Below are 72,089 nucleotides of genomic sequence, written 5' to 3'. Positions count from 1 at the left end.
TATGGTGGCCCCACCAATGTCTTATACTGATACAACATGACATCCCAACTCTTACTCTTAATGCTCTCCCCAGTGAAGGTAACCATCTCAAACGCCTGCTTCACCAGCCTGTCTACCTGCGACACCACATTAAAAGAACTGTGTAGCTGGGTCACTGGATCTCTGACTGATAACACTACCCAGGGCCCGAACACTAACTGTACAAGTCCCACCCTGGTTTGTTTCACCAAAATGGAACACCTCAAATTTATCTAATTAAACTCCATCTGCTATTCTTCAGCCCACTATCCCAGCAGTCCTGTCCATCCTGTTGTATCGTAGATAACCTTCTTCACGGTCCACTTTACCACCAAGTTCAGTGACACCCAAAACAATTACTTACCAGGAAACCAATATTCCCATCCAAACTATGTATCCAAATGACAAACAACAGGGGACCCACTCCACCGCTGGTCACATGCCCACAGTCAGAAAAAACATGTCTCCCATCACCCTCTGTCTACAACCATCAAGCAAATTTTGTATCCAGTTCACTCGCTCCTCCTGAATGCCATATCCTTTTTCACTGATCTGAGCTTATTACCCAGTTTACCAGACAGAACACAGAACGCAGAACAGTTCAGCCCATGACACTTCGGCCATGATGCTATGCCAACCTTTTATCCGACTGTAAAATCAAACTAACCTACATACCCTTCATTTTACTCTATCCATGTGTCTGTCCAAGAGTCTATTAGATATCCCGAATGTGTCTAATTTTACGACCACCATTGGCAGTCCATCCGACCACCTACCATCTCTATCCTCTTATCCATCTTCCAATGAACTTAAAATTATGCCGCCTTGTAATAGCCATTTATGCCACAGGAGAAAAAGTCTCTCACTATTCACTCTCTCTGTGCCTCTCATCATCTTGTTAACCTCTACCAAGTCACCCCACCACCTTCTTCACTCCAATGAGAAAAGCCTCAGCTCCCCCAACCTTTCTCCATAAGAAATGCATTCCATTCCAGGCAACATCCTGGTAAATCTCCTGTGTACGCTCTCCAAAACTTGTACATCCTTCCTGTAAAGAGGGGACCAGAACTGAACACAATATTCCAAGTGTGGTCTCACCAGGTCGCTATAAAGATGCAGTAAAACCTTATGGCTCTTGAAATTGATCCCCTTGCTAAAGAAAGCCAACACAACATATGCCTTTTTAACAACCCTATCAATGTGCGTGGCAACATTGAGGGATCGATGGACATGGACCCCATGATCTCTCTGTTCCTCCACAATGCCAGGTATTTTGCCTTTTAACGCTGTATTCTATATTCAGGTTTGACCTTCCACAATGAATCACTTCACACTTTTCCAGATTGAACTCCATCTGCCACTTCCAGCCCAGCTCTGCGTCCTGTCAATGTCCCATTGCAACCTACAACAGTCGTCCATATTCCCCACCACTCCACTAAACTTGGTGTGATTGGCAAACTTACTAACCCACTCTCCAACATCTACATCCAACTCATTTACAAAAATCACAGACAGCAGAGTCCCAGAGCTGATTGTTACAGAACACCACTGGTCACTGAGCTCCAGGCTCAACACTGTCCATCTGCCGCCATATTCTGTCTTCACTGAGCCATCCGATCCTGCATCCAGACAGACAGATTTCCCTGTATCCCAATCATTCTTCTTTTCTGAATGAGCCATCAACGTATTCTGTCATATCCTCAAAGAATTCAATAAGGTTTGCGAGGCATGACCTGCCCCTCACAAACCCATGCTGTCTCTAATTTAACTATGGTTTTCCAAGTAGTCATAAATCCTTTCTTTAGAGTCCTCGCCAATAATTTGCACACCACAAACATTCGACCAAATCTGTAATTTCCAGAATTCTACCTCCGTAACACGGCTCGGAATTACAAATCTTCCCTCCTCTGCCTTGTTCCCCAGAAGGGCACTGGAGGGTGGTGGGGATTACAGAGTCAGGGAGAGATATCAGGACAGGAGGATTTTGCAGACATTCGGAGGGTTGCAATGCCAAAAGGAGGCTTCAGTAATTGTGAGGTTTCACGGTGATGAAGGCATTTGAGGAGGGAGGGAAGGAGGGAGGATTGTTGGGAAATGAGAGGTTTCACAGTTTAGGTGTTTTGTTAGGACTGTAAGTGGTTACTGAGTTGGGGAGGTTTATGCACTGGCGGTTGTTACATAAACATGTGGTTTTAGTTGCAATGGCAGGAAAAGGTTTCAGGAAGCTGGAGAGTATGGGGTCTGAACGAGGTTACACAAATGGGAAGAGTTGTCAGGAATGGAGGCGTTTACAGAGACAGCAATGGTCTGATCTGGAGCAGAGGAACTAGATTGGGAGGGATGTGGGGACTGGAGGTGGTTTCACAGGGAGGGAGGACCATAGACCCACAGGAGGTTACAGAAATGTGGAGAGCTGTAGGGCTGACAGGGATTCATGGAGATGGGAATGCTGGGAGGGATAGAGAAGTTTACAGGGATAAGGATGTTTGTAGGACAGGGCTGGATTACACAGACAGGGACTGTTTTAGGGAGCTGAGCAGATTACAGAGATAAAGAGGTTTGTATCATCTGGCGGAACAAACAGAGATATGGAGGGTCATCGTGACTGAAGATGGTTATAGACATAGGAAGGCTTAGGTTCTGGGGGTTATTTACACATGGAGGCTGTGGAATCTGGATTCTTTTTTGAGAGAATGGGTAGCAAGATTGGTTGGAGACAGTCTCACAGAGAAGGGAGCAGAGCACAAACAGGAGGAAGATCCTGCGGTAGGGAGGATTCGAGTGGAGCGTGATGTTTACACAGATGGGGGTAAGAGCTGGAGAAGGTTATGGAGATGAGTAAATGTTTGGAGATACAGGAGGAGCTTACACTGACAGGGTGGGTGATAGTGACGGGAGGATGTTACATTGTTAATGAGTCTTGTAGGAACAGGATCGGGAGAGGCACAGGCATTGGAATGGGATCTACAGATCAGGAGTATTGCAGGGACCTGAGAGGATAACACAGAGAGGGATGGTGGTAGGGTCTCCACAGACTGTTGGTGTTTAGGGACTGGAAGAGGTTTGGTCGATAGGGAGGGCTGTAAGAGCTGCAGGAGCTTATGGAGAGTTGAAGAGTTGTAGCAGTTCACAGAGGGAGGGTTCTCAGACAGGAGTAGGTCACAGATAGTGAGGGTTGTGTGGCCTGAGAAAGTTAAAGAGATGGAGAGTTTTCGGGACTTGAAGATATTACACTGACAGGGAGAGTTGAAGAGACTGTAGCAAAAATGCATGGAGAAGGTGACACAGATAGGGAGGTGAGTAGGGACTGAAGTTGAATACACAGACATGGAGGGTTGTATTGTTAGACGGAGCTGAGAGGGATAGGGACTGGTGTAGGGATTTACACAGATAGGGAAGGTTGTGTTTTTGGAGAAGGTTACACTGATACAGACAGTGTTAGGGAGTGTTTAGTGGACTACAGAGGAGCTCAGAGAGAATGTATTATGGGGAGTGGAGGAGATTACAAACACAGAGATGGCTGTCGGTTTGAAAAGAGGTTCTACAGATCCTCGGTGCCGTAAAGCTGGAGGGAGGTTACAATAATAAGGGTTACCTACACTTAATGACTTTTTTTGATATAGATAAAGTCTCAGAACGGGATTGTCAAAAGGAAGTATAGACAGTCCAGATGAGTTTACAGAGATATAAATGTTTTTGGGGGTTTCAGGATGGAACAGTGATTGGGAGTGATGTAACAAATGGCAATATTTATAGAGAGGGTTCTAAAAACAGGAAGAGGTGACAGTCATATCGATCGTTGTAAGGACTGGAGAAGCTGACATCGCCAAGGAATGTTTTAGAAACTGTTGGAGATTACACATATAAGGAGAGTATTGGGGATGAGGCAAGGTTCAAGAGACAGGGATGGTTGACAGGACTGGGCAGTAACCTGAATAGGATCTCCACAGTGTGTGAACAGGCCACTTGGCCCAAGAAGTCCACACCAAACCCTCTAAAGAGCATCCGAACCAGAGCCATCCCTCTCCCTGTCCAATAAACCCTGCATTCCTCATGGTGAACTCACCTAAACCACCACTTGCCTGAATACTACAGTCAATTATGATGGCCAATCACGTATCGTGCAAATGTTGGACTATGACAGGAAACCAGAGCACCCGGAAGAAACCCACACAGTCGGGGGGAGAACATGCAAAGTCCATACAGACAGTCGGCCAAGGCTGGAATTGAAGCCAGGTTCCAGGCACAGTGAGGCTGATTATACAGAGCACTGCAGAGATTGCACTAGGTCACAAAGTTCACAAGGGTATATTGGAACAGGAGGAAAATATAGTCAGGAACAGGAGAAGCTTACATAGATGGTGTCCATGAGAGGGACTGGAGGAGGTTAATGCAATAGGGAGGGTTGTGCATTCTCTCGACAATTAGAGGTAGGGACGGTTGGGGAGATTGGATGAAGTTAGTCATACTCAGAGTTGTACACGCTCTGAGTAAGGGCAGATGGAGTTTACTTCTGATCACTGTGAGGTAATGCACTGTGGGAAGTCTCATAAGCGAAGGATATACATCATGAAGAATAGGTCCTGCTGGAGAACTGAGTAACACCGGGACCTTGGTGGGCAAGTCCCTGGATGTCTGAAGGTGTCAGCACAGGTTGACAGGGTGGGAAAGGCACCTGAACTGGGAGCAGGAGTGGGACCCACATCCTGATTGGGTGAATTGTTAGAGCTGCTTGAGAGGATATAATCTAATCTGGCAGGGTGTTGGACCTTAAACAGTCATAAGGCCAGAAAGAAGATTGAGGTTGGTGCACAAGTTAAAGACAGCAATTTCAGCAGAAAAGGCAGGCAAGGACAAAGCAGGGAATGGGGGAGGGGGAACTGATGATTAAACTGCATTTATTTCAATGAAAGGGGCCTGACAGCTAAGGACGATGAACTCAGGGCATGGATTGGAACATGGAACTGGGATATAATAGTTATTACAGAAACACAGCTGAGGGAGGGACAGGGCTGGCAGTTCATTGTTTCAATGTGGAGATGCTACAGGAAGCATCGAAGGGGAGACAAGAGAGGACGCGTGGTGGGGAGTTTTCATTGCATGAATCATTACATCAGTACCTAGAGAGGATATTCCTGTGGAATCACCCAGCGACTCTATGTTAGTGGAACTGAGACATAAGAATGGGTCATCACTCTGACACGATTGTCCTATTGACCCCGAATAATCAGTGGCAGACTGAGGAACAAACATATCAGGAGATCTCAAATATCAATCATAATAATAGGGTTGTTATGGTTGGGGTTTTTAAACTTTCCAAACCTAGACTGGGACTTCCAGTGTTCATTGTTTGGAAGAGAGGAATTTGGTAATTGTGTTCCAGAAAACTCCCAATCAATATGTAAATGGCCTGAAAAGAGAAAGGGGCAAAACCTGACCTCCCCTTGGGAAACAAGGTGGGGAAAGGGACTGAGGTGTGAGTGGGAAAGCATTTTGCCAAAGTGACTCAAGTCTATTAGTTTGAAAATAGCGATGGAAAAGGACAGGGCTGGTCCACAGGTTCAAGTTATAAAATGGGGCCAGACTAATCTTGACAATATTAGCCAGGAACTCTCAAAAGGTGATTGGTGAGTCTATTTGCAGGGAAAGAGAAGTCTGGCAAGTGAGAATATTTTAAATGTGAGATAAATTGAGCGATCACCACCAGGATGTTCTTGTTTGTGTGAAGGTCAATGCTGACAGCATTCGGAAACACTGGCTGTCTATTGAGGGTCTGGTCAAGGAAAAGGGGGCACATGTCAGGTATAGCCAGCTGGATCAAGGGAATCCCTGAGGATCACAGGGACTTTAGGATTACAATTTGGGTAGAAATCAGGATTGCAGAAATTGTACATGCATTAGCTTTGGCAGAGAATGAGAATGAGAATCCAAAAGTGATTGTGTAAATATATTGAGTAAAAGAGTAACTCGAGACAAAATGCTGTCCTTTAAAGATCAATGAGACCATTGGTGTGTGGAAAAGCAGGATATGTCTAAGACCTTAAACACATTTTTTACTCCAGACCTTACTGTGGACAAAGACTGGGGAACTCATGGAACAAGAGCAAAACGTTAGACCCCATTTGGAGTTCTCTGCAATTCCAGTATCCCCGCTATAGGAATGATGCTGTGAAATTTGAAAGTGTTCAGAAAAGATTGACAAGATGTTGAAGGGTTGTTGCTGAATAAGCTGGGGTTATATTCTCTGGAACATCTGAGACTGAGGGGTGACCTGACAGAGGTTTATATAAACATGAGGTATATGGATTGGGTAAGCATTCAAGGCCTTTTCCCAGGGGTTGGAGAGTCCAAAACGAGAGGGCATAGGTTTAAGGTTAAAGGAGAAAGGTTTAAACGGCACTGAAGGGACAGCTTTTTTTATGCACACGGTGTTGTGTGTATGGAATGAGCTGAGAGAGAAAGTAGCAGATACTGATACTATGACAACATTTCAGAGATATTTGGATGGGTATATGAATAATAAGGGTTTAAAAGTACATGGGCCAAATGCTGGCAAATGGGATGCATTTATTTACATCTTCTGGTCAGCATCGACGAGTTGGATCGAACGTTCTGTTTCCATGCTGCACATCTCTATGACTTGAAAAGAGTGCATGTTATAGAAGGTTTTAAAACACAAAACTATGGAAAAACCCAGGACCTGATTAAGTGTATCACAGAACATTGTGGAGCCCCGAGCAAAGATATTTGTACCATTTGTAGCCATGTGTAATGTGCTGGAAAGGCTGGAGGGTGGCATAGTGGACAGTGAAGACGTTGTAATTGAGGATAAAGCGGATGGCCCTCAGGACAAGTCCATACAACCCTGTCACGGTGGACGCTGCAAGACGTTTCAGATTGTGGATATAGATACCACTATTACACGTGGGAACACCTCCCACCTTGTACATAGCAGGTACTCGTGTGACTCAGCCAACATTGTCTATCTTATACGTTGCAGGCAAGGATGCCTGGAGGCATGGTACATTGGGGAAACCGAGCAAAGGCTATGACAATGGATGAATGGGCACGGCACAACAATCAACAGACAGGAGGGTTCCCTCTCAGTAGGAGAACATTTCAGTGGTCCAGGATATTCAGCCTCGGACCTTCAGGTGACCATCCTCCAAGGTGGACTTCGGGACAGGCAGCAGAGAAAAAAGTTGCTGAGCAGAGACTGATTACTAAGTTCGGTACATATAGGGAGGGCCTCAATCGGGACCTTGGGTTCATGTCACATGACAGGTGATCACCATTGCACTACACACACACACACAGATATTCCCACACACACACACACACACACTCTCTCTCTCACATACACACGGACACAGGTACACACAGACACCCACACACACCCTTATAGACACACACACACTCCTACACGCACCCCCTCACAGACTTAAGACACTCTGCACTCACTACAAACACTCTTTCTCACACGCACAACCCCCACCCCAGACAGACACACACAGACAAAAACCCACAGACACACATATTTTGTGGTGTGAATTTGTACTTGCAGAGTTACATTGTACTTTGCTCAAAACTGTATGCATTCATGTAGAATTCTGAGCTCAAAAACTGCACGAATTTATGAAAAACGCTGTTATCTCACTTTTTAGATTAGAATCAATCTAAACATCAGGGCATAGACAGAGAACACAGGGGGCGAACACGTTCAGCATATTGTCTAGCGAACACCATTGTTAACAGCTAACCTGAGAATGCAACTTTTAAAAATATGTTTTGTGATTTACACATGAAAGAAGTGAAACTATCACTTTATCACTGTATTCTAATAGATGAAAGGCTTAACAGACAATCAATTTTTCAATGTATAATTTCAGTTACATCACACTGTAAAATTTTGCTATAAATTCTGTGTTACGATCGAGCCCTTCACTATCACTTGATGAAGGAGCGTCACTCCGAAAGCTAGTGTGCTTCCAATTAAACCTGTTGGACTATAACCTGGTGTTGTGTGATTTTGAACTCTCTTCAATAAGGTATATTGATTTGTGACATAGAGATAAAAGAGATTTAGACACCAGAGAGACGTGGTTACAGGGCGAACAAAAGGTGGAATAAATATTCAATGGATCACAACCTTGTGGAAACTCAGGAAAATGGGTAACGCTAACAATAATGGATAACAAAGGCAGTACAGAGAAATCATTTGACCTCAGATCATGAAGTAGAGTCAGTCTGAATGTAAATTCTGACGACTACTTGCCAAGGACACAAGGAGCAGAACAGTTTTAGCCACCGAACAGCATTTCATTGCTCATCACTGCATTAAACAGGAACTCATTGGAATTTTTTTAAAAAACACTGTGATAATTTTGGGAATATTCAATATTCCCATAACCTGGGACAGTCACACCGACAACAGTGATATTGGAAGAGTAGTTCCGAGAATTTTTTTAACAGTTTTTCTTTGAATAACATATTGTGCAACTGGCTAGGGACATAACTATCTCAGAGCGATCATTGTGTGATCAAACTTAGTGAATGAGTAATGCCACCTGGAGAGGTCCTCAGGGAAATTGTGATAAAGTGCAGTTTAAAGAAATATAAAGTTTTAAAGTGAATCACAGAAAGGACACGCTACAACTAGAAACAAAAACAGCCAATTACATGGGTTTGAGATGAGAACTGACCAACGTAAGGAGGCGAAACAAACTGAAATATTTGCCTCTAAATGAACAGTGGAAAACATTTGAAAGGACAGTGTAAATCACTCAACAAAAGAAAATTCCACTGAAACAGACAAATACTCAGCAAGAAATTCCCACCGGCCCCTCACGCAGGACAAAATGTATCATAATAGATTATGAGGCTTAGAAGATCACCAAAAAGGACTTAAAATCCTGAAGTGAGAGAATGTTTTAGCAGTAAGTGTTAAAGGGATTGCAAAGGGTCTGCTAGCAGGAGTTGGGCAGTGGGAAGGGGAATCAGTGTCAGAGTTCAATGTCACAAAAGGAACAGGGAGAGGTGAAGGTGCTGGAGGTGGTGAGAGTGTTACAGAGAGTGGTCAGGGCCTGAAAGTTGTTACAAAGCCAGTCTGAATTGCTGCAGCAGGAGGGGTTTGCAGAGATAGGGAGGGACGTATGTATTTTTATTTATTCATTCATGGAATGTGGGTGTCACTGCTAATTACCCAGAGGACAGCTCAGAGTTCGCCATATTGCAAATGACAAACAATAGTGGACCCATTCCACTGCTGGTCACATGCCTCCAGTCAGAAAAACAATATGTCTCCCACCACCTTCTGTCTCCTACCATCAAGCCCTATTTTCTGTCCAATTGACGAGCTCCTCCTAACACCATAACCTTTTACACTGATCTGGGCTTATTACCCAGTTTACCATACGACATGTAGAACACAGAACAGTACAGAACAAGACCCTTCGGCCATGATGATATGCCAATCTTTTATCCGACCGGAAGATCAAAAATAAGAGTGGCAGATACAGTTTATTTCAGATAAATGCGAGGTGCTGCATTTTGGGAAAGCGATTCTTAACAGGACTTATAAACTTAATGGTAAGGTCCTAGGGAGTATTGCTGAACCAAGAGACCTTCAGGTGCAGGTTCGTAGCACCTTGCAAGTGGAGTCGCAAATAGATAGGATAATGAAGAAAGCGTTTGGTATTCTTTTGTTTATTGGTCAGAGTATTGAGTACAGGAGTTGGGAGGTCATGTTTCGACAGTACAACACATTGGTTAGGCCACTGTTGTAATATTGCGTGCAATTCTTGTCTCCTTCCTATCGGAAGGATGTTGCGAAACTTGAAAGGGTTCAGAAAAGATTTACAAGGATGTTGCCAGGGCTGGAGGATTTGAGCTTCAGGGAGAGGCTGAACAGGCTGGGGCTGTTTTCCCTGGAACATCGGAGGCTGGGGTGACATTATAGAGGTTTACCAAATTATGAGGGGCATGGATGGGTAAATAGGCAAAGTCTTTTCCTTGGAGTTGGGGTGCCCAGTACTAGAGGGCATAGGTTATAGATGAAAGGGGAAAGATATAAAAGAGACCTAAGGGGCAACGTTTTCATGCAGAGGGTGATATGTGCATGGAATGAGCTGCCAGGGGATGTGGTGGAGACTGGTACAATTGCAACATTTAAGAGGTATTTGGATGGGTATATGGATGGTAGGGGTTTGGAGGGATATGGACCGGGTGCTGGCAGGTGGGACTAGATTGGGTTGGGATGTCTGTTCGGCATGGACAGGTTGGACTGAACTGTTTCCACGCTGTACATCTCTGTGACTCTAACTTCCATTCCCTTCATTTTATTATCATCCATGTGCCTATCCAGAAGTATATTAAATGTCCCTAATACATGTAATTTTACTGCCACCGCTGGCAGTGCATTCCACTCAGCCACCACTCTGTATGTAACAAACCTACCTCTGAAATCTCCCCTTAAGCATCCGCTAATCACCCGAAAATTATACCCCCTTGTAATAACTATTTATATGAGCGTAAAAATTATCTCTCTCTATTCACTCTATCTATGACTCTCATCACCTTGTTCACCTCTGCCAAGTCACCCCTCACCTTTCTTCACTCCAATGAGAAAAGCCATAGCTCCCTCAAACTTTCTTCATAAGACATGCCCTCCAGTCCAGGTAGCATCCTGGTAAATCTCCTCTTTACCCTCTCTAAATCTTCCACATCCTTCCTGCAATGAGGGGACCAGAACTGAACACAATATTCCAAGTGGGGTTGAACTAGGGCTCTATAGAGCTGCAGCATAACCTCACAGCTTTAAAACTCAATCCCCAAACTAATGAAATCCCATACAATATATTGCTTCTTAACAAGCCGATCAGCTTGGGTGGCTACTTTGAGGGATCTATGGACTTGGAACCCAAGGTCCCTCTGTTCCTCCACACTGCCAAAGATCCTGCCATTAACTCTGTATTCTGCATTCAAATTCAATCTTCAAACTGAATGACATCACACTTTTCGAAGATTGAACTCCATCTGCCACTGCTCAGCCCAACTCTGCATCCTGTCAATGTTCCATTGCAACCTACAACAGTCCTCCACACTATCAATCACCCAACCAACCTTTGTGTCATTGGGAAACTTACTAACCCCTCTTTCAATCACACATCCAAGTCATTCATAAACTCACAAAGAGCAGAGGTCCTGTAACCTCTCCCTGCAGAAAACCACTGGTCACTGAGCTCCAGGATGAATGCTTTCCATCTATCATCACCCTCTGTCTTATGTGGGCCAGTAATCCTGTATCCAGACAGACAGGTTTCCCTGTACCCCATGCCTCTATACTTTCTGAATGAGCCATAAAGATGTTTTGTCACATTCTCTAAAGATTCAATAAGACTTGTAAGGCATGACCTGCCCCTGACAAAACCATGCTGACTATCTCTAATCAAACTATGGTTTTCCAAGGAATAATAAATCCTGTCTCCCAGAGACCTCTCCAATAATCTGCACACCACAGACATAAGACTGACAGGTGTGCAATTCCCAGGATTATCCCTATTCCCTTTCCTGAACAAGGGAATAATATTTTCCTGCCTCCAATCATCTGGTCCGACTCCAGTGGACAGTGAGGCTGCAAAGGTCATCACCAGGTGCTCAGTAATCCACTCCCTCAGTTGCTGTAGTAACTTTGGACGCATCCAGTCTGGTTCAGTGACTTATGTATTCTTATCTTTTACAAAATTCTCAGCACATCCTCCTTCTTCACATCCACCTGTTCACGTACATCAGCCTGTTTCACGCTGTCCTCACAAACGACAAGACCCTTCTCAGCAGTGAATACTGAGACATAGTATTCATTAAGGACCTCCCCTACCTCCTGTGACTCCAGGCACAAGTTCCTTCCACTATCCCAGATTGACCTTATCCTCACTCTGGCCTTGCTCTTGTTCCTCGCATAAGTGGAGAATACCTCACGGTTTTCCTTAATCCTTCCCAACAATGCTTTATCGTGCACCCTCTAGTTGCCCTAAGTCCATCTCTTGGTTCCTTCCTGATATCTTCAGAGAATCCCTACAGTGTGGAAACAGGCCATTTGGCCCAACAACTCCATACCAACCCTCCAAACAGTATCCAACCCAGCCCCATTCCCCCACACTATTACTCTCCATTTGCCCTGACTAATGCCCCAAACCTACCCATCCCTGAACACTATGGGTAATTTAGCATGGTTAAGGCACCAAACAGGCACACATTTGGGCTGTGGGGGGGAAACCAGAGCACTTGGAGGAAACCCACAGGGAGAATGTGCAAACACCCCACAGACAGTCGTCTGAGGCTGTAATCGAAATGGAGTCCGTGGTGCTACTAGGTAGCAGTGCTAACCACTGAGACACCGTGCCATCCAATGTAACTCTCTGGAGCCCTGTCTGATCCTTGCTTCCCCAACCTTAAGTAAGCTTCCTTCTTCCTCTTGATTAGATGCTAAAGTCCATGTGGACAACATTGACTGCTCTTCCTTCATCTATCTTTGGCCACCTCCTCGAAGAGTCAATCCGGTTTTTGAAACGTGGTCTCCCACTCACAAAGCCATGCTGACCATCTCGAATCAGCCATTGCCTTTGTAAATGTAAGGAGCTCCTTTCTCTCAGAATCTCCTCCAACAACTTCCCCATCACTGTGCTCACGGGGCTGTAATTTCCTGGCTTTTCCCTGCAGTCCTTCAGTGATGGAACAGCATTAGCCAACCTCCAGTCTTCCAACAGCTTACTGTGCCTGTTGATATTATACATATCTCTGTAAGGGATGCTGCAATCTCTTCCCTAGCTTCCCACAATATTCTAGGATTGACCTAATGAGCTACTGAGGATTGATCAAGCTTTATTTGTTTTAAGATTCCAGCACTTTCTCTTCTTTGTTGAGGATTCTTACCAAGACATCACTATTTATTTGCCCACGTTCCCGAGCTTCCATGTCTTTCTCCACAGTAAATCCTGACAAGACTATTTTGTCGAATATCTCACCCATCTTCTCTGGTTCCACACATAGGCGACCTTATTGATCTTAAGGGGCCCTATTGTCTCCCACGTTATTCTTTAGCCCTTATTGAAACTTGTATAAAGGCTTCTGATAATTCAGATACACCATATCCCCTATACCAGTACACCCCTCCTACACCCTTACAATTCTGCTATTTATATTCACACCAATAAATACAATCCAACAGGCTCATTGCTGTATCAGTCGGCATGGAGACCACTGTCACACACAGTTACTGGACTGCCCTTGCCATAAGTACATTCAGTGTCCCGACTGTAACCATATTGACATTCCCATCACTGTTTGGTGCCTACAAAAGAATTCCTGATAACGGTTGCTGCTGTTTGCTTATTCTCAGCTCCACATTTGATATTCAGATCCACATGACTGTCTCATTAATGCATTAACCTCATCCTTCCTTCATAACGTGTTGGCTTTTTGCCTAGTCTGCATATTGGGACTAGATTGGGTTGGGATATCTGCACAGCGTGGATGGGTTGGACCGAAGGGTCGGTTTCCATGCTGTACATCTCTCTGACTCTGTGACTCTATCCAAACAACCCTTTAGTATTCACTTCCCAGCGATGGTCATTCTGCAGCTACATCTTCGGAATGACAGTCCCATCATATCTATTCACTATAATTCCATCTTCCTTATGGCGAATACAGGGAGACATTCCTCAGTACTGAGTGTTTGAACGGATGGGGAGAGGTTACAGGGATAGGTAGGCTTACAGGGTCTCGAGAATTTAGAGTTAAACAGAGTTATGTCTGGTCAAGAATGTCTGTGGGACAAAGGTGTTTGGGCACTGGAAGAATTTACAGAGATCGAGGGAGCTGGATTAGATTCTGGAGATAAGACCATAAGACATAGAAGTGGAAGTAAGGCCATTCGGCCCATCGAGACCATTCCGCCATTCAATCATGGCTGACGCGCATTTCAGCTCCACTTACCAGCGATCTCCCCGTAGCCCTTAATTCCTCTAGACAACAAGAATCTATCAATCTCGGCCTTGAAGACATTTAGCGTCCCGGCTTCCACTGCACTCCGTGGCAATGAATTCCACAGGCCCACCACTCTCTGGCTGAAGAAATGTCTCCGCATTTCTGTTCTGAAATGACCCCCTCTAATTCTAAGGCTGTGTCCACGGGTCCTAGTCTCCTTGTCTAACGGAAACAATTTCCTAGCAACCACCTTTTCCAAGCCATGTATTATTTTGTACGTCTCTATTAAGTCTCCCCTTAATCTTCTAAACTCTAACGAATACAATCCCAGTATCCTCAGCCGTTCCTCATATGCTAGACCTGTCATTCCAGGGATCATCCGTGTGAATCTCCGCTGGACACGTTCCAGTGCCAGTATGTCCTTCCTGAGGTGTGGGGACGAAAACTGGACACAGTCCTCCAAATGGGGCCTAACCAGAGCTTTATAAAGTCTTAGTAGTACATCTCTGCTTTTATATTCCAACCCTCTTGAGATAAGAGACAACATTGCATTCGCTTTCTTAATCACGGACTCAACCTGCATGTTGACCTTTAGAGAATCCTCGACTCGCACTCCCAGATCCCTTTGTGCTTTGGCTTTATTAATTTTCTCACCATTTAGAAAGTAGTCCATGCTTTTATTCTTTTTGCCAAAGTGCAAGACCTCGCACTTGCTTACGTTAAATTCCATCAGCCATTTCCTGGACCACTCTCCCAACCTGTCTAGATCATTCTGTAGCCTCCCCACTTCCTCAGTACTACCTGCCTGTACACCTAACTTCGTATCATCGGCAAACTTCGCTCGAATGCCCCAGGTTCCCTCATCCAAATCATGAATATATAATGCGAACAGCTGTGGCCCCAGCACCGAACCCTGCGGGACACCGCTCTTCACCGGCTGCCATTCTGAAAAAGAACCTTTTATCCCAACTCTCTGCCTTCTGTTAGACAGCCAATCCTCAATCCATCCCAGCAGCTCACCTCGAACACCATGGGCCCTCACCTTGCTCAGCAGCCTCCCGTGTGGCACCTTATCAAAGGCCTTTTGAAAGTCTAGAAAGACCACATCCACTGGGTTTCCCTGGTCTAACCTACTTGTTACCTCTTCAAAAAATTCCAACAGGTTTGTCAGGCATGACCTCCCTTTACTAAATCCATGTTCTAGGGATAGGGATGGAGATAGGAAGAGGCAGGCAGTCTGAGAGGCACAGACATGGGGCTGTTTCATCTAGGAGATTATTGTGTATACTAACAGAGATATGGAAGGTTGTCGTGACTGAAGACATTTACAGATATAAGAAGGCTTCTTGACACTGGAGGCTACAGAGATAGGAAGGCAATGGAGAAGGCCAGGTTGCTGCGTTGGAGACAGTTACACAAATGGGGAGGGTTGCACAAACTGAAAGAGGTTCCTGTGGTTGGGAGGGGTATGGTGTCGGGGATGAGGGTGAAATTTAACAAGATAAAGATCAAAGAATTGGAGAAGGATAAGGAGATTACAAATTTTTCACAGCTATGGAAGGGTTGTAGGAGCTGGAGAAGATTACATAGGTAGGGACCGATGGAGAGGTTAAAGACAAATACATTGACATGGAGGGTGGTATTGGTGGGAGGATCTTACAGGGATAGACAGGACTGTCAGTGTTTACAGAGATGAAGGAATTTAGTATCTACTGCAGAAGATTAGGGATTAGGGTGTTAGGGACTGGAGAACCTGACAGAGACAGAGACAGAGACACAGAGAATGATGTGGACTAGAGGAGATTCCAAACAGAGGAAGGATTATTGGGACTAGAGAATATTACAGAGATCACTAAAACAGCATGGGCCAGGATTGATGCCTGCGATCCGCTGTGCTGTCGCATTGAGGACCAGTACAGAAGAGATGAAAGCAGGACCCTCACAAGATGGTGGGAATGAAGCCTAGAATGTTGCTGTTCCTTACCCAGCTCTGTACGTATGTCCTGTCTTCCAGGTCTGAATATAGAAGTCTACTACCTCCACCCTGTGCTGTTTACTGTGAGTGATCTTACCGGCTGCAGGAATTACTGAAGGCCCCAGATCTCCCTCTCCATCTCTCTCTGGCTGACCAACCAGTTTCAATGAGATGATAGATGAGACAGGAGTTAGGAACATCCTAATGAGCTGCATGAGACAGAAATAGACAGAATGGGAAATTAGACTGAGGCAATGATTATAACACATGCAGAGTGGCACTGAGTCCAGCAGAGATCTCGATAATCCCAGTCTCCATCCCTTGTCTGTGCTGCTGCATCTCTCTGGAGTGGACAATTCTGTTGACTCAGGATCTCAGACCATCTGTAAGAGGGAGAAATACTGACAAAGGCAGTAAATAGACCCACACAGTGAGGGATAAAAGATGGAGAGATACTGAGTGATATCACATTATTAGACACTGTATTAACAGGGAATTGTTTGAATCTGTAACAAAGGCACTGGGATAATTGTGAGAGGATTCAACCTTCCTATCTCATCATCTCTTTGGCAGTGGCTCACAGATGAGGCTGACTGTCTCCCACTCTCAGCGGGGGTGGGGGAGTCTGGAGTTGGCTGTGCAGACCGATGTGGCCTTCCACAGACTCTGTTACACTTGGGGCAGAAGGTGGACATGGAAAGGGGGTGGGTGGGGCGTTGATATGACAGCGCGCTCCTTGTGCTGTTTTCTCCTGAATTCCCGTTTTCCCCACAGAAAGTCTCGAGGTGCACGACACCTTCCCAATGCTCCTTCCCACTTCAGACGGTCTTGGCCGATTTGATTAAGAGATGAAAAAAAACGATCAATTCTGAAGTAACCAACATTTCGAAGCGTGGAGGAGTGCAGTCGGAAGAGGAAACATTGTCAGTGTTTAATCAGAGTAGCGGAACAGGGAGAATTGAAGGTGCTGGAGGTGGTGAGAGTGTTACAGAGAGGGACAAAGGCCTGAACAACATTACAAAGCCAGTACGAATTGCTGCAGCTAGAGCTGTTTGCAAAGGTAGGGATAGACATATGTATTTTTCATTGATTCATTCACGGCCTAAGGATGTCACCGGATGGACCAGCATCCATTGCCCTCCTGCTAATTGCCCAGAGGCAGCTTAGAGTCAGCCATATTGCTGTGGGACTGGAGTCACATGTGAGCCCGACCATGTAAGAATGTCAGATAGCCCTCCCTAAAGGACATATGTGAACAAGTTGTTTTTTTCCAGATAATCAACAATGCTTATACAGAGGCCTCACTAATGTCCTGTACAGATACACCATGACATCACAACTCCGACTCTCAATGCTCTGCCCAATGAAGGGTGACCATCCCAAACACCTGCTTCACCAGCCTGTCTACCCGTGACGCTACTTTCAAAAAACTGTGTACCTGTGTCCCTGTGTCACTGATTGACAACAGTACCCAGGGCCCGAACATTAATTCTACAAGTCCAGCCTGGTCTGCTTTACCACAATACAACACTGTGCATTTCTCCACCTGTTATTCCTAACCTCACTGGTCCAGCAGTAGTGATGATCCCATTGTACTCTTCGATAATACTCTTCACTGTCCACTTTATCACCAATTTCAGTCTCACTCACAAACTTGCTAACCATTACTCCTATGCTATCATCCAAACTGTTTATATGAATGATGCACAACAGTGACCCAGCACCGAACCCTATAGCACACCGTTGGTCACAGGCCTGCAGTTTGAGGGGCAACCCTCTGTGAACATGCTCTGTCTCCTACCGTCAATCTGTTTTGTATCCAGTTGGTGAGCGCTCCCTGGTTATGTCTGATCTAAACTTACTAACCAGTCTGCCATTCAGAACCTTGTCAAAGGCCTTGATAAAGTTCATGTGGACATCGTGTATTGCTCTGCTTTGACCTCTCACTTGTCTACCTCCACACTCAGGTTTGAGGCATGATTTCCCGTGCACAAAGCCATGCTGATGATCATGAATCTGTCCTTACCTTTCCAAATGCACAATGACCGTTTCTCTCAGAATCTCTTCCAACAACTTATCACGCTGCCATCAGTCTCACTCGTCTGTAGTAGCTGTCGATGTTACAAATATCTCTGGAAGGGTCCTGTAATTTCTTCCCTCGCTTCTCATAAGGTGCTGGGATACATCTGACCATGTCCCAAGGTTTTATCTAACGTTTTGCATTCTAAGACATCCAGCACCTCCTGTTCTCCAATGTGCACTCTTTTCAAGACATCCCTATGTATTTTCCCAAGTTCCCGAGCTTCCATGTCTTTCACCACAGTAAATCCAAAAACAAAATATGTATTCAGTATCTCACCCATCAGCAGTGATTCCACACAGACAGCCTCACTGACCTTTCAGAGGCCCTATTCTCTCACGAGCTAAGTTTTAGCCCCTGTTGAAACTTGTCAAAATGCTTCTGAAATTTCAAATATCCCTATACCGCAACTAGCCTCCCCCAACCTTATCTATACTGCATTTATGGTCACACCAAAATATAGAATCCAACAGATTTAAAAATATTCCCTTTTTATAAAATCATACAGCTCCCATTGTTCCTAAACATCCAGTTATCATTTATTGTCATATCCTTTAAAACACATTCCAGCACGTTCCCGACTTACTGTCAGGCTAACACCGTTTGGTTTCAGACTGACTGCACAAAGGATTTTGGGAATCCTTGTGTATCAATCTGAAACAGGTAGCTTACAGGATCAGCAGGTCGTAGAGAAGGCAAATCAAATGTTGTCATTTATTACAAAGGGAATGGAGTCTAAAAATAGGGGGGTCTTGCTAAAACGATGCAAGGTACAAGTCAGACCACACCTAGATTATAATGAACAGTATGTGTGCCCTAAGGAAAGACATTCTTGAATTAGAGGCAGGCCAGGGAAGGTTCACTTGGCTGATCCTGGAGATGGCGGGATTTTCCAATGAGAAGAAGTGGAGATGATTGCCCTTGAACCGAATGGGATTTTGAAGAATGGGAAAGAAATTGAATGAAACATCCAGGATTCTGAGGGCCTTTGACAGGTTAGATGCCGTGAAGTTAGAAACTAGAACAGTACAGCAGAGTAATAGGCCCTTCGGCCCACCATGACTGTGCTGACCATTGTGCTATTCTAAACTAATCCCATCTGACTGCACATGGGCGATATCCCTCTATTCTCTGCCTGTTCATGTTTCTGTCTACATGCCCTTCAAAACTTTGCTCTTATTGCCACCTCTCCCACCTCCTGAGCAGCTTCCACCCTCTCGGTAAAGACGACTGGCCTCATTCATCTCACTTAAAACTTCTCACTCTCACCTTAAACCGACGCGCTCATAGTATTTGATATTTATACATTGGAAGAAGGATTCCAACTATCCACACTATTCACGCCTCTCCTAATGCTATAGACCTGTACCCGGTCACCCCTCAGTCTCCGATACTCACGCAAAACAATCCAACTGCGTCCAACCTCCTTACAGTAAACACATTCTCATCCAGGCAACATTCTGCCAACCCTCTGTTGCACGCTCCCCAAAGCCTCCACATCATTCCTGTAGTGTGTCAACGAGAATGACACGCAATCTTCCAAACATGGCCGACTGAAGTTTCATTCAGTCACAACATGACATGCAAACGTCTGTACTCAATACTGTGACAAATGAAGGGAAACCTACCATACTCCTCCTTTACCACCACATCCTACTGTGTTGTTATTTTGAGGGAGCTATGGATTTGCTTCCAATGTCTCTCTGCTCATCAATGTTTCCAACTAGTCAATTAGTGTACTTCTCTCTTCCATTTAACTTCATAAATGCATCACTTCACACCTGTCCCGATGAAATTCAATTTGCCACATCTCTGCCCAGCGTTCCAGCTGATCTACATGCTGCTGCAACCTTTAACACTCTTCCTCACTATCCACAATTCCCCGAACTATCCATAATCATTACACGCCTTTCCAAATGTCGTCTGCAAAATTACCACTCAAACTGCTGACCTTTTCATCTGAATCAAAGATATAAATTACACACAGACATCGCAGCACAGATCCTTGTGAAACAGCATTGGCCACAGATGTCCAATCGGAAACTGACCACTCCACACACCTCTGTCTACTATCACCAAGAAAATATTGCAACCAACTTAACAACGAGCATGGATTGTGATTTGATCTTCCAGATCCCACTTGCTATTTGGAAGCTGTCCATTCAAAATGACTCCATATTTTGATTCCCAGATTAAATTGGCTGTCTCACTAATGCAATGACTGCATTCTTTCTTCACAACAAAATGGCACCTTGTTTGGTTTTTTGCTGATCCTTCCGAAATCCCTACAACCCCTCAATAATCACATTGCTGTCATGATCATTGTGCAGCCACACCTCCACAATAACAGTTCGATCATATCTGTTCCCTTCAGTTAATGCTGTCATTCCATCTGCCTTGTTGCAAATGCATGGCGCGTGTCACCGAGTGAGGGCCTTTGAGGGATGGTTAGAGGTCACAGAGTCGGAGAGACGTTTGGGGGCAAAACAATGTTGCAGGGTTAAACATAGTTATAGTTGCTACAGAATGTTCGCAGGAGAAAACATTTTATTGTTTGGAGGAGGTTAGAGAGATAAAGCGTCTTTGATTAGACTTCAGAGATAGGGATGTGTGTAGGGTTGTGGATCGTTATATGGTCTATGTTGATCAGGGCGTAGAAACATTCACAGGATTCCAGGATGTCATAATTTAACAACAGTTGTGGGATCTGGAGAATATCACAGCGATAGGGAGGATGGTATGGACTGGAGAATATTACAGGGAAAGGGAGGGTGGTATGGACTGTAGAATGTTGCAAACACATGGCAGATGATATAGACTGGATAATGTTGCACGGATAGGGAGGAAGTTGTAGACAGGATAAAGTTAGAAGGAGAGATGATTTTATGCACTGGAAGGTATGCCAGAGAGAGATACGACAGGGATAGGGAAGATACGACAGGGATAGGGAAGCTTATAGATACTGGAGGAGAGAGTCGGATAGAGGCTTGTGAGAGACCAGATTCACTTATGAGCATAGGATGTACTGCAGTGAGCGGAGCCTTTTGCAGATATAAACGAGAATACAATGGCCACAAAGCAATCACACCAATACATAGGTATATTGGAACTGAAGGATGTGAAGAGATTACACAGGCTAGGAGTGTTGTATGCAGTGGAGGAGATTAAACTGATAGGGATGGTTTTAGAGACTGAACAATGTTCGGAAATAATGGGAGTTGCAAAGGTAAGAGCAGGTTTCAACAATTCGGAGGATATAGACCTGAAGGAGCTTTGACAGATAGCGATGGTACAGTAAAGGGAATTGTAGTGGCTTATCTTTCGGAAGCAATTCATAAGGACTCAAAACAGCCTGTTTGACATATGCATTATCTCTCGACCATTCATCAGGCAGCGCTGCAAATATTTCACTGGCTCCGCCTACCAGCTTAGACTGAACTAGCATTACCCAGAAGACCTCGGCCCACTCTAATTGTCTATGCAATTTTTCAAATGAAATACAGAGTTCCTTGACAGGAGAGTCACAGGTTGTTAGGATAGCGAAGTAGGCGCTTGGTATACATTCCTTTATTGGTCAGAGTATTGAGTACAGGAGTTGGGAGGTCATGTTGCGGCTGTACAGGACAGTGGGGAGGCCACTTTTGGAATACTGCATGCAACTTTATTCTACTTAATATCGGAAGGATGTTGTGAAACTTGAAAGAGTTCAGAAAAGATTTACAAGAATGTTGCCAGGGCTGAGCTGTAGGGAGAGTTTGAACAGGTGATGGTTGTTTTTCCTGGAGAGTCGGAGAATGAGGGTGACCTTATAAAGGTTTATAAAATCAAGAGGGGCATGGATAGGGTAAATAGACAAAGTCTTTCTCCTGGGGTGTGCGAGTCCAGAATTATAGGGCGGGGTTTAGGGTAAGAATAGAAGGATATATAAGAGAACTAAGGGGCAACTTTTTCACGTAGAGGATAGTGTATGGAATGAGCTGCCAGACGAAGTTGTGGAAGCGAGTACAACTGCAACAGTTAAAAGGCATCTGGATGGGTATATGAACAGGAAGGGTTTGAGGGAGATGGGCCGGGTTCTAGCAGGTGGGACTACATTGGGTTGGGATATCTGATCTGCAGGATGGGACCATGAATGGGTTGTGGAACCTGGAGGATGTTATGATTTGAACCACCTGTAATTTTTGATTGGATCTTTCAGCCAATCTTACGGATGGTACAATTGCAACATTTAAGAAGCATTTGGATGGATATATGAATAGAAAGGGTTTGGAGGGAGATAGGCCAGGTACTGGCAGGTGGGACTAGATTGCGTTGGAATATCATGTCGGCATGGCTGGGTTGGAATGAAGGGTCTGTTTCTATGCTGTACACCTCTATGACTGTAAGATTGGCTGAATGGTCCAATCAAAAATTGCCTGTCGTTCAAATCATAATATCCTCCATGTTCCACAAGCCATCCCCTGTCCCATCGTGCAGGTTCAATGAATCCCGGAACCTCTAACCTTCTGCAAGTCCCACGTCCCTTCCGACATTTGTACCATCCTCCAGGTTCTGCAGCCCTTCATACCTCTGAACATGGCCCAGACTCTAGAACTCCTCCTTCCTCTGCAATGTTCCCCAGAAGAGCACTGGAGGATGGTGGGGGTTACAGAGATATGGAGGGACATCAGGACGGGAGGATTTTGCAGACATTAGGAATATAGGGACTTGAGGAGGTTTCACAGTTTATGTGTGTTGTAGGGGCTGGAGGAACTTACAAATATATGGATAGTTTTAGATTGGAGGATTCTGCAGAAAACCTTTACGTGGTTAAAGGCATGATTCTTAGCAGCGTGCTGGAACAAAGGGATCCTGTATCCCTCAGGTTACCACCCAAGTTGACAGGCTGTTAAGAAGGCGGATGGTGTGTTGGCTTTCATTAGCAGGGGGATTGAATTTAAGAGATGTGAGATTTTGCTGCAGCTCTACAGAAACCCAGTTAGACCACACTTCGAATATTGTGAACAGTTCTGTTCGCTTCATTATAGGGAGGACGTGGACGCTTTAAAGACAGTGCAGAGGAGACTGAGCAGGATGCTGCCTGGACTGGAGGGCATGCCCATAGAAGGTAGGTTGTGGAAGCTAGGGCTTATCTGATCACAGCGAAGGAGGAAGAATGGTGACTTGATAGAGGTGTACAAGGGAATGAGAGGCATAGATAGAGTGATAACCAGAGACTACTTCCCATGGGGAAATGGATATCACAAGGGGAGATAAGTTAAATTAATTGGCAGAAGGTTTAGCTTAGATATCAGAGGGATATGGGCCAGGTGCTGGCAGGTAGGACTAGGTTGGGTTGGGATATCCTGTCGGCATGGAAGGAACTGGTACGTTATTTACACAGAGTGTGGTGGGTGCGTGGAATGGACTGCCAGCCATGGTAGTATATTCAGACACATCACAGACATCTAAGCAACTCTTGGATAGGCACATCAATGATAGTAAAATGTAAGGTATGTAGGTTCGTTTCATCTTCAGAGTAAGATAAAAGGTCAGCACAATATTGAGGGTGGAAGGGCTTATACTGGAATGTGCTATTCCATGTTCTCAATAGCAAGGGTTATGATGGCATCAAGAGGTTTCGGGAAGTGGAAGAGGATGCGATCAGAATGAAGTGACACAAATAGGAGGCGTTGCTAAAGTTGTATGAGGTAACAGAGACAGCAATGGTCTGATCTGGAGCAGATGACCAGACTGTGAGAATTGTGGGGACTGTAGGCGCTTTCACAGGGAGCGAGGAGCATAGAGCCACAGGAGGTTACAGAAATGTGGAGAGCTGTCGGGCCTACAGGAGGACATGGAGATGGGGAGGTTGGGAGGAATGGAGCAGTTTACAGGGATAAGGATGTTGGTAGGATGGGGTGTTTTACACAGACAGGAATGTTTCGGGTGAATGGAGCTGAGTACAGAGAGAAAGTGGGTTGTACAGATTGGAAAAACAAATAGACGTATGGAGGGTAGTCGTGACTGAAGATGTTTATAGACACAGGAAGGCTTAGGTTCTGCAGGTTATTTAGATAAAGGGGGTGTGGAATCAGATAGATTCTCCAAGTGATAAAGACAGCAATTTTGGTTGGAGACAGTTTCACAGATTAGGGAGCATTAGTAACCTCCTCCAGTTTGGTCAGAGTGGGAAGGGTTGGAGGGGAGGGTGATGTTTACACATGGAAGAGCTGGAGAAGATTGGGGAAATGAGTAGATGGATGGAGACACTGGAGGAGCTTACATTGACAGGGTGGGTGCTGGCAAAGAAAAGATATCCCATAGATAGAGGGTCTTGTAGGAACTGTATTGAAAGAGTCACAGGCATTGGAATGACTTCAGCAGATTGGGAGTGTTACAGGGACTGAGAGGATTGTAGGGTCTCCACAGATTGATCGTGTCTTTAAGAAAATGTAGATACGGAAATCTTAAACCCAATACATGCAGTCTTCATTTCAAGACCAGAGCCTTATTATCCCTCAGCAGCCAAGGATCCCTAACCCTGCCAGCTTTTCCCTTTACCCCAATGGTGCATACTGTTCCTGGATTCTAAAGATCACACTTTGAAAAGCCTCCCATTTGCCAGTTGTTCCTTTTCCTTCAAACAGACTCACCCAATCGATTAGAATCATAATGTGGAGGTGCCGGTGTCGGACTGGGGATGTACAAAGTTAAAAATCAACCGACACTCGGTTCTAGTCCAACCGGTTTATTTGAAAGCACTAGCTTTCAGAGCACTGCTTCTTCATCAGGTGGTTGGGGAGCACAATCCTAAGGTACAGAATTTATAGCAACAGGATGGCAGTGTCATGGAATATGTTATCAAACAAATTTAGTTTAAGCCTTTCATCTGTTACAGTGATCACCAGCGCTTCGAAAGCGAGTTGGATTATAAATGGGCATAGTGCAATTTTAAATTCACAGCATTGACGCTGGCCAGATCCTGCAGAATGGCCCCAAACCTGGCCCTGTTCCAGTTTTCCTCTTCAATTTGTGGACCTGCTGATCTTTTTCCACAACTATGTTAAAACGAAGACAGTTGTGGGCACTGGACCCAAAGTGCTCTCTGAATGACACTTCAGTCATTTGGCAGACCTCGTTTTCTGAGGGGAGGTCCAGTGTTGCACCTGCTTGAGTAGAGTAGGGCCCTCTGCATATTGATTTAGGAACTTTCCTTGGAAACATTTGAAAAAATGCCCTCCGTCCAGGTCTTTTTACACTCGAGGTGGCCCAGTCAGTACAGGGAATATTAAAATCTCCAGCCTGCACTTCTCTATTATTCCTATAGTTATCTGCAATCTCTCTACACAGCTGCTCCTCTGGTATCTGTTGGGTCTACAACAGTCTACAATACCGTCCCAACAAAGTGACCACCCCCTTCTTCTTTCTAACTTCTAACCATGTGAAATTTTAAATGAATATATGTTTTAAAATTTGGAATTAACAATCCATAAATAAGTATTGATAAAAATCCAAACACTTGACCTTCAGAGAAAGACAACAGTTCACTCTCATGTGGTCTGCACGACATACCCACAGCAAAGTGTTTGCCTCTCAATTACCCTGTGAATTGGGCGAGCCAGCTGCTTAGCTCAAGGGCAGCAAGGGATGGGCAATAAAGGCTAGTCAGCCACAGACTGACAGAGAGGATGCAGGGACAGGCTTCAGGTGAAAGGAGCTTTCCAAATCCAAAGAGAAAACGTGAAGCATCAGAGCAGCATGGGAATGTGACTGAAGACAACAGAAAGGAACAGGATGGGACAAAGTTTAACTAAAACTGTAGATCAGCAAATCCATTTGTGACAGGAAATTGTAGGAACGAGTAAATTATGTTTTTTTCTTAATGGACAAAGTCTCTGCAACAAGCTGGATGGATTTGTGACACAGAGATAAATGAGATTTAGACACCAGAGAGATGAGGTTACAGGGCGAACAAAAGGTGGAACATTATTTGCACGTTCTCCCCGTGTCTGCGTGGGTTTCCTCTCGGTGCTCCGGTTTCCTCCCACAGTCCAAAGATGTGCAGGTCAGGTGAATTGGACATACTAAATTGCCCGTAGTGTTAGGTAAAGAGGTAAATGTAGGGGTATGGGTGGGTTACGCTTCGGCGGGTCGGTGTGGACTTGTTGGGCCAAAGGGCCTGTTTCCACACTGTAAGTAAACTAAACTAAGTAAACAAAACTAAATATAAATATTCAATTGTTCACAACATTGTGCAAATTCAGGCAAAATGGACGACGCTAACAATAATGGGTAACAAAGGCATTACAGAGAAAGCATTTGGCATCAGGTCATGAAGTAGAGTCAGTCTATATGTAAATTCTGACTACTACTTGCAAAGGACACAAGCAGCAGTACAGTTTTAGACCACCCACCAAACAGCATTTCATAACTCGTCACTGTAATAAATAAGAATTCATTGGAATTTTTAATAAATGCATGGTGAACATTTAGTGAAACGTCAATATTCGCAAAGTCCGGAACAATCACACTGACAACAGTGATATTGGAAGAGGAGTTCAAAGAATTTTTTTCAGTGTTTCTTAGCATAACATATTGTGCAACTGGCGAGGGACATAACTATCTCAGAGAGACTGTTGTGTGATAAAACATAGTGAATGAGTAATGCCACCTGGAGAGATCCTCTGGGAAATTGTGATAAAGTTCAGTTTAAAGTAATATAAAGTTTTAAAGAGAATCACAGAAAGGACAAGCTACCACTAGAAACAAAAGTAGCCAGTTACATGAGATGGAGAGGAGAACTGACCGAGGTAAACAGGCGAAACAGACTGAAATATGTGCCTGTAAATGAAGAGTGGAAAACATTTGAAGGAACAGTGTAAAATACTCAACAAAAGGACATTCCACTGAAACAGACAAAAACTCAGCAAGAAATCCCCACTGGTCCCTCACTCAGGACAAAATGCATCATATTCGATTATGAGGTTGAGAAGATCATCACAAAGTACTTAAAATCGTGAAGTGAGAGAGTTTTTTAGAGTAAGTTTTAAAGGGATTGCAATGGGTCTGCTAGCAGGAGTGGAGCAATGGGAAGGGGAATCGTTGTCAAGGTTTATTGACACGATACGAACATGGAGAGGTGAAGGTGCTGGAGGTGGTGAGAGTGTTACAGAGTGTGGTCAGGGCCTGGACCAGCATTCGTTGACCCCATGCTAATTACCCAGAGATTGCTGGGGCCCTGGTGGATATATATAATACTTTGCTGGACACAGGTGAAGTGCCGAATGACTGGAGGATCGCTAATGTGGTTCCTTTGTTCAAGAAGGGCAGCAGCGATAGGCCAGGTAATTACAGAGCAGATAGTCTGACAGCAGGGGGAGGGAAATTATTGGAAACAATTGTAAGGATGAATCGACACTTCCAAAGGTAAGGATCAACTCGGTTTAGTCATCACGGATTTGGCAGAGGGAGATACTATCTGAGGAATTCAGTTCATTTTTTTTTAAAATGGTATATTGATGAAGGCAGTGCAGATGATGTGGTTTACACGGACTTGAATAAGTCCTTAAACAAGATCCAACATGGAAGGCTGGTCCAAAAGGACTGGGCTCCAAGGCAAGTTGGAAAAATTGGATGCAAAATTTGTGGATAGAATATTTTCACCAGCGGGTGTACCACAGGGAATTGTGCAGGAACCATTGAACATTAATAACTCGGATGTGAAAGCAGAAGGTATCATTAGTCGGTTTGCAGATGACATAAAGGTGAGGGCGTTGTTCACAGTGAGGAGGATGGTCTCCGTCTGCAGTCTGATGTCGATCGGATGATAATCTAAGCAGAGTTTAGTTCTGTTCGAAGTGAGGTAATACTCTTTGGGAGGTACAATAAGCGAAGAACAGACATAATGAACGGGAAGTCCTTGCGGAATACTAAGGAATACAGGGGCCATGGTGGACAAGTCCATAGATCCCTGAAAGTATCAGTACAGGGAGACAGGGTGGGAAAGGCACATCAACTGGGAGCGGGAGAGGGACCCATATCCTGGTGGGGTGAATTGCTGGAGCTGCTTGAGAGGATATAACCCAGTCTGGCAGGGTATTGGACCTTAAATAATGTAAGCCAGAAAGAAGATTGACGCTGGTATACGAGTTAAAGACAGCAATTTCAGCAGACAAGGCAGGCAAGAACATAGCAGGGAATGGGGGAAAACTGATGATTAAACTGCATTTATTTCAATGCAAAGGGCCTGACAGCTAAGGAAGATGAACTCAAGGCATGGATTGGAACATGGTTCTGGGATATTATAGTTATTACAGAAACACAGCTGAGGGAGGGACAGGACTGGCAGTTCATTGTTTCAAGGTAGAGATGCTACAGGAAGGGGAGGCAAAAGAGGACGTGTGGTGGTGGGTTTTGATTGCATGAATCATCACAGCAGTACTCAGAGAGGATATTCCTGTGGGATCGCCCAGTGAAGCTACGTTAGTGGAACTGAGAAATAAGAATGGTTCATCACTTTGATACGATCGGACTGCTGACCCCGAATAATCTGTGGCAGGCGAAGGAACAAATATGTCGGGACATCTTAAATATCAACCATAATAATAGGGCTGTTATGGTAGGGATTTTGAACTTTCCAAACCGAGACTGGGACTGCCAGTGTTCAGTGTTTGCAAGGGAGGAATTTGGTAATTGTGTTCCAGAAAACTCCCAATCAATATGTAAATGGCCTGAAAAGAGAAAGGGGCAAAACCTGACCTCCCCTTGGGAATTAAGGTAGGGAGAGGGACTGAGATGTGAGTGGGAAAGCGTTTTGCCAAAGTGACCACAGTTCTAGTAGTTTGAAAACAGCTTTGGAAAAGGACAGGCCTGGTCCACAAGTGCAAGTTTTAAAATGGAGCTTGACCAATCTTGATCGTATGAGCCAGGAACTTTCAAAATGTGATTGGGGAAGGGAATTATTTACAGGGAAAGGGAAGTTTGGCAAGTGAGAATATTTTAAAAGAGAGATAAACTGATCGATCAGCGCCAACATTTTCCTGTTTGTGTGCAGGTCAATGCTGACAGCATTCGGAAACACTGGCTCTCTATTAAGGGTCTGGCCAAGGAAAAGTGGGCACATGTCATGTGCAGCCAACTGGATCAAGGGAATCCCTGAGGATATACAGGGGCTGTAGGAATACACTTTGAGTAGAAAACAGGAATGGAGAAAGGCTAAACGAAATAGCCTCAGCAGAGAAGGAAAGGGGAATCCAAAAGTGATTGTTTCAGTATATTAAGAGTGTATAAGTAACTCAGGAGAAAATAGTGCCCATTAAAAATCAATGAGGCCATCGATGTGTGGATATTTGCTAAGATCCTAAACAATTTTTTCACTCCAGAAATTACTATGGAGAAAACCTGCGTAACTCCGGGAACAAGAGTAATACATGAGACCACAATTGGAGTTTTCTGCAATTCCAGTCTCTCTCCTACAGGAAGGATGTTGTGAAACTTGAAAGGGCTCAGAAAATATTAACAAGATATTGCCCGGGTTGTTGCTGAAAAAACTGGGGTTACTGTCACTGGAGAATCGGAGACAGAGGGATGACCTTACAGAGGTCCTGATAGGAACATGAGGGGCATGGATAGGGTAAGCTTTCAAGGCCTTTTCCCAGAAGTTGGGGAGTCCAAAACTAGAGGGTGAAGGTTAGAGGTGAGTGGTTTACAGAGGGACTGAAGGGACAGCTTCTTCACACACATGGTGATGTGTGTATGGAATGAGCTGAGAGAGAATGTAATGGAGACTGATACCTTTTAAATGTTGTAATTGTATCTGGATGGGCATCTGAATAGTAAGGGTGTAGACGTATATGGGCCAAATGCTGGAAAAGGGAATGAATTTATTTAGATCTTCTGGTAAGCCTGGACGAGTTGGGGACCGAAGGGTCTGTTTCTATGCTGTATATCTCTATGACTTGAAGAGAGTGCATGTTATAAAAGAGGTTGTGCTTGAGGTTTTAAAACACAAGGCTATGGCAAGTCCCAGAACCTGATTAAGTGTATCACAGGACACTGTGGAATGCTAGGGAAGAAATTGTGGAGCCCCTAGCAAAGGTATGTGTACTACTGACAGCCATGTGTGATGGGCTGGAAGGCTGGAGGGTGGCATCATGGACAGTGAAGGATGTTTTCCGAGATTACCAAGGGATCTTGATGAAGGGAGTGAATGGGCTGAAAAACTGCAGTTGGAATTCAATCTGAATAAATACGAGGTAAGGCATTTGGTAAAACAAACAAGGGTAGAGCTTATACAATTAATGTTCGAGCCTCGGTTAGTGTTTTAGTGTAGAGGGACCTCCAGGTTCAGGTACATAATTCTTGAAGTTTGCATCACAGGATGGATAAGACAGTGCTTGGCATGTCTGACTCTTGCTCAGTCCATTGGGTGTAGGATTTGGGACGTCATGTTGAGATTGCACACATTTGTGAGGCCTGTCCTGCAATACCCTGTCCAGTTCTGGTCGCCCAGTTAACAGGGAGGATATTATTAAGCTGCAGGGCATTCAGAAGAGATTTACCAGGATATTGCTGGGTATGGAAGGCTTGAGTTCTGAAAAATGGCTGGATAGGCTGAGTCTTTTTCCACTGGAGCCTGGAGATTGAAACATGATGCTATATAGGTTTATGGGAAAAAAAATGATTTATCGATCAATTTAATGGTAGTTGCCTTTTCCTCAGGATGGGGGAGTCTCAAGAGGAGGGGCCACATTTTTAAGGTTAGAGGAGAGAGGTGTTCAAAAAAAAGATATGGGGCAATTTGCTACACAGAGGGTGGTTGGAGTGTGGAATGAACTTCCTGAGAAAGGGGTTGATGTGGGTACAATTACAACATTTAAAAGATATTTGGATAAACAGGTGAATAGGAAAGGGTTGGAGTGATATGGGCCAGCAACAGGCAGCTGGGAAGAGTTTAGTTTTAGATTATGGTGGGTATCAACTGAAGGGTCAGTTTCCATGTTGTATGGCTCTATGACAAGAATATGGTTTGATTCCTTTATTGAAGAAAGGATCAGGGCTGGGTCCACTGATGTGCATCATCGACATAAACGATTTGGTTGAAAATATAGGAGTGATTGTGCGACAGTTTGTTGATGATCAAATGAATGGTGTCGTGGGCAGTAAATACGGTTATCAAAGGGGATCTTGACCAACTGGGCCAGTGGATCAAGGAATGAAAGATGGAGTTTAATTCAGCTGTTGGATTTTGTTAAGACAAACCATGGAGGACTAACACAGTTAATGGAAGGGCTCTGGCCAGGGCTGTTGAACAGAGAGAGAGAGAAAAAGAGAGAGAGAGAGAGAGAGAGAGAGACCAGGGGGTGCGAGTTACATTGTTCCTCGGAAGTGGCATCACAGGTGGACAGGGTGGAGAAAGCGACATTTGGCACGTTTGCCGACATTGGCCAGCACTTTGTTACATACGTTGGAGATATTTGTAACATTGTCCTAAATATTTCCCTTGGGCAGAGGAGGCCACGGGGTCACCCTAAGAATGGTGAATAACCAAGGGTAGGTGAGTCCAAAACTAGAGGGTATAAACAGGAGGTGAGAGAGCAAGGATTTAAAGAGGGAACTGAGGGGGAACATTATCCACAGAGGATGGTGCATAGATGGAATAGACTGCCTCACGCACATGGGAGAAACAAGAACAATTACAGCATGGAAAAGACATTTGGGTCGGTACATGGAGAGGAGAAGGTTTGAAGAGATAAGGGCCAAATGCAGGCAAATGAGACTCGTTCAGTTTAGGTAAAATGGGCAGCATTGAGGAGTTGGACCACGGGTTCTGTTTCTGTGCTGTATCACTCTGTATCCAGTTAAAGAGGATTAGTGTAACAAAATAAGGCATGTTGGAGACACTGAAGCAAGTTACAGCGATGGGGATGGTAGTCTGGAATACAGTACGTCTCAAATATGTGGAGGGAATATCGGGAAGGGAGGAGGTTACAGGGACAGGAACTATTATAGGAGTTAAAAATGACTGAAGACACTGGTGCAAAAGCCTGCCAAAGATACAGTGTTGCAGAGTAGTGAGTCTTAGTACAGTGTTGGAGGGAGAACACAGAACAGAACGATCCCAGGCAGCATTCCCAACCTCTCGTCGGAGGCCCACTGTCCCCTCTGTTGTACTGATGCTCACTAAGACAGCACAGGACTGAATTGATAACTATGAACTCCAGATGCTGTCTCACTGCAACATAAGTTAAAGTAGATGTGGTGATTGAGCATGGAGTGTGTCTATACTGTGCTCCCCCTCCAGCACAGTATCCATGTCATGTCTTGTTAGCCGATGTTTGGAGCCCTCTCATTGCTCTCTGCTCTGTGCACTATGAGTGATCTTACCTCACTCCAGGATTTATTGAAGGCTCCAGATCTCCCTTCCCTTTGTCTCTCTGGCTGACCAACCATCTTCAAGGAGGTGATGGATGAGACACACAGCAGTTGGGAAGTCTATTAAGTCAGCAGCTTCCTGAGTACCTACAGGAGACAGAGAGATAGACAGAATGGGAAATTAGTCTGATGCAGTGAGGATTACACAAGGAGAATGGAAATGAGCCCCACAGATATCTGGAAAATCCCGGTCTCCATCCCTGGCCTGTGCTGTTGCGTCTCTCTGGAGTGGAGAATTCTGTTAGCTCAGGATCTGGATTAGCTGCAAGAGTGAGAGACACTGACAGAGGCAGCAATTAGACCCACACAGGGAGGGATACCACATAGAGAGAGACTGAGTGATATCACTGGAGTGCTGGAAGACTTCAGGATCACACAATCATGTTGGAAGAATGGGTTTAGCTTCATGTGTCAGTGCTCAGGGATGAGCAACCAGTGAGCAGGTGAAGTGATGGCCTAGTAACATTATTGTTAGGGCATTTGTCCAAAACCTCAGCTAATGTTCAGGGGAGGCAGGTTTGAATCCCACCATAAGATATGGTGGAATTTAAAAATCAATAATTTTAAAAATAGCAATTAACAATCCATAAACAAATATGAAACCATTGCTGGTGTACAAATATCACAAACCCTTAGACTAGATTCCATACAGTTTGGAAAAAGGCCTTTTAGCCCAACCAGTCCACGTCAACACTCCGAAGAGTAACCCACTCAGGCCCATCTCCCTCGACCTAATACACGTAACATTATGAGCAATTTAGCATGGCCAATTCGCCTGACCTACGCGTCTTTGGACTTTGGGAGGAGCATCTGGAGGCAACTCACGCAGACACGTGGAGAATGTGCAACCTCCACACAGTCGCCCGCGGTGGAATCGAACCTGGGACCCTGGTGCTGTGAGGCAGGAAGGCTAATCACTGAGCCACTATGCCGCCCACTTGTCCTTTTGACAACGAGATCTGATCATCCTCAAGTGGTCTGCATGACATACCCAGAGCAAAGTGTTTGCCTCTCAATTGCCCTCTGAAATGGCCGAGCACGTTACTCAGCTCATGGGCAGCTAGGGCTGGGCAAGAAAGGCTGGTCAGCCAGAGATACCCACATCCCCTACCTGATGTATAAAAAAACAAATCCATTAGGATGGTCCCACTGGAACTGTGCTGGGACCAGTGTCCTGGCTAATCATGTCAGCAGGTTTAAGGACAGGGCTTTAAACTGACAGAGAGGATGCAGGGACAGGGTTCAGGTCAAAGGAGCTTTCCAAATCCAAAGAGAAAAGGTGGAGCATCAGAACAGCACGAGGATGTGGCCATAGACAAGCAGGAAGGAACAGAATCGGACAGAGATTCACCAAAACTGTGCATCAGTGAATAGGATTGTGACAGGAAATTATGGGAAAGAGTAAGTTATGGTTTTTTTTAATGGACGAAGTCTCATCAATATGGCAGATGGATTTCTGACACAGAGATAGAAGAAATTTAGACACCAGAGAGATATGGTTACAAGATGAACAAGAGTTGGACATAACTTTTCAATGGTTCACAACCTTGCAGAAACTCAGGCAAAATGGACGACGCTAACAATAATGGGTAACAAAGGCATTACAGAGAAAGCATTTGGCCTCAGATCATGAAGTAGAGTCAGTCTGAATATAAATTCTGGCTACTACTTGCCAAGGACACATGCAGCAGAACAGTTTTAGTCACCGAACAGCATTCCATTGCTCATCACTGCATTACACAGGAACTCATTGGAATTTTTTGACAAACACATTGTGATAATTTTGGAAAACTTCAATATATGTATAATCTGGGACAATCACACAGTCAACATTGATATTGGAAGAGGAGTTCAGAGAATATTTTTTCAGCGTTTCTTTGAAAAACACATTGTGCAACTGGCTAGGGACATAACTCTCGCAGAGCGACCGTGTAATGAAACTTAGTGAATGAGTAATGTCACCTGGAGAGATCCTTCGGGAAATTGTGATAAAGTGCAGTTTAAAGAAATTTAAAGTTGTAAAGTGAATCAAAGAAAGGACAAGCTACAACTAGAAACAAAAATAGCTAATTACATGGGTTTGAGAGGAGAACTGACCAAGGTAAACAGGCTAAACAGACTGAGACATGTGTCTGTAAATGAACAGTGGAAAACATATTTAGGAACAGTGTAAAACACTCAACAAAAGGACACTCCATTGAAACAGTAAACACCTCAGCAAGAAATTCCCACTGATCCCTCACTCAGGACAAAAGGGATTATACTAGATTATGAGGCTGAGAAGATCACTACCAAATGCTTAAAATCCTGAAGTGAGAGTGTTTTAGGAGTAAATGTTAATGAATTGCAATGGGTCTGCTCGCAGGAGGAGGGTTGTGGGAAGGGTAGCCAGGGTCAGGGTTTATTGACACAATAGGAACAGGGAGAGGTGAAGGTGCTGGAGGTGGTGAGAGTGTTACAGAGAGGGGTCAGGGTCTGAAGAGTGTTATAAAGTCAGTACGGATTTCTCCAGCTGGAGGGGTTTGCAGAGGTACGGAGGGACATATGTATTTGTATTTATTCATTCTTGAGATGTGGGTGTCACTGCCTAAACTAACATTCTTTGACCCCTCTGCTAATTACCCAGAGGGTAGCTCAGAGTCATCCATATTGCTGTGGGTCTGGAGTCACATGTCAGCCAGACCAGGTTAGAATATTTAATGTCCTTCCCTAAAGGAGGTTAGTGAACTAGATGAATTCTTCCTACTGACCAACAATGTTTTAATGGTGGCCCCACCAATGTCTTTTACAGCCACAACGTGACATCCCAACTCTTACTCTTAATGCTCTCCCGAATGAAGGTAACCATCCCAAATGCCTGCTTCACCAGCCTGTCTACCTGGGACACCACATTCAAAGAACTGTGTACCTGGGTCACTGGGTCACTGACTGATAACACTACCCAGGGCCCGAACATTAACTGTATAAGTCCCACCCTGGTTTGTTTAACCAAAATGGAACACTTCACCTTTATCTAATTAAACTCTATCTGCTATTCTTCAGTCCACTATCCCAGCAGTACTGTTAATCTTGTTGTATTATATATAATTTTCTCCACTAACCACTTTACCACGAATGTCAGTGTCACCCATGAAGCTTACTTACCAGGAAACCAATATTCCCATCCAAACCATTTATCCAAATAACAAACAACAGTGGGCCCACTACACCGCTGGTCACATACCTCCAGTCAGAAAAGCATGTCCACCTTCACCCACTTGGCTCCGACCATCAAGTCAGAAAAACCACATGTCTCCCATCACCCTCTGTCTACAGCCATCAAGTAAATTGTCTATCCAGTTCACTAGCTCCTCCTGAATGCCATATTCTTTTTGCACTGATCTGAGCTTATTACCCAGTTTACCAGACAGAACAGAGAACACAGACCAGTTGAGCCCAAGACCCTTCGGACATGATTTCAAGCAAACCTTTTATCCAACTGTCAGATCAAACTAACCTACACACCCTTCATTTTACTACTATCCATGTATCTGTCCAAGAGTCTATTAAATGTCCCGGATGTATCTAATTTTACTACCACCATTGGCAGACCATCCAACCACCTACATTTCTCTATCCTCTTATCCATCCTCCAATCACCTTAAAATTACACCACCTTGTAATAGCCATTTATGCCATAGGAGAAAAAGTCTCTGACTATTCTCTCTCTCTGTGCCTCTCATCACCTTGTTCACCTCTACCAAGTCACCCCACCCCCTTCTTCACTCCAATGAGAAAAGCCTTAGCTCTCTTAAATGTTCTCCATAAGAAATACCCTCTATTCCAGGCAGCATCCTGGTAAATCTCCGGTGTATGCTCTCTAAAACTTGCACATCCTTCCTGTAAAGAGGGGACCAGAACTGAACACAATATTCCACGTGTGGTCTCACCAGGTCGCTATAAAGATGCAGTAAAACCACACAGCTCTTAAAATCGATCCCCTTGCTAAGGAAAGCCAACGCAACATATGCCTTTTTAACAAACCTACCATCGTGCTTGGTGATTTTGACATGGACACGGACCCCATGATCTCTCTGTTCCTCCACACTGCCAAGTATTCTGTCTTTCACCCCATATTCTGTATTCAGGTTCGACCTTCCAGAATGAACCACTTCGCACTTTTCCAGATTGAACTCCATCTGTCACTTCCAGCCCAGCTCTGCTTCCTGTCAATGTCCCATTGCAACCTACAACAGCCCTCCACATTCCCCACCACTCCACCAACCTTCATGTTATTGGCAAACTTACTAACCCACTCTCCAACATCCACATCCAAGTCATTTACAAAAATCACAGAGAGCAGGATTCCTGAGCCGATTGTTACAGAACACCACTGGTCACTGAGCTCCAGGCTCAATACTGTCCATCTGCTGCCACCCTCTGTCTTCACTGGTCCATCCAATCCTGTATCCAGACAGACAGATTTCCATGTATCCCGATTTTCCTTCTTTTCTGAATGAGACATCAACGTATTCTGTCATATCCTCAAATAATTCAATAAGGTTTGTGAGGCACGACCTGACCCCTCACAAACCCATACTGACTGTGGCTTATTTAACTAGGTCTTTCCAAGTCGTCATAAATCCGGTCTTTAGAGACCTCGCCAATAATCTGCACACCACAGACATTCGACCAAATCTGTAATTCCCAGAATTCTACCTCCATAATATGGTCCAGACTCTACAAATCTTCCCTCCTTTGCCATGTTCCCCAGAAGGGCACTGGAGGGTAGTGGGGGTTACAGGGATAGAGAGGAATATCAGGACACGAGGATTTTGCAGACATTAGGAGGTTTGCAGTGCCAAAAGGAGGCTTCAGTAATTGTGAGGTTTCATGGTGATGATGGCATTTGAGGAGGGAGGGAGGGAGAGAGGATTGTACGGAAATGAGAGGGTTTCACAGTTTAGGTGTTTTGTTAGGGCTGCAAGAGGTTACTGAGTTGGGGAGGGTGTAAGCACTGGTGGATATTACAGAAACATGTGGTTTTGGTTGCAATGGCAGGAAGAGGAATCAGGAAGCTGGAGAGTATGGGGTCTGAACGAGATTACACAGAGAAGAAGGACCATAGAGCCACAGGAGATTACAGAAATGTGGAGAGCTAAAGGACCTGCAGGAGTTCATGGAGATGGGAATGTTGGGAGGGCTGGAGAAGTTTACAGGGATAAGGATGTTAGTAGGCCAGGGCTGGATCACAGACAGGGACTGTTTTAGGGAGCTGAGCAGATTACAGAGATAAAGAGGTTTGCATCGACTGGAAGGACAAACAGAGATATGCAGGGTAGTCGTGACTGGAGATGTTTATAGACATAAGAAGGCTTAGGTTCTGGGGGTGATGGAAGTTGTGGAATCTGGATTTCGTTTCAGCGATTGGGATAACAATTTTGGTCAGAAACAGTTTCACAGATAAGGGAGCATAGCACAAACAGGAGAAAGTTGTAGAGGTAGGTGACGTTTAAACAGATAGTGGTGTAAGAGCTGGACAAGGTTATGGAGATGGGTAGATGGTGGAGACACAGGAGGAGCTTACATTGACATGGGGGTGATAGTGACAGGAGGGTGTTAAATAGATAGTGGGTTTTGTAGGGACTGGATTGGGAGAGGAACAGGCATGGAGTGAGTTCGACAGATCAGGATTACTGCAGAGATCTGAGAGGATTACACTGATAGGGATGGTGGTCGGGTCTCCACAGACTGTTGGTGTTTAGGGACTGGAAGAGATTTGGTAGATAGGGAGGGATGTAAGAGCTGCAGGAGCTTATGGAGAGTTGAAGAGTTGGAGCAATTTGCAGAGGTAGGTTTCTCAGACAGGAGTAGGTTATAGATAGTGAGGGTTGTGTGGTCAGAGTAAGTCAAAAAGAGGAGAGTTTTCGCGTCTGGAAGAGGTTACACTGACAGGGAGAGTTGAAGAGACTGAAGCAAAAATGGATGGAGGAGGTTACACAGATAGGGAGGTGAGTAGGGACTGAAGGTGAACACACAAACATGGAGGGTTGTATTGTTAGACGGAGCTGAGAGGGATAGGGACTGGTGTAGGGATTTACACAGATAGGGAAGGTTGTGTTTTTGGAGAAGGTTACACTGATACAGACAGTGTTAGGGAGTGTTTAGTGGACTACAGAGGAGCTCAGAGAGAATGTATTATGGGGAGTGGAGGAGATTACAGACACAGAGATGGCTGTCGGGTTGAAAAGAGCTTCTACAGATCCTCGGTGCTGTAAGGCTGGAGGGAGATTATAAAAGTGAGTGTTGCCAAGACTTAATTACTTCACTGATATAGAGCAGGTCTCAGCGCGCAACTGTCAAAGGGAAGTTGAGACAGTCCAGATGAGTATTCAGAGATACAAATGTTTATGGGAGTTTCAAGAGGGAACAATGATTGGGAGTGCTCTACCAAATGGTAATAGTTTTAGGGAGGGTTCTAAAAGCCGGAAGAGATGACAGACATATCGATCTTTGCAAGGACTGGAGAAGCTTACATCGCCAAGGAGTGTTTTATAGTCTGGAGGAGATTACAGTGTTAAGGAGAATATTGGGGATAAGGCAAGGTGTAAGAGACGGGGATGGTTGACAGGGCTGGACAATAACCTGAATAGAATCGCCATCGTGTGCAACCAGGCCATTCGGCCCAACCAGTCCATTCCAAAACTCTGAAGAGCATCCTACCCAGACCCACCCCTCTACCTATACATTAAACCCTGCATTTCTCGTGGTGAACTAACTTAAACCACACATTCCTGAATACTACAGTCAATTTATAATGGCCAATCCACTGATGGTGCAAATGTTGGACACACACAGCAAGGCAGTGACACGCAAACACGCACAGTGAGGGAGATAACGCAGACACACAGCGAAGGAAGGACATGCAAACACACACACACACACACACACACACACACACAGAGTGAGGGGGATACATGCAGACACACAGCAAGGCAGCGACACGCAAACACACACAGTGAGGGAGATACCCACAGACACACAGCAAGGGAAGGACATGCACACGCACACAGTGATGGGGATACACACAGACACACAGCGAAGGAAGGACATGCAAACACACACACACACACACACACACACACACACATACACACACACAGTGAGGGGATACACGCAAACACACAGCAAGGGAGGGACAGGCTCACACACAGCGAGGGAGGGACACGCAAACACACACCGCGAGGGGGAGGGAATGTACACACAAATTGAGAGGGGGCACACGCACGCAAAGTGAGGGAGGGACACGCACAAATACACACAGTGAGGGGATACATGCGACACACAGCGAGGGAGGGATACACACGCAAAGCGAAAGAGGAACATGCAAACACACAGTGAGGGGAATACAGGCAGACACTAAGCAAGAGAGGGACATACACACACTGTGAGGGACGGGGATACACACACACATCGAGGGAGGGACACACACACACACACAGAGGGATGGGGACACACACACAGCGAGGGAGGGACGCGAACATACACACAGTGAGGGGAATACACGCAGACACACAGCGAGGGAGGGACACACACACACACACACACACACACACACACACACACACAGCAAGGGACGGGGACACACACATGCAAAGCGAAGGAGGGACACGCACACATACACACACACACACTCAAACACAGAGCAAGGGAGAGACGTGCACACACAGGAAGCAGGGACAAACACACGCACTTAGGGTGAGGGGAATACACGCAAACAGACAGTGAGGGAGGGACATGCACATACACTGCAAGGGAGGGGCACGCACACACATGTCGAGGGGGAGGGCATGTGCACGGAAATTGAGAGGGAGCACACACAGCGAGAGGGGACACCCACAGACACGGCAAGGGTGGTACACACGCACACAGCAAGGTGGTCACTCACTCACACACACAAGGGACGGACACACACACATGAGGGAGGAGTATACACAAACACACAGAGCGAGAGAGCGACATGCACATAAACAGCAAGGGAGGGACACGCACACACACGGGGAAGGAGGGACAAGCAGACACACGGCGAGGGGGAGGGCATGTGAACAGAAATTGAGAGGGGGCACGCACACACAGTGAGAGGGGACACCAACAGACACGGCAAGGGTGGGACACACGCACACAGCAAGGGGGGACAGGCACTCACATACAGAGGGGCGATGCAGATACACAATGATGGGCATATGCACAAAGCTTAAGGGAGGGACACACACACACACACACACACACACACACACACACACACACACACACACACACACAAGGGACGGACACACACTCACAGAGCAAGGGAGTGACACGCGCACACACAGCTAGAGACACACACACACGCACAAAGCAAAGGAGGCACACACACACACACAAGGGACGGACACACACTCACAGAGCAAGGGAGTGACACGCGCACACACAGCTAGAGGCACACACACACACACTGTAGGAGTGACACGCAGTGAGGGAGTGACACACATGCATACACACACACACACACACACAGCGCGAGGGAAGGACACTCACATACACTGCAAGAGGGACACACATACTCACAGCAAGAGGGGGACACGCACACACAGCGAGGGAAGAACACGCACATGCACAAGCATAAAATTATAGACACACAGCGAGAGAGGGGCATGCACACACACAGCCAGTGAGGGACATGGATAAACACAAACACAGAGCAAGAGAGGGACACACGCACATACATTGAGGAGGATACACATGCACACACAGCGAGGGAGGGCCACACACACACACGCACAGCAAAAGACACACACACACACAGAGCAAGGGGGTAACTCACACATACACAGTGAGGGAAGAACACACACACACACACAGCAAGGGAGGGACACGCACACACACACACAGACAGCGAGAGTGGGACCACATACACAGAGCGAGGGAGACACACACAGACACGAGGGAGGGACACACACACACACACACACACAGTGAGGGGGATACCCGCAGACACACAGTGAGGGAGGGACAATCACACACAACGAGGGAAGGACGCGCGTGCACACACACACACACACAGCGAGGGAAGGACGTGCGCGCGCACACACACACACACACAGCGAGGGGGACACGCACACACACAGCGAGGGAAGGACGCGCGCGCGCGCACACACACACACACACACAGTGAGGGGGATACATGCAGACACACAGCAAGGGAAGGACACACACACGCAAATCGAGGGAGGGGACTCACACAGCAAGAAGGGACACACACACAGCGAGGGAGGGGCACGCACACACGAAGTAAAAGAGGGACACGCACACATGCAGCGAAGGAGGGACACGCAAACAGCAAGGGAGGGACACACACATACACATACAGCGAGGGAGGGACACGCACACACCGCGAAGGAGGGACACGCACACACACAGCAAGGGAGCGACATGCGCACACATAGCGAGGGAGTGACACACAGCGAAGGAGGGACAAGCACACACACAACGTGAGGGGGAGGCCATGTGCACACAAATTGAGAGGGGGCACACACACACAAAGCGTGGCAGGGACATGCACAAATACACACACATACACAGCGATAGAGGGACACGCACATACACACAGTGACAGGGTTACATGCAGACACACGGTGAGGGAGGGACACACACAGCGAGGGACAGGGATACACACACGCAAAGCGAAGGAGGGACACACACACATACACACACACACACACACACACACACACACACACACACACAAACACAGAGCAAGGGAGAGACGTGCGCACAAGGCGAGGGAGGGACAAACACACACATTTACGGTGAGGGGAATACACGCAGACACACAGTGAGGGAAGGACACGCACATACACCGCGAAGGAGGGACAAGCACACACACCTGTCGAGGGGGAGGGCATGTGCACAGAAATTGAGAGGGGGCACACACACATAGCGAGGGGACACACACAGACACAGCAAGGGTGGGACACACGCACACAGCAAGGGGGAACACGCACTCACACACACAAGGGACGGACACACGGACACACAAAGCGAGGGAGGGTCACGCATACATACATGCACACACAGAAACACAGAGAAAGAGAGGGACATGCACACACACACACACACACACACACAAGGGACCGATACACACATGCAAAGCGAAGGAAGGACACGCACGCATACACAAACACAGAGCAAGGGAGGGACATGCACATGCACATGCACACACACACTCACACACACACACGGGACAGACACACGCAAAGTGAGGAAGTAACATACACACACACACACACACACACAAACACAGAGCAAGGGAGGGACATGTGCATACACAGCGATCATGAGATACACACAGCGAAGGAGCGACACGTAAACACACGCGCACACACACACACACACACACAGAGGGAAGAACACGCACACACAGCGAGGAAAGGACACACACGCACGCAGCGAGTGAGAGACACACTCAGCAAGGGAGGAACACGCACAAACACACAGCCAGGGAAGAACATGCACACACAGCAAGGGAGAAACATACACAAACACACACAGCGAGGGAGGGACATGCTCATACACAGCAAGGGATGGACACACACACACACACGGAAGGAGGGACAAGCGCACACACGGCGAGGGTGAGGGCATGTGTACAGGAATTGAGGGGGACACGCACACACAATGAGAGGGGACACGCACAGACATGGCAAAGGGAGGGACACATGCACACACAGCAAGGGGGGACATGCACTCACACAGCGAGGGGGATACACACAAAGAGCAAGGGAGAGGGACACATACACACACAGCGAGGGGAGAAGCGCACACACTTTGAGGGGGATATACACAAAGTGCAATGGAGGGACACACACACACACAAAGAGCGAGGGAGTGACACGCGCACACACTGCAAGAGGGACACACATATTCACAGCAAGAGGGACACACACACACACACACACACAGAGCAAGGGAGAGACACGCGCATGCGCAGGCACACAAACAGAAACACACACAGCCAGGGAGGGACATGCATACACAGCAAGGGAGGAACACACACACAAAGAGCAAGAGAGGGACACTCACAAACACAGCAAGGGGTTGGCACATGCACACACAGCGAGGGAGGGCCATGCACGCATGCGCACAGCAAGATGGACACATACTCACATAGCAAGGGAGGGATACGCGCACACACGGCCAGGGTGGGATATGTACATACAGCGAGGGAGGGTCACACGCAAACACACACAGACACACACACACACACACACACACACACACACACACACACAAAGCGAGGTGGAGACACATACACACACAGCGATGGAGGGACACGCACATACACACAGTGAGGGGGATACACGCAGAAACACGGCGAGGGAGGGACACACACAGCGAGGGACTGGGAGACACACACGCAAAGCAAAGGAGGGACACGCAAACACACACAGTGAGGGGAATACATGCAGACACACAGCGAGGGAGGGGCACACACACTGCGAGGGACGGGGACACACATGCAAAGCGAAGGAGGGACACACGCACACAAACACAGAGCAAGGGAGAGACGCGCACACACAGTGAGAAAGGGACAAACACACACACTTATAGTGAGGGGAATAATCGCAAACACACACAGTGAGGGAGGGACACGCACATACACTGCAAGGGAGGGACACACGTACACAGCGATGGAGGGACAAGCACACACATGTCGAGGGGGAGGGCATGTGCACAGAAATTGAGAGGGGGCACACACACACAGCGAGAGGGGACACACACAGACACGGCAAGGGTGGGACACACGCACACATACACAAACACAGAGCAAGGGACGGAGATGCACACACGCACACAAGGGATGGAAACACACACGCAAAGCGAGGAAGGGACACGCACAGCGAGGGAGGCATACGCGCGCACACAGCGAGGGGGGGACACACGCACGCACACACACAGACACATAGACATACAAACACACACAACGAGGGAGGGACAAGCACACACACGGCGAGGGGGAGGGCATGTGTACAGGAATTGAGAGGGGGCATGCACACACAGCGAGAGGGGACATGCACAGACACGGCGAAGGAGGGACACGCACTCACAAAGCGAGGGGAGAAGCGCACACACAGTGAGGGGGATATACACAAAGTGCAATGGAGAGACACACACACAAAGAGCGAGGGAGTGACAAGTGCACACACAGCTAGACGGACAAACACACACAAAGCAAGAGTGGGTCACGCACATACACTGCAAGATGGACACACATACTCACAACAAGAGGGACACGTGCATGCAGAAGCACACACACAGAAACACACAGCGAGAAAGAGAGAGACACACACACAAAGCGAGAGAGGGATACGCACACACAGGAGGTGGAGACACATGCACCCGCAGCGAAGGAGGGCCACGCACACACACGCACAGCAAGAGGGACACACACCCACACAGCAAGTAGGGGAAACTCACACATACACAGCGAGAGAGGGACACAAACACACACACAGCGTGGGAGAGAGAGACACTTACACACACACACACACACACACAGAGGGAGGGACATGCACGTAAACACAGACACAGAGCGAGGGAGGGATGCGCGCACACACAGCGAGGGAGGGACACACACACAGCGAGGGAGTGACACACACATACACAGCAAGGGAGGGATACGCACACACAGGGAAGGAGGGACAAGCAGACACACGGCAAGGGGTAGGGCATGTGCACAGAAATTGAGAGGGACAGACGCGCACACAGCGAGAGGGAACATGCACTCACACACTGAGGGGAGATGCACACATACAGTGAGGGGGATATACACAAAGAGCAAGGGCGGGACACACACACACACAAGGGAGTGACTCGTGCACACACAGTGAGAGAGGGACATGCGCACACAGCGAGAGAGGGACATGCGCACACACAGAGCGAGGGAGGGACACACACATACACAGCAAAAGGAAGGACACGCGCACATACACACAGCAAGGGGGGACATGCATACTCACAGTGAGGGAGGGAGATGCACACACAGAGCGAGAGAGAGACACATACACACAACGCGAGGGAGTGACACACACGCAACCAGCAAGTAAGGGACACGCAGCGAAGGGGGACACACACAAACACATACTGTGAGTGTGTGACACACACACACACACACACACACACACACACACACACAGCGAGCAAGAGACACATGCAGCAAGGGAGGGACTTGCTGAGACACGCAGAGAGGGGGGGACCCGCGCACACACAGCGAGGGGGGGACCCGCGCACACACAGCGAGGGGGGGACCCGCGCACACACAGCGAGGGGGGGACGCGCGCACACACAGCGAGGGGGGGACGCGCGCACACACAGCGAGGGGGGACGCGCGCACACACTGCGAGGGGGGGACGCGCGCACACACTGCGAGGGGGGGACGCGCGCACACACTGCGAGGGGGGGACGCGCGCACACACAGCGAGGGGGGGACGCGCGCACACAGCGAGGGAGGGACATGCGCACACACACACAAAGCAAAGGAGAGACACGCACACATGCAAAAAGCGAGGGTGGGACCACACACACACACACACACACACACACACACACACACAGCGACAGCGAGGGAGCAACATGTGCATGAGAAAGCACACAAACACAGACACACACAGCAAGAGAGGGACGTGCACACACACAGCGAGGGAGGGACACACACACACACACACACACAGACAGCTAGGGAGGGACATGCATGCACAGCGAGGGAGGGACACACACAAACACACATACAGAGCAAGAGAGGGACACACACACTCACAGCGAGGGAAGGAAACACACACACACTCACAGCGAGGGAGGGACACACACACACTCACCCACACACACACACACACACACACTCGAGGGAGGAACACACACACACACTCGAGGGAGGGACACACACACACACTCGAGGGAGGGACACACACACTGCATGAGGGACACACAGATCAAAAGCGACATGCACACATTGAGAGAGGGACACGCGTGCACACACACACACACACACACTCACACAGCAAGGGAGGGACACACAGACACATACTGAGTGAGAGATACGCATACACACACATTCAGAGCGAGGGGAGGACAGCCTCACACACTGCAAGAGGGGCACACACACTCACAGCAAGAGCGACACACACAGCGAGGGGACACACACACACACACACACACACAAAGTGAGGGAGGGAGACACGCAGACATACGCACAAACACACACGCACACAGTGAGGGAGGGACACGTACACATACAGTGAGGGAGGGACATGCTCATACACAGTGAGGAGAGTTACACACACACACACACAGTGAGGGAAGGGGACACACACAAACACAGAACAATGGAGGGACACGTGCATACGTAGTGATTGTCTCCTCGGACGTGTAATCGTCCAGCTCTCACTCCAGTCTGCTCCCTCACAGGGTCACCATCTCTGTGACTCCCAGGTACAACTAGGCCTTGATCCTCAGTGCTGATTTATATTCTCCCGCTTTGTGCTGCACTCGCTCAGGTTCTCTCCCCTTGTGACTCCCAGGTAATGGTAGGCCTCAAGCCTCAGCTGAGATTTGTAACATCCCATTCCGCACTGCTCTCTTACAGGATCGCCATTGTGCCTGGAAGACAGTGGGAAAGAGGAGGATTAGACAGAGCAGAGGGTGTTAGTGATTGAGGGAGCTGTAGGGGATTAAACAGGTTATCTGGGGAGCTAGGCAGACCTGCAGTAACTAAAGAACGTGACTGGAAGATTCAGCGAGTGTTGCAGACACTGAAGAAGGCAAAGGAAATAGAGAGATGGTGGCTTGTTCATGACGGAGCTTTGTAGAGTTGAAAGGGCTTCCAAGTTTGGGAGGAGGTCTGTAGCATGGGTGCTCCTTGTTGTGGTTCTGTTCGCTGAATTGGGAATTTTTGTTGCAGACGTTTCGTCCCCTGTCTAGGTGACATCCTCAGTGCTTGGGAGCCTCCTGTGAATCGCTTCTGTGATGTTTCCTCCAGCATTAATAGTGGTTTGTATCTACCACTTCCAGTTGTCAGTTCCAGCTGTCCGCTGCAGTGGCCGGTATATTGGGTCCAGGTTGATGAGCTAATTGATTGAATCTGTGGATGAGTGCCATTCCTCGAGGAATTCCCTGGCTGTTCTCTGTTTGGCTTGTCCTATAATAGTGGTGTTGTCCCAGTCGAACTCATGTTGCTTGTCATCTGCGTGTGTGGCTACTAGGATAGCTGGTCGTGTAATTTCGTGGCTAGTTGGTGTTCATGGATGCGGATTGTTAGCTGTCTTCCTGTTTGTCCTATGTAGTGCTTTGTGCAGTCCTTGCATGAGATTTTGTACACAACATTGGTTTTGCTCATGCTGGGTATCGGGTCCATCGTCCTGGTGAGTTGTTGTCTGAGAGTGGCTGTTGGTTTGTGTGCTGTTAAGAGTCCTCGTGGTCGCAGTTGCAAAATGTTCTTGATGTATGGTAGTGTGGCTAGTTCTTTGGGTCGTGGCATGTCTTCATTCTGTTTTCTTTCCCTGAGGCATCTGTGGATGAAATTGTGTGCAGTTTGACCCCACCCCCCGGGGCTCACCAATAGGATAAGCAAGACACTGAGAAACCTACAATAAAAAACGGACAGATAACCAGGTCTGACCTACAGAGAATGAAACCTGAAAGCAACAACACCCCTAGATTCTATGGACTACCTAAAGTGCACAAACCAGACATCCCACTCAGACCCAGAGTATCACAACCAGGGACACCATCACACAAACTGGCTAAAGAACTACAGCAGAAACTGAAACACCTGATCAGCGGATCCAGACACTCTATACAATCGACACAGGAATTCTTGGACATCATCAGAAAAATACACATAGACAAGGAAGAAATGATGGTCTCATTCGATGTAACGGCACTGTTCACCTCTATCGACCAAACCCTAGCCAAAGAAACAATAGCCAACCTGCTGGACACACAGAACAGCCAACAAGACGGTGAACCTATCAACAAAGACGGCATACTCAAACTACTGGACCTGTGCCTCACAACACACTTCACATTCAACAACCAAATATATGAAAAAATCAACGGCACACCCATGGGCTCACCCATCTCTGGACTCATAGCAGAAGCGGTAATTCAAAGGTTAGAACAAACAGTCTTACCATAAATTCAATCCAAACTCTGGGTCAGATATGTGGATGACACCTTTGTAATCATTAAAAACACAGAAATAGAGAACACATACCGGCTCATCAACGCCACACTCACAGGAATCAGATTCACTAGAGAGGTAGAAAAGGACAACCAACTCCCATTCCTAGACGTGATGGTACAGAGAACACCGAATGGAGAATTCACCAAAAAGATATACAGGAAAGACACACACACACAGACCAAGTCCTAAACTATGAAAGCAAACACCCCAACACACACAAAAGAAGCTGCATCAAGACACTGTTCACAAGGGCCACAACACACTGCAGTACACCAGAACTGCAAAAAGAGGAAGAAGAACACCTATACAATGTATTCACCAAAAACGGATACACCCGCAATTTCATTAGGGATCATCTGTATGGATTGGCTAGACGACTGTCCTCTGATATTGACAGTGCAGATGATGTGGTTTATATGGAGTTCATTAAGGTCTTTGACAAGGTCCCACACGGAAGGCTGGTCCAAAAGGGAAGAGCCCATGGGATCCAAGGTAAATTGGTAAATTAACTCCACAATTTGTGGAGGGTTGGTTTTGTGATTGAAAGCCTTTGCCCAGCGGGTGTACCACAGGGATCTGTGCAGGAGCCATTGCTGTTCATTATGGACATTAATCACTCGGATGTGAAAGCAGAAGGTCACATTAGTAGGTTTTCAGATAACATGGAAGGTGAGGGCGTTGTCCATAGTGAGGGGGATGGGCTCAGGCTGCAGTCTGATATCAATCAGATGATAAACTGAGCAGAGTAATGTCAGATGGAGTTTACTTCTGATCACTGTGAGGTAATGCACTGTTGGAAGTCTAATCTGTGAATGATATACATCATGAATGGTCGGTCCTTCTGGAGTACTGAGGAACACAGGGTCCTTGGTGGGCACGTCCCTGGATGTCTGAAGGTGTCAGCACAGGTAGACAGGGTGGGGAATACACCTGAACTGGGAGCAGGAGGGGGACCCACATCCTGGTGGGGAACGTTGCTGGAGCTGCTCGAGAGGATTTAAACCCCAAAGAGTCGTAAGGCCAGAAAGGAAGTTGAAGCTGGTACAAACGTTCAAGAGAGGAATATAAGGAGACAAGGGAGGGCAAGGACATAGCAGACAATGAGGGAAAACTGGTGGATTAAACTGCAGTTATTTCAATGCAAAGGGCCAGACTGATAAGGCAGATGAACCCAGAGTATGGATGGGAACATGGGATTGGAATACCGTAGATATTACAGAAACACAGCTGAGGGAGCAACAGGAGCAGCAGCTCAATGTTCCAGGGGACAAATACTACAGGAAGGATAGAACAGGAGGCAAAACAGGAGGAGAGCTGGTGGGTTTGATTGGGGGAAACATCCCAGCAGTACCTCGAGGGAGTATTCATGTAGGATCGCCCAGTTAAACGATATTATTGGAACTGAGAAATAAAAATTGGCCATTAGTTTTCTATGGTCGGACTACAGCGATAGGCAATGGGAGATGGAGGAGCAAATATGTCAGGAGATTTCAGATATCTCTTAGAATAACAGGGTTGTAATGATAGGGGATCTTAACCGTTCCAAACCTGGACTGGGATTGCTACTAAGTTAAGCATTTGGATGGAAGGAATTTGTTAAGTGTGTTCTGTAAGTGTCCCAACTGGAGAATGGGGCTAAACCTGACCTCCCCTTGGGAAACAAGGTCGGGAACGGGACTGAGGTGTTAGTGGGGGAGCACTTTGGAAAGTTCCCACAATTGTATTCATTTGAAAATAGCGATGGAAAAGGACAGGCCTGGTCCACAAGTTAAAGTTATTCAATGGAGCAAGATAGTATTAGACAGGAATTTTAAAAGTAGATCCGGGGAGGCTATTTGCAGATAAAGGGAAGTCTAGCAAGTAGGAATATTTTAAAGCCGAGATAAAAGGAGCGTTCAGTGCCAGTGTGTGCCTGCTCGTGTGCAGCTCAACGCTGACTGAATTAGGAAACACTGGCTGAGTTTCAAGGCTCCGGTCAAGAAAAAAAGGGGTCACATGTCAGATATAACTGGCTGACTGAAGGGAATCCCTTCAGGAGCATCGGGGCTGTAGAAATACACTTAGGGTGGAAATCAGGAATGTGAAAAGGGGACACGAGATCGCTTTGGCAGAGAAAGTTAAGGAGAATCCAAAGAGACTCTACAAGTTTATTAAGAGCAAAAGAAGAGCTCGGGACAAACCCGGTCTCCTTAATGATCATTGAAGGCAATGATGTGTGAAACTACAAAATCCGAAACAAATATATCACTTTGGAACTTACTGTGGATAAAGACTGGGGCGCTCAGGGAACTAAACAGTGTTTGGCTTGACTACTATTGGAATACTGTGTGCAATTCTGGTCTCAATGCCATCGGAAGGATGTCGTGGAACATGAAAGGGTTCAGAAGAAATGACCAAAGATGTTGCCAGGGTTGGAGGGTTTGTGCTACAGGGAAAAGCCTGAATAGGCTGGGGCTTTTTTCACTTAAACATGGGAACTGAGGAGTTAACCGATAAAATGTGTTTAAAGTCATGATGGTCATCGACAGGGTCAATAGACAAGGTCATTTCCCCAGGCGAGGGAACCTTTTCAAAGGGATCTAAAGGACAACTGACGCCCGCAGAGTGGATGGAATAAGCTGCCAGAGCAAATAGTGGAGGGTGATAGAAATACATTTAAAAGGAATGTGGATGGGTGTCTGAATCGCAAGGGTTCAGAGGGATATTGGCAAAATTGTGACAAATGTGACTAGAAACGTCATGCAAGAGTTGGTCCGAAGAACCTGTTTCTGTGCTGTACATCTCTATGACTCAATGTCTTGAAATGAGTCCACATTATAGAAAAGGAGGTGCTGGAGGTTTTAAAACACAAAGGTAGATAAATCCCCAGGACCTGATCAAGTTGATCTCAGGACATTGTGGGAAGCTGGTGAAGACATTGTAGGGCCCCTAGCAGAGATACTTGTACCATCGAGAGCTATGTGTGATAGGCTGTTAGACTGGAGGGTGGCATTGTGGATAGTGAAAAAGGTTTTCTGAGATTACAAAGGGATCCTGATGAAATGTGTGAATGGCTGAAAAACTGTTGATGGAGTTCACTCTGAATTAATGCGAGGTAATGCATTTGGTACAACAAACACGGGCAGGGCTTATACAATTAATGGCAAGACCTTCAGTGGTGTTGTAGAACAGAGGGACCTCAGGCTTCAGCTACATAATTCTTTGAAGTTTGCAACATGGAGAGACAGGATAGTTTTTTAAAAAGTGCTTGCCTCACTTGCTTTCATTGCTCAGTCCTTTGGATATAGGAGTTGGGAAGTCGCATTGAGATTATACAGGCCATTGGTGAGTCCTCTTCTGGAATACTGTGTCCAGTTCTGGTCGCCCAGTTATAGGAATGATATTATTAAGCTGGAAAGGGTTGGGAGAAGATTTACTGGGATGTGGCTGGGTACGAAAGGCTTCAGTATAAAGAAAGGCTGAATCGGTTGGTATTTTTCACTGAAACCTGAATGTTGACAGATGACCTCATAGAAGTTTATAAAATCATGAGGGGGATAGATAGAGTTAATGGGAGTTGTCTTTTCCCATGGACAGGGGAGTTTCAAGACGAGGAGCTACATTATTAAGTTTAGAGGAGAGACATATATATATATAAAAAAAGACACGAGAGGCACATTGTTATACAGGGGGTGGGTTGTGTGTGGAATGAACCTTCCAAGGAAGGGGTGAACATGGGGACAATTACAATGTTTAAAAGGCATTTGGATTAGTATAGGAATAGGAAAGGTTTGAAGGGATATGATCCAGGAACAGGCAGGCTGGAAGCGATCCGTTTTAGAGTATGTTTAGCGTTAACCGAACAGTGCGGTATGACTCCAACTATGATTATAATATTGTGTCATTAATTAAGAAAGGCTGCAAGAGAAAGCCAGGGAACTACAGACTGATGAGCGAGACATCCGGGTGGGTCAGTTGTTGGAGTTCATTCTGAGAGGTAGGCCTTACATGCATTTGGAAAGATAAGGCCTGATTACAGACAGCCAGCATGGCTTTGTGCGTGGGAAAACATGTCTCACAAACTTGACTGGGGTTTGCTCAAGATGTGACCAAAAAGATAGATGAAGGCAGAGCAACAGACGTTGCTCTGCCAACAATAATTGGTGAGAGGGGAGGAGATGACAGAGATAGGAACTGTTATCGGAGTTAGAATGATTGAAGACACTGGTCCACAATACAGGCCATAGATACAGTGTTGGACAGGGAATAGGGAACAGAAAGATCCCAGGCAGCATTACCACCCTGTCGTGGGAGGCCTGCATTCCCCTCAGTTGTTCTGATGCTCCCTAAGAAAACACAGGCCTGGACTGATAACTGGGAAATCCCGATGCTGTCTCATTACAACAAAACTTGCAACAGGTGTGGTGATTGAGCCTGGGGTGTGTCTGTACTGTTCTCACCCTCCAGCATTTTCTCTATGTCATGTCTTGTTAGCTGATATTTGGATCCCCCTTATTACTTTCTGCTCTGTGCACTGGAATGATCTTACCTGGCAGCAGGATTTATTGAAGACTCCCGACCTCCCTGACATTGCCTTTCTGGCTGACCAACCATCGTCCCAACCAGCAGTTGGCAAGTCTATTGAGTCAGGAACTCCATGAGTACCTGTAGAAGACACAGAAATAGGCAGAATGGGAAAATAGACGAATGCTTTGAAGGTTACACATATAGAATGGCACTGAGCCCACAGAGATCTGGAAAATCCCAGTCTCCATTCCTGACCTGTGCTGCCTCATCTCTCTGGATTGGGGAATTCTGTTGGCTCATGATCTGGAATAGCTTCAAAAGTGAGAGACGCTGACAGACGCAGCAATTAGACCCACACAGTGAGGGATACCACATGAAGAGGGACTGAGTCACATCACCAGAGTGCCGAGTCAAACAATTGTGCAGGAAGAAAGGGTTTTGATTCATGTTACACTGGGATATACAAACTGTGAGCAGGTGAAGTGAAGGCCTAGTGGCATTGTGTGACAATCTATCCAGAAACTCAGCAAGTGTTCTCTGGACACAGGTTCAAATCCCACCATTGCAAATGATTGAATGGGAAGTAAATGCTTCAAAAACGATGTAATTAAAACCTGTAAGGGAGTATTAAATAATTGCTGATGTTAAGAAAAATCCATTGGGTGCATTCCTGTCTTTAGTGAAATAATCTAAAATGGGACTGGGATATCACAGGTATTACAGAAGCAACAGCTGAGGGAGGGACAGGACAGGCAGCTCAATGTTCCAGGGGACTGATGCTGCAGGAAGGACAGAAGGGGAGCTGAGAGAGAGGGGGAGCTGCTGGTTCTGATTGGGTGAAACATCACAGCAGGACTGAGACAGGATATTCCTGCAGGATCGCCCAGTGAAGCTGTGTTCGTGGAATTAATCAATAACAATGGGTCTTCACTTTCCTCTGATTGTTCTACAGACCCCTAGAGCCCCGCCCTCCTGCACCTTGTCCTTCTCAAGATGGCGGCCCTGAGCTCCGCGCTCTCACTTCCCTGAAACAAATGGCGGCCGTGACTCTGGGCCGCTTCGCTGATCAGAGACCGCCGCCTCCTTACCCGGGCCTGGAGGATCTTTTTCGGGTTTTTTTTACCTCTATCCGGGATTTGTGAATTCTCTCCGCTCCTTTCTCCGAGCGAGGGCTCCCACACACTGGCTGTAAGCGCCGCTCTCTGAAGCCGATCGCAGCCACTGCCGGAGAAAGCAGCTCCATGTCGCTCTCTCTGTCGTGATCAATGTGACACTGCGCATGCTCTCCATAGAAACCATACTGCGCGTGCGTCTGAGGTTTCCGGTGAGTTTATACAAATTATTCATAACTGCAAAGAATCATGGGTGAAATATTAGTCATTAACAACTGTTCTGTCGACTTAGAGACATAGAGCTCTCTAGTATGCGAGTAGATTGTTCAGTCCAACTCAACCATACCGGCCAAGTATGTAAAGTCGTTCTGAGTTTGAAAAGAAGTTTCTTACTCAATTTGTGCTAATCGATTGGAAATATGTACGTTATCAGATTTACAACACAACTATTCCTTAAAATCTCGCATTGATTTATGAGAGAGGTTTAATACTCCACTATGGAATGACAACGATCAATCCTGCAAAACAGTTTGCTTTCTGACCAATCCTGAAGCGTTCACTTCCGAGAACGCTTTGGCCCTGCTCCTCACTCACTCTGGTTGGAGGATCAAGCTGCTGCGGTGATGCGGTGAAAATATCCCGAATCTTGGACCGAGAGGCTGGGTTCAATTCACTGGATTAGTGGTGATGGAAGAGCACAGCAGTTCAGGCAGCATCCAACGAGCAGCGAAATCGACGTTTCGGGCAAAAACCCTTCATCAGGAATAAAGGCAGTGAGCCTGAAGCGTGGAGAGATAAGCTACAGGAGGGTGGGGGGGGGGGGGGGTGGGAGATAGTAGCATAGATTACAATGGATGAGTGGGGGAGGAGATGAACGTGATAGGTCAAGGACGGAGGGAGGGTGGAGTGGATAGGTGGAAAAGGAGATAGGCAGGTCGGACAAGTCCGAACAAGTCAAGGAGACAGTTACTGAGCTGGAAGTTTGAAACTAGGATGAGGTGGGGGAAGGGGAAATGAGGAAACTGTTGAAGTCCACATCGATGCCCTGGGGTTGAAGTGTTCCGAGGCGGAAGATGAGGAGTTCTTCCTCCAGGCGTCTGGTGGTGAGGGAGCGGAGGTGAAGGAGGCCCAGGACCTCCATGTCCTCGGCAGAGTGTGAGGGGGAGTTGAAATGTTGGGCCACCGGGCGGTTTGGTTGATTGGTGCGGGTGTCTCGGAGATGTTCCCGAAAGCGCTCTGCTTGGAGGTGCCCAGTCTCCCCAATGTAGAGGAGGCCACATCGGGAGCAACGGATACAATAAACCATATTGGTGGATGTGCAGGTGAAACTTTGGATGTGGAAGGCTCCTTTAGGGCCTTGGATAGAGGTGAGGGAGGTGGTGTGGGCACAGGTTTTACATTTCCTGCGGTGGCAGGGGAAAGTGCCAGAATGGGAGGGTGGGTCGTAGGGGGGTGTGGACCTGACCAGGTAGTCACGGAGGGAATGGTCTTTGCGGAAGGCGGAAAGGGGTGGGGAGGGAAATATATCCCTGGTGGTGGGGTCTTTTTGGAGGTGGCGGAAATGTCGGTGGATGATTTGGTTGATGCGAAGGTTTGTAGGGTGGAAGGTGAGCACCAGGGGCGTTCTGTCCATGTTACGGTTGGAGGGGTGGGGTCTGAGGGCGGAGGTGCGGGATGTGGACGAGATGCGTTGGAGGGCATCTTTAACCACGTGGGAAGGGAAATTGCAGTCTGTAAAGAAGGAGGCCATCTGGTGTGTCCTATGGTGGAACTGGTCCTCCTGGGAGCAGATACGGCGGAGGCGGAGAAATTGGGAATACGGGATGGCATTTTTGCAAGAGATAGGGTGGGAAGAGGTGTAATCCAGGTAGCTGTGAGAGTCGGTGGGTTTGTAAAAAATGTCAGTGTCAAGTCGGTCGTCACTAATGGAGATGGAGAGGTCCGGGAAGGGGAGCGAGGTGTCAGAGATAGTCCAGGTCAATTTAAGGTCAGGGTGGAATGTGTTGGTGAAGTTGATGAATTGCTCAACCTCATCGCGGAAGCACGAGGTGGCGCCAATGCAGTCATCAACGTAGCGGAGGAAGAGGTGGGGAGTGGTGCCGGTGTAATTGCGGAAGATCAATTGTTCTACATAGCCAACAAAGAGACAGGCATAGCTGGGGCCCATACGTGTGCCCATCGTTACGCCTTTGGTCTGGAGGAAGTGGGAGGATTCAAAGGAGAAATTGTTAAGGGTGAGGACCAGTTCGGCCAAACGAATGAGTGTGTCAGTGGAAGGGTACTGTTGGGGACGTCTGGAGAGGAAAAAACGGAGGGCTTGGAGGCCCTGGTCATGGCGAATGGAGGTGTAGAGGGATTGGATATCCATGGTGAAGATAAGGCGTTGGGGGCCGGGGAAACGGAAGTCTTGGAGGAGGTGGAGGGCGTGGGTGGTGTCTCGAAAATATGTGGGGAGTTCCTGGACTAGGGGGGATAGGACAGTGTCAAGGTAGGTAGAGATGAGTTCAGTGGGGCAGGAGCATGCTGAGACAATGCGTCGGCTAGGGTGGTCAGGCTGATGAATCTTGGGAAGGAGGTAGAACCGGGCAGTGCGGGGTTCCTGGACTATGAGGTTGGAAGCTGTGGGTGGGAGATCTCCTAAGGTGATGAGGTTCTGTATGGTCTGGGAGATGATGATTTGGTGATGTGGGGTGGGTTCATGGTCGAGGGAGCAGTAGGAAGAGGTGTCCTCGAGTTGGCGTTTGGCTTCAGCGGTGTAGAGGTCAGTGCGCCAGACTACCACTGCGCCCCCTTTATCCGCTGGCTTAATGGTGACGTTGGGATTGGAGCAGAGGGATTGGAGGGCTGCGCGTTGTGAGGGTGAGAGGTTGGAGTGGGGGAGGGGGGCCGACAGGTTGAGGCGGTTAATGTCCCGGCGGCAGTTGGAAATGAAGAGGTCGAGGGCAGGTAATAGGCCAGCGCGGGGTGTCTAGATGGATGCAGTGTGTTGGAGGTAGGCGAAGGGGTCCTCGGAAGGTGGGCGGGAGTCCTGATTGTGAAAGTAAGCTCAGAGGTGGAGGCTACGGAAGAATTGTTCGATGACACGTCGTGTATTAAATGCGTGGATGGAGGGGGATGAAGGTGAGTCCTTTGCTGAGGACTGATCGTTCGTCCTCAGTGAGTGGGAGGTCTGGAGGGATGGTGAAAACTCGGCAGGGCCGGGAGCTGGGATCTGGTGTGGGTGTGGAGCTGGGAGTGGGGTCGGAGCCAGTACCTGGAGTGGGTGTGATGTTGGGGGGAATAGGGGTGGAGGCATGAGCTGGGGTAATGTTGCCTTCGGGGTTCTGGGGTGTGGTGATAGTGACAGTGGGGTCTGTGGGGGGCATGTCAGCAGAATGCAGGTGAGTGGCGCTGGTGGAGGCGGAAGTGGTGTTGATCATGGCAGTAGGGGTGGCGGAAGTCACTGAGCGTGTGGCATCAGCGATGATGTGAGGGCCGGAATTGGCTGTGGGACTGGCCATGATGTGGGTGGAAGTGACATCATCACTCAGCGTGGGGGTGGTAGCTGTGTCAGCCGCATGGCTAATGGCGTTTCCGAGGCCAGGGGAATCTTCTGGAATGTTTGAGGAGCGCTGGTTATGGAGGTGGGTGGATAAAAGTTTGTTGTACTTACAGTTTTTGATGTTTGAGATGGAATTGAAATACTGTTTGTTGAGAGTATGAATTCTCCTGAGGATGTAGTATAGAGTGGGTCCTTTGCAATTCTGAGAGAGTGTGGCCCTCAGCTGAGGCAGGGCTGACTGGAGAGAGGTTAGGTGACGGCGCATTGCTGCAAGCGTGGAGTGGAGGATCTTGAAGGAGAACTGTTGCTGGTGTTTTTGAATCTGTAGTCTGTACTGTTTGTCCTGTTCGGGTCCGAACTCTGCAGGTTTAAAGGTGGTCTGGAGACCGTGTGGGATGAGTTGGTTATGGAGGCATGCACTGAGGAAGCAAATGTGGCTGTTGTTCAATTCACACCGAGTGCAGGTGTGTCTAATAACAACTTTGAACAGGTTCATTTAGAAAAAAAAAGGGAAGTCAGGAACAGAGTAAAAACAATAGAAAATGCATACAATGTGGTGGGGTGCTCAATGCTCAGATGATTTTAGTCTTTACCAAGTGTTTTAGGGCCCCAGTGGGTCCCAGTACAGACTATTCCACTCCAGCTATTGCACAGCCAGATACCACAATTGTGGGGCGAAGTGTGGTCGGATACAGAGGTGCTTTTCTGGAACTCCCTCAGTTTTGGAGGTGAAAATGGGTGAGAAGAAGCAGGGTTTTGTATGGAGTTACGTGATCTCCTCTTGTTGCAGCAACTTATTATTGCCCTGACTTGACCTCCTACATTTTTGGTAGAGAGCAGTAACATTTCGTATGCCAACATACAAGATCTGTCACTCTGTTTAAGACAGCGGAAATCTCTTGTAGCACAATAGTCATAGAACAATACAGCGCAGAACAGACCCTTCAATCCTTGATGTCTTGCCGACCTGTGAACTGTTCTCAGCTCACCCCCCGACACTATCCCAAAATCACCCATGTCCTTATCTAAGGATTGTTTAAATCTTCCTGATGTGGCTGAGTTGTCCACATTAGCAGGTAGTACATTCCACAACCTTACCACTCTGAGTAAAGAACCTGCCTCTAACATTTGTCTTAAATCTATCACTCCTCAATTGTAGTTATGCCTCCTCGTGCATACTGACATCATCATCCTAGAAAAAGACTTCCACTGTCTACCCTATCGAAGCCTCTGATCATCTTGTATGTCTCTATCAAATCCCCTCTTAGCCGCCTTCTTGCCAAGGAGAACAGGTTCAAGTCTCTAAGCCTTTCCTCATAAGACCTTCCCTCCAGACGAGGCAATATCCTGGTTAATCTCCTCTGCATCTTTTCCAATTCCTCCTGTCATTCCTGAAATATGGGCACCAGAACTGCACACAATACTCCAAGTATGGCCACACCAGCGTTTTGTATATTTGCAGCATGATATTGCGGCTCTGGAACTCAATTACTCTATGAATGAAACCTAACACACTGTATGCCGCCTTAACAGTACTATCCACCTGGGTGGCAACTTTCAGGGATCTATGTACATGGACTCTGACATCCCTCTGCACATCCACACTACCAAGAATCTTTCCATTGACCCAATACTCTGCCTTCATGTTATTCCTGTCAAAGTGCATCACCTTACATTTAGCTGCATTGATCTCCATTTGCCACCTCTCAGCCCAATTCTGCAGTTTATCCAACTCCCCCTGCAACCTGTAACACACTTCCACACTGTCCACTACCCCACCAACATCAGCAAATTTACTAATCCATCCACCTAAGCCTGCGTCTAAGTCATTTCTAAAAATGACAAACAGCAGTGGTCCCAAAACAGATTTTTGTGGCACACCACTAGTAACTGCACTCCAGTTGAATACTTTCCATCAACCACCACTCGCTGCCTTCCTTTAGAAAGCTAGTTTCTAATCCAAACTGCTAAATCACTCTCATTTCCATGCCTCTGCATTTTCTCCATCAGCCTACCATGTGGAACCTTATCAAAGGCTTTACTGAAGTCCATGTATACCATGTCAACTGCCCTACCCTCATCTACATGCTTGGTCAGCATCTCAGAAAAACTCAATGAGGTTTGCGAGACATGACCTGCCCTTGACGAAACCATGTTGATTTTCTGAAATCAAATTGTTGTTTGCAAGATGATTATAAATCTTATATCTTATAATCCTTTCCAAAACCTTTCCTACAACAGAAGTCAGGCTTACTGGTGTATAATTACCTGGGTCATCTCTACTGCCCTTCTTGAACAAAGGCACACCATTTGGAATTCTCCAGTTCTCTGGTAACAAACCTGTAGACAATAACGACTCAAATATGAAAGCCAAATGCTCTGCTATCTCCTCCCTAGCTTCCCAGAGAATCCTTGGATAAATCCAATCCGACCCAGGGGACTTGTCTACTTTCACTCTTTCTAGAATTGATAACACCTGTTTCTAACTAATCTCGTTCCTTTCTAGTCTAATATCTCATACCACATTCTTCTCCTCTACAATATTCTCCTTTCGCTGAGTGAAAACCGATGAGAAACGTTCGTTAGCACCTCTCTGATCTCCACAGGGTACACATTCAACTTCCCACTTCTGTCTTTGATTGGACCTATTCCTACCCTAATCATTATTTTGTTCCTCACATACCGATAGAAAACTTTAGGGTTCTCCTTTATTCTATTTGCTAAAATCTGCTCGTGTCCTGTCTTTGCTCTTCTTAACTCTCTCTTTAAATCCTTCCTATTTGATCTGTAACTCTCCATCTCCTCATCTAAACCATCTTGCCTCATTAACACACAAGCCTCCTCCTTCTTCTTAACAAGCGATGCAATTTCTGTCGTTACCCACAGTTCCCTTACCCTATCACTTCCTCCCTGCCTGACAGGGACATACCTATCAAGGACATGCAATATCTCTTCCTGAAACCAGCTCCACATTTTCATCGTCTGCATCCCCTGCATTTTGCTACCCTATTCTATGCATCCTAATTCCTGCCTAATCGCATTATAATTGTCCTTGCCCCATTGATAACTCTTGCCATGTGGCATGTACCTGTCCCGTTCCATTGCTAAACTAAACGTATCTGAATCATGGTCATTCTCTCCAAAGTGCTCACCTAAAACTAAATCAAACACCTGTTCTGGTTCATTACTAAGCACCAGATCCAATGTGGCCTCCCCTCTTGTTGGCCTTCGACATACTGTGTCAGGAAACCCTCCTGTACACATTGGACAAAAACTGATCCATCCGACGTACTAGAGTTATAGCATTCCCAGTCAATGTTGGGGAAGCTAAAATCCCCCATAATGACCACCCTAGTACTTTTGCTCTTCCCCAGAATAATTTTGCTAATCCTCTCTTCCACTTCCCTGGAACTCTGTGGAGGCCTATAAAAAAATTCCAAGCAGTGTGACCTCTCCTATCCTGTTTCTAACTTCAGCCCAAACTACCTCAATAATAGAGTCCTCATCAAAAGTACTCTCAGCCACCATTATACTATCCTTGACTAACATGACTTGCATGGACCCATTGCAGTGCTTCAAACTCCATGAGGCAGCCATACTCTCTATGAAAGACAGACTCAGTCTGGAACCTCCTCTGTCCTTAAGACCTTATACAGTGCCTGCACTCCTCCGTTTCCCCTTTGCATGTTCCCTTTCCAACCCACCCCACCTGCATCACTCCACAATTGGAGCTTTCAAAGGCAGAAGTCTGTCAAATAGCCTCCCTAACCTTTTCTATCCTGCTTTAAGATGTATTTTTAAATCATTCTCCTTAATCAATGTTTTGATCATCCATGAAGCACCTTAGGAGATTTGCCATTGTGAAAGATTCCATACAATGCAAGTAGTTGTTGTTTTTGCCGTACATTAGAAGAAACAGGAATGATGCATTCAAAATTCTAACAAGAAAGACACTGACAGGTGTAGTGTGCAGGCCACCAAATAATAACATCACATTGGGATGGGCAATAAACAAAGAAATAAATAATGCCTGTAAAAATGGTACGGTAATTATCATGGGTGATTTTATCTACATGTAGACTGGTCAAACCAGCTCAGTCAGGGTAGGTTTGAGGAGTTCACTAAGTGTATCTGTGATATTTTACTTGAACAGTATGAAACGGATCTACAAGGGAGCAAGCTATCCAAGATCTGGCCCTGTACAAGGAGACAGGAATAATTAGTGATCTCAGAGTTAGGGAACCTCTCGGAAGAAGTGTTCACTGTATGGTTGAATTTAATGCATATGGAGAGTGTGAAGATAAAATCTAATACCTAGGTCCTGTGCTTGGACATGGGGAACTACAATAGAATGAGGGAGAACCTGGATAACGTAGACTGGAAAGAAAGATTTTATGGTGGGATAGTTGATGAGCAGTGGAAGATTTTCAAAGAAACTTTACAGAGTCCTCAGCAAAGGTATATTCCAGTGAATAGGAAGGTCTGTAAGAAAAGGCATTCTCTGCGATGGGTATCTAAGTAAAGCGATCAAATTTAAAGAGAAGGCATGCAAAGTGGCCAAAACCAGCATGAAACTAGAACTGGGAATACTTTAATGGTCAACAAAAAGCCACAGAAGAGCTACAAAGAAATGTAAGATAGAACATGAGAAAAATAAACTAGCACAGAGTATAAGGACAGAGAGTAAAGGTTTATATAAACATACATAATGAGAAAAGAGTTGCTGAAGTAAATGTTAGTCCTTTGGAAAAAGAGGAGGAGAAATTCATTATGGGATATCACAGTGGAGGATACGAATGTCTTGCCAGTAATTAATAAAGAGACAAAGGTAGGTGCGGACTTGGAAACTATCATTATTACGGAACAGCTAGTTTTGGACTGTTGGATGTAATTGAGCTAATAACAGAAAATTCTCCTGGTCCTGACAGAATATATCCCAGGGTACTAAAAGAGATGCCAGGAGAAATAGCGAATTTTCACTGGACATTGTGGCAGTCCCAGCAGATTGGAAAGCAGCAAAAGTGACACCACTATTTCAAAAGGAGGTGGACAAAAAATGGGCAATTATACCCCAGTTAGCTTTTTCTCTGTAGTGGGAAAGATGCTTGGGTCTATTATCAAGGAAGAAACAGCAGGGACTCGATAGAAATTGTCCCATTGGACAGACACAGGGTTCATGAAGGGCAGGTCATGCTTGACAAATCTTTTGGAATTCTATGAAAACATTTCGAGCAAGGTGGACAACGGGAATCCAGTGGATATGGTGTACCTGGATTTCCAAAAGGTCTTCAACAAGGTGCAGTGCAAGAGGCTGTTGCATAATATAAGGGTGCATGGCATTAGGGATAGAGTATTAGCATGGATAGGAGATTGGTTGACCAACAGGAAGCAAAGTGTGGGGATAAATGCGTATTATTCTGGCTGGCAATCAGTGACTAATAGTGTGCTTCAGGGATCAGTGTTGGGACTGCGATTATTTAGAATTGATACAGATGATTTGGAGTTGGGGACCACATGTAGGGTGTCAATGTTTACATATGACACTAAGATGAGTAGCAGGACAATGTGTGCAGAGGACTGTGAAAGCTTTGTGAGAAGATTTGTAGCTCGGGTGCTCGTTGTTGTGGTTCTGTTTGCCGAGCTGGGAATTTGTGTTGCAGATGATTCGTCCCCTGTCCAGGTGACATCCTCAGTGTTTGGGAGCCTCTTGTGAAGCGCATCTGTGATCTTTCATCCGGCATTTGTAGTGGTTTGAATCTGCCGCTTCCGGTTGTCAGTTCCTGCTGTCCGTTGCAGTGGTCGGTATATTGGGTTCAAATCGATGTGTTTATTGATTGAATCTGTGGATGAGTGCCATGCCTCTAGGAATTCCCTGGCTGTTCTCTGTTTGGCTTGTCCTATAATAGTAGTGTTGTCCCAGTCAAATTCATGTTGCTTGCCATCTGCGTGTGTGGCTGCTAAGCATAGCTGGTCATGTCGTTTCGTGGCTAGTTGGTGTTCATGGATGCAGATCGTTAGCTGTCTTCCTGTTTGTCCAATGTCGTGTTTTGTGCAGTCCTTGCCTGGGATTTTGTACACTACATTGGTTTTGCTCATGCTGGGTATCGGGTTCTTCGTTCTGGTGAGTTGTTGTCTGAGACTGGCTGTTGGTTTGTGTGCTGTTATGAGTCCTAGTGGTCGCAGTAGTCTGGCTGTCAGTTCGGAAATGCTCTTGATGTATGATAGTGTGGCTCTTCCTTTGGGTTGTGGCATGTATTCGTTCCGTTGTCTTTCACTTCGGCATCGGTTGATAAAATTGCACGGGTATCCGTTTTTGGTGAATACATTGTATAGGTGTTCTTCTTCCTCTTTTTGCAGTTCTGGTGTACTGCAGTGTGTTGTGGCTCTTTTGAATAGTGCCTTGATGCAACTTCTTTTGTGTGTGTTGGGGTGGTTGCTTTCGTAGTTCAGGACTTGGTCTGTGTGAATGGCTTTCCTGTATACCTTTGTGGTGAATTCACAATAGAAGTAGAGAGGATGTTTCCACTGGCAGGTGAATCTAGGACAAGAGGGCATCAACTAAGATTAGATGCAGCAAATTTAGGACTGAATTGAGAAGGAACTTCTTAACCTCAATGGAATTCATTGCCCAGGGAAGTGGTTGATGCTCATGCAGTAAATGTTTTTAAAGCTAAGGTAGCTTTTTTTAAAAAAAGACATTATTAATTAAGGAATACGGTGAAAACATGGGTAAATGGTTCTGTGTCCACGAAATGATCAGCCATGATCTTGTTGAATGGCAGAGCAAGCTCAAAGGGCAGGATGGCCTTCTCCTGTTCCTAGTTCTTATGTTATGCATTCCTCCCTCACTCGTGACTTGGAGGTGCTGGTGTTGGATTAGGATGGACAAAATTAAAATTCACAGAACACCAGGTTATAGTCCAACGGGTTTATTTGGAAGCACGAGCGTTGATGCTACTTCATCAGGTGGTTGTGTGTTTTTAACTTTGTCCATCACTCTTGCAACTTATGTGCAGCAACAAAAGCCACGAAGCAGTGCGCATGCTCCAGCCAACAATGGTCCCCGGATGATTGATGTCAGGGGCGGAGCTGGAGGACCGGGAGGAGCAGTTGGTCCTCCGGCCAATCAGTGAGCGTGGGACGGGAATTGGCTATACCACGTGATCATCCTCGCGGACATCGCGAATGTGCAGGCCGAGAGTTGTAAGTAAGGAAAGGAAGAAACAACAGGAACCGGGATGGAAATGGTGTCGGTATGGGCTGAGAGATTTTGCAAACATTTGGTGCACATCGGAAAATAGAAATTTGAAACTTAGTCTCGTTTTTTGCAGTAAACGGGAAAATGCCTCATCAAGCGATTGACTCGAGTAAGCGCCGCCATCTTTATTCGGGGCAACAATTCACTGGACACGTGCGGCCGCCAGCTTTGTCGGGGGCAAAGTTCAGTGGGACGCATGTCCAGCCTTCTCTGGTCGAGAGTCATAGGGCAGGATTTACACAGAGCATATTCACACCCAGAGAAATGGATTTTTTTTCCTCTGGATTTGTTTCATCATTCATTTAAATGATTTGGATATGAATAGAGGCAGTACAGTTAGTACGTTTGCAGGTGACACCAAAATTTTGGTATTGTGGTCAGTGATAAAGGTTGCCTCAGAATACAATGGGATGTTGATCAGATGGGCCAATGGGCTGAGGAGTGGCAGATAGGGTTTAATTTAGATAAAGTGAGGTGCTGCATTTTAGAAAATCAAATCACCGTGGAGGGGGTCGTTAGGGCCGACTGCCTGCCCCTCTTCCGGGGTTACGTTAGCGACCGGGTGTCCTTGGAGAAGGAGCACGCGGTGTCCACCAACACCCTGGAGTCATTCAGGGAGGCGTGGGCGCCGCAGGGAGTGGAGTGTATTATTTCCCCGTCCAACTCTATTTTGATTTAGTCCCTACCCTCCCCTTCACTGTTTTGCTCACACAGCATTGCCCTTTGATGTGAAGGGCAGTGCTTGTCACTGGCCACTCGGGTGTTTTTCCTATCTTCCTGGTGGAGGAAATTGAATAAAGATTGGTGCACTTTGTGTCTTTCACTGTGTCTCACATCTACACACACACACACCTTGGGTGCTGGGGAGAAAAATAAGCACTACCGCACTTAGGCGGTAGTGTGGGGGTGTAAAGAAAAATAAAAATAAAAAAGGGGGAAAAAAAGAAAAAAATAGATAAATAGGGGATACGTCCATGCCCGGGTGTTCTTAAAAAAAAATGGAAAATCAAATCAGAGCAAGACTCACACACTGAATTGTAAGGTCTTGGAGAGTCTTGCTGAACAAAGAGCCTTGGAATGCAGGTTCACAGTTCCTTGAAAGTAGAGTCACAAGTAGATTTTTTTAATTTCAAAAATATACTTTATTCATAAATGATTTGATGATCTGTACATTTGGTCATGCCATACATATGTCAACATTTACATACACAGATCAGAATTTATCATTGATATATACAGGTCTGTGCATTTCTCAATCTTATGCACATATATTTGGCTGAGGCATCAGCAGAGCCCAAAAAACGTCCGCATGGGCCCTCTGTTCTTCTTTAGGCAGGCCGATGTTACACGGTGGTCTTTCCCCACCGCGCTTTGGCGGCAGCTGCCCCAAGCTTCAGCGCGTCCCTCAACACGTAGTCTTGGACCTTGGAATGTGCCAGTCTGCAACACTCAATCAGGGTCAGCTCCTTCAGCTGGAAGAGCAATAGGTTTCGGACAGCCCAGAGATCGTCCTTCACCGAGTTGATGATCCTCCAGGCGCAGTTAATGTTCGTCTCGGTGTGAGTCCCGGGGAACAGGCCGCACAGCACAGAGTCCCGCGTCACGGCGCTGCTCGGGACGAACCTCGACAAGCACCACTGCATTCCTCTCCAGACTTCCTCTGCATAGGCACATTCCAGAAGGAGGTGTGTGACAGTCTCGTCCCCACAACAGCCACTTCGAGGGCAGCGTGCGGTGCGGCAGAGAGTCCGGGCGTGCATGAAGGATCTCACAGGCAGAGCCCTTCTCACCACCAGCCAAGCCATGTCTTGGTGCTTGTTGGAAAGTTCTGGCGATGAGGCATTCTGCCAAATGGCTTTGACAGTCTGCTCAGGGAACCGCTCGACAGGATCCGCCCTCTCCTTTTCCCGAAGGGTCTCAAGGACACTACGTGCTGATCACTTCCTGATGGACTTGTGGTCAAAAGTGTTTTTCCTCATAAATTTCTCCACGAAGGACAGGTGATACGAAACGGTCCAACTACTCGGAGCGTTTCACGGCAGCGAGGCCAGGCCCATCCTTCGCAACACCGGGGACAGGTAAAACCTCAGTACGTAGTGACACTTGGTGTTTGAGTATCGGGGATCCATGCACAGCTTGATGCAGCCACACACAAAGGTGGCCATCAGGGTGAGGGTGGCATTGGGCGTGTTTTTTCCCCCATTGCAAAGGTCTTTGTACATTGTGTCTCTTCGGACCTGGTCCATCTTTGATCTCCAAATGAAGTGGAAGATGGCCCGGGTGACTACGGCAGCACAGGTTCTGGGGATAGGCCAGACCTCTGCCACATATAGCAATACTGAGAGTATCTCACACCTGATGACCAGGTTTTTACCCGCGATGGAGAGTGACCGTTGCCCCCATCTGCCTAGATCCGGTCTCATCTTCCTGATCCGCTCCTCCCAGGTCTTGGCGCACACCCCAGCCCCCCCGAACCAAATACCCAGCACCTTCAGGTGGTCAGTCCTGACGGCGAAGTGAATAGAGGATTGGTCGGCCCAGTTCCGGAAGAGCATGGCCTCGCTCTTCCTTGGTTTACCTTGGCCCCCGAGGCCCGTTCGAACTGGTCACAGATGCACACGAGTCTGTGCACAGACAGCGGATCCGAGCAGAAAACAGCGACGTCATCCATGTACAGGGAGGCTTTAACCTGTAGGCCCCCACTGCCAGGAATAGTCACCCCTCTCAGGCTCGCATCCTTCCTGATGGATTCGGCAAATGTCTCTATGCAACACACAAACAAGGCGGGTGAGAGGGGGCATCCCTGCCTGACTCCAGATCTTACAGGGAATCTATCTGATTCCCACCCATTGATTGAGACTGCACTGACAATGTTGGTGTAGAGCAATCTGATCCAATTTCCGATTCCCTGCCCAAAGCCCATTTTGGATAGGACATCCCTCATATATGTATGCAATATCCTGTCAAAGGCTTTCTCCTGGTCCAGGCTGATGAGGCAGGTGTCCACCCCCCTGTCCTGCACGTAGGCGATCGTATCCCTGACGAGTGCAAGACTCTCAGAGATCTTCCTGCCCGGTACAGCACAGGTTTGGTCCGGGTGGATCACCGATCCCAGAACAGACCTGACCCGGTTGGCGATGACATTTGACAAGATTTTGTAGTCTGCATTTAACAGTGAGATCGGTCTCCAATTTCTAATTTCCTCCCTCTCCCTCTTCCGCTTTTAGATGAGGGTGATGATGCCTTTCCTCATGGATTCACTCATGGTACCTGCCCGAAGCATACTGACATACACCTCCAGCAGGTCCTGGCCGATCAAGTCCCAAAGAGCGGAATAAATCTCGACAGGTAAGCCGTCGCTTCCGGGAGTTTTATTCTTTTCGAAGGACTCGAGGGCCTTGGTCAGCTCATCCAGAGATAGCGGCTGGTCCAGCCTCTCTCGTGTTCCGTCATCTAGGACCTCCGTGATAGAGGACAGGAACGACTGGGAGGCCGCGCTGTCGGTTGGCTTCGAGTCATACAGGCTGGTGTAGAAGGATTTGCTGATCCTCATGACGTCAGCCTGAGATGACGTTACCAAGCCATCTTCTTTCTTCAGGCTGCTGAGCACGGAGCTCTCTTTGTGCACCTTCTGGAAGAAGAAACGTGAGCACGTTTCGTCCTGCTCCACCGAGCAGACCCTGGACCGGAAGATTATCCTGGAGGCCTCCGAGGCAAAGAGCGAGGCCATTTGGCCCTTCACCTCCCTGAGGTCCTCCGTGACATCGACCCCCATCGTCTGCAGCAGGAGCAGGTTCTGCATACTTTCCTGGAGCTGGGACAGTTTTCCCCGCCTCCGGGACACCTTTGAGGAGAAAGAACCTCTTGATGTTCCCTTTTACCGTTTCCCACCAGTCTGCTGGAGACTCAAAGAGGGGCTTCACGGTTCTCCAACCTGCGTAATCCCTCGTGAGCTCTTCGCTGCTTACCGGAGTCAACAGCATGGTATTCAGTTTCCACGTTCCCTTGCCCGGCCACTGTTCGTCCTGTAGGTGACAGTCGGCCAGCAGGACGCAGTGGTCAGAGAAAAACACCGGCTTGACGTCGGTGGATCTGACCGAGAGCATTCCCAGATCAAGAGCAGTAGCAAACCCACAGCATCCCAACAGCAACATCTTAATAAACATGGTGCGGTCGAGTAGTGTATGATCCTCAATATTCTTCACAGTCACCCTGACTGTGTTTCGAACCCCCTGCCCAGGGCTGCGGGCCGCTGTCGAGGCCATAGCTCTGAGGTTGGCTGGTCCCTGAATTGGTGTTAGGCCGAAGCCAGCATGAAGATCCACCAAGAGCAGGTCAGCACAACCAAACGATCCTCCAACGTCCAATCACGATCCAGCGATGATCTCTTCACTCGCTCTGATGACTCGCAACTCGACACCTGTCCTAATAAGAACAGACACTTGATCTTAGCCAAAAGGCCGAGAAGTGCCACAGTGTCAGAGTGACAGTATTGAGGGAGTGCTGCACTGTCAGAGGATCAGTATTGAGGGAGTGCTGCACTGTCAGAGGATCAGTATTGAGGGAGTGCTGCACTGTCAGAGAATCAGTACTGAGGGAATGCTGTACGGTCAGAGTGTCAGTACGTTGGGAGTGCCACAGTGTCAGAGGGTCAGTACAGAGGGAGCGCTGCACTGTCAGAAGGTTAGTACTGAAGGATTTCTGCACTATCAGAGTATCAGTACTGTGGGATTGCTGCACTGGCAGAGTGTAAGTACTGAGGGATTGCTGTACTGTCAGAGGGTCAGTACTGAGGGAGTGCTGCACTGTCAGATTGTCAGTACTGAAGGAGTGCCACACTGTCAGAGTGACAGTATTGAGGGAGTGTTGCACTGTGAGAGAGTCAGTATTGAGGGAATGCTGCACTGTCAGAGGGTCAGTACTGAGGGAGTGCCACACTGTCAGAGCATCAGTTCTGAGGGAGTGATACACTGTCAGAGAATCAGTACTGAGGGAGTGCTGCACTGTCAGAGGGTCAGTACGGAGGGAGTGCTGCACTGTCAAGGGATCAGTACTGAGGGAGTGCTGCACTGTCAGAGGGTCAGTACTTAGGGATTCGTGCATTGCCAGAGAGTCAGTATAGAGGGAGTGCAGCATTGTCAGAGGGTCGGGACGTAGGAAGCGCTGAAATTCAGAGAGTAATTAGTGAGAGAGAGCTGAACTGTGAGAGAGTCAGTATTGAGAGAGTGTGCACTGTCAGAGGGTCTGTACTGAGGAAGTGCTGCACTGTCAGAGAGTCAGCACTGAGGGAGTGCTGCACTGGCTGAGGATCAGTATTGAGGGATTGCTGAACTGTCAGAGGGTCAGTACTGAGGGAGTGCCACACTGTCAGAGTGACAGTATTGAGGGAGTGCTGCACTGTCAGTACTGAGGGAGTGCTGCACTGTCAGAGGGGTCAGTATTGAGGGAGTGCTGCACTGTCAGAAGGGTCAGTATTGAGGGAGTGCTGCACTGTCAGAGAGTCAGTAATGAAGGAGTGCTGCAATGTCAGAGGGTCAGTACTGAGGGAGTGCTGCACTGTCAGAGGGTCAGCACTGAGGTAGTGCTGCAATGACAGAGGGTTAGCACTGAGGAAGTGCTGCAATGTCAGAGGGTCAGTACTGAAGGAGTGCTGCACTGTCAGAGTGTAAGCACTGTGGGAGTGCCTCAGTGTCAGAGTGACCGTATTGAGGGAGTGCTGCACTGTCAGAGTGACAATATTGAGGGAGTGCTGCACTGTCAGCGGTTCAGTTCTGAGGGAGTGCTGCACTGTCAGAGTGTCAGTTCTGAGGGAGTGCCACACTGTCAGAGGGTCAATACTGAGGGAGTGCCACACTGTCAGACGGTCAGTACTGAGGGAGTGCCACACTCTCAGAGTGACAGTGCTGAGGGAGTGCTGCACTGTGAGAGTGTCAGTACTGATGGAGTGCCACACTGTCAGAGGGTCAGTGCTGCGGGATTGTCACACTGCCAGAGGGTCAGTACTGAGGGAGTGCTGCACTTTCAGAGGGTCAGCACTGAGGGAGTGCTGCATTGTCAGAGGGTCAGTACTGAGGGAGTGCTGCAATGTCAGAGGGTCAGCACTGAGGAAGTGCTGCACTGTCAGAGGGTCATTACTGAGAGATTGCTGCAATATAGAAGGGTAAGTACTGAAGGAATGCTGCACTGCTAAACGGTCTGTACTGAGGGAGTGCTGCAATGTCACAGGGTCAGCACTGAGGGGGTGTCACACTCTCAGAGGGTCAGTACTGAGATAGTGTTGCTCTGTCAGAGGGGTCATTACTGAGCGAGTGCCACACTGTCAGAGCATCAGAACTGAGGGATTGTCACACTGTCAGAGGGTCAGTACTGAGGGAGCGCGACACTTCCAAACAGTCAGTGCTGAGTGAGTGCTACAGTGCAAAAGGGTCAGTACAGAGAGAGTGCTGCACTGTCAGCGGTTCAGTACTGAGGGAGTGTCACACTGTCAGGGAGTCAACATTGAGGGAGTGCCACACTGTTGGAGGTTCTGTGCTGAGGGAGTGCTGCACTGTCAGAAGGGTCAGTGCTGAGGGAGTGCTGCAATGTCAGAGTATCAGCACTGGGGGAGTGTCACACTATCAGAGGGTCAGTACTGAGGGAGTGCTGCACTGTCAGAGTGTAAGCACTGTGGGAGTTCCTCAGTGTCAGAGTGACAGTATTGAGGGAGTGCTGCACTGTCAGATGGTCAGTATTGAGGGTGTGCTGCACTGTCAGCGGTTCAGTTCTGAGGGAGTGCTGCACTGTCAGAGTGTCAGTTCTGAGGGAGTGCCACACTGTCAGAGGGTCAATACTGAGGGAGTGCCACACTGTCAGAGTGTAAGCACTGTGGGAGTTCCTCAGTGTCAGAGTGACAGTATTGAGGGAGTGCTGCACTGTCAGATGGTCAGTATTGAGGGTGTGCTGC

Source organism: Chiloscyllium punctatum, chromosome 33 (genome assembly GCF_047496795.1).
Source record: "Chiloscyllium punctatum isolate Juve2018m chromosome 33, sChiPun1.3, whole genome shotgun sequence".
In the NCBI taxonomy this organism is placed as follows: Eukaryota; Metazoa; Chordata; class Chondrichthyes; order Orectolobiformes; family Hemiscylliidae; genus Chiloscyllium; species Chiloscyllium punctatum.
This window is presented reverse-complemented; position numbering follows the sequence as displayed.